Source organism: Brienomyrus brachyistius, chromosome 20 (genome assembly GCF_023856365.1).
Source record: "Brienomyrus brachyistius isolate T26 chromosome 20, BBRACH_0.4, whole genome shotgun sequence".
NCBI lineage: Eukaryota > Metazoa > Chordata > Actinopteri > Osteoglossiformes > Mormyridae > Brienomyrus > Brienomyrus brachyistius.
This window is the reverse complement of record NC_064552.1, coordinates 1-58,345: the sequence shown is the minus strand read 5'-3', so window position 1 is coordinate 58,345 and position 58,345 is coordinate 1. Positions and strand designations below refer to the sequence as shown.

Genomic DNA, 58,345 nt, shown 5'->3' with positions numbered 1-58,345 from the left:
GATTGGGGACAGATGGGACAGGTGCGGTCCCCCTCTGTTGATTTCGATGATGGGAAAGGGGTTTCCCATTCGTGGAATTCACCATCGTGGGGGGAGGGGGTTTCGAACTTGTCAATTTACATGACTGTTTGTGTGTCTGATTGATAGAAAAAAAAATTGGGGAGAGGGAGTTCAAACCCGTAATTTTGTGGCCGTATGCATGCTGCCATGTCATTGTCACTGTTTGGCATAAGAGGTATGTAATGGCACATTATCGATGTGTTCTAATGGTGGCATGGTTCAGCATTTGCATGGGGCTGTGTACTTCTTCATAGACAAAGTGTTTCTGTAGTGTTATAAACACACAGGTGTATTGTACCCTGGAATTAGTCACTGACCAGATAACAGTTCCATATAGTACATATTTCTTTTATTCTGCCTTATTCCTCTATATCTGACTCCCTTTCTCTGGTATGCCCATGTACTGTATGTGCCAGTGGGCAGAGCGGTATTGCAGAAAGAGATCTCCACTGTAGAATAATAAAGGTCCCCCGATCAGTTATACTTAACGCCAACAGTCTTTCACGTAGCACATCCTGTGCATTCCAGGCCGCAATGACCACCGGATGAAATTCCCAAGATGAAACAGCATTGCCATTTATTTGGACATTTTTGCAGTTTGGCAGATTCTCTAGTGCAATATAGGTACCATGTATTATTAATGAAAGGATACGAAATACATAAACTAAATAGGCAGTAATTACTATAAATATAAGAGGTAACCCTCTCCTGGAGCCGAGACCTTATCGTGGTGGAGGGGTTTGCGTGTTCCAATGATCCCAGGAGCTACGTTGCCTGGGGCTTTATGCCCCTGGTAGGGTCACCCAAGGCAAACAGGTCCTGAGTGAGGAACCAGACAAAGTGTGGCTCAAAAGACCCCTTATGATGTACAAAAACATGGACACACGTTTTCCCTCGCCCGGAGGCGGGTCACCGGGGCCCCCTCCTGGAGCCAGGCCTGGGGGTGGGGCTCGATGGCGAGTGCCTGGTGGCCAGGCCTACACCCATGGGGCCTGGTCGAGCACAGCCCGAAGAACGCACGTGGGTCCCCCCCTCCAATGGGCTCACCACCTGTAGGAGGGGCCAAAGGGGTCGGTGCAGTGTGAGTTGGGCAGTAGCCGAAGGCGGGGACCTTGGTGGTCCAATCCTCGGCTACAAAAGCTAGCTCTAGGGACATGGAATGTCTCCTCTCTGATGGGGAAGGAGCCTGAGCTGGTGCGCGAGGCTGTGAGGTTCCGACTAGATGTAGTTGGGCTCACCTCGACGCACGGCTTGGGCTCTGGAACCAGTCTCTTTGATGGGGGTTGGACACTCTTCCACTCTGGAGTTGCTCACGGGGAGAGGCGCCGAGCAGGCGTGGGCATACTTATTGCCCCTTGGCTGGGCACCTGTACATTGGGGTTTCCAGTCAGACCTGGCAGACCCAAGCGTATAGTGCGGGTCTGTTGGGAACGCCTGGCGGAATCCCCTGTCAGGAGGAGCTTCAACTCCAACCTCCGGCAGAACTTCGCCCATGTCCTGGGGGAGGCGGGGGACATTGAGTCCGAATGGGCCATGTTCCGTGCCTCCATTGTCGAAGTGGCTGATCGGAGCTGTGGCCGTAAGGTGGCCGGTGCCTGTCACGGCGGCAATCCCCAAACCCGCTGGTGGACACCAGCGGTGAGGGATGCTGTGAAGCTGAAGAAGGAGTCCTATTGGGCCTTTTTGGCCTGTGGGACTCCGGAGGCAGCTGATAGGTACCGGCTGGCCAAGCGGAACGCGGCTTCGGTGGTCGCTGAGGCAAAAACTCGGGTATGGGAGGAGTTTGGTGAGGCCATGGAGAACGACTTCCGGACGGCTTCGAGGAGATTCTGGTCCACCATCCTGCGTCTCAGGGCAGGAAAGCAGTGCAGCATCAACACTGTGTATAGTGGGGATGGTGCGCTGCTGACCTCAGCTCGGGACGTTGTGGGTCTACTTCGAAGACCTCCTCAATCCCACCAACACGCCTCCGAATGAGGAAGCAGAGTCTGGGGCAGAGGTCGCTGAGGTGGTTAAAAAACTCCTCGGTGGCCGGGCCCGGGGGTGGATGAGATCCGCCCGGAGTTCCTAAAGGCTCTGGATGTTGCGGGGCTGTTTTGGTTGACACGCATCTGTGGCATTGCGTGGACATCGGGGGTGGTGCCTCTGGATTGGCAGACTGGGGTGGTGGTCCCCCTCTTCAAGAAAGGGGACCGGAGGGTGTGTTCCAACTATAGGGGGATCACACTACTCAGCCTCCCTGGTAAGGTCTATTCGGGGGTGCTAGAGAGGAGGGTCCGTCGGATAGCCGAACCTCGGATTCAGGAGGAGCAGTGTGGTTTTCGTCCTGGCCGTGGAACAGTGGACCAGCTCTATACTCTCGGCAGGGTCCTGGAGGGTGCATGGGAGTTTGCCCAACCAGTCTACATGTGTTTTGTGGACCTGGAGAAGGCATTCGACCGCGTCCCTCAGGGAGTCCTGTGGGGAGTGCTCCGGGAGTATGGGGTGCCGGGCTGCCTTATAAGGGCTGTTCGGTCCCTGTACGACCGGTGCCAGAGCTTGGTCCGCATTGTTGGCAGTAAGTCGGACTCGTTCCCGGTGAGGGTCGGACTCTGCCAGGGCTGCCCTTTGTCACCGATTCTGTTCATAACTTTTATGGACAGAATTTCTAGGTGCAGCCAGGGCATTGAGGGTGTCCGGTTTGGTGACCTCAGGATCAGGTCTCTGCTTTTTGCAGACGATGTGGTTCTGTTGGCCTCATTGGACCGTGACCTTCGGCTCTCACTGGAGCAGTTCGCAGCTGAGTGTGAAGCGGCTGGGATCAAAATCAGCACCTCCAAATCCGAGACCATGGTCCTCAACCGGAAAAGGGTGGAGTGCTCTCTCCGGGTCGGGAAGGGGGTCCTTCCCCAAGTGGAGGAGTTTAAGTATCTCGGGGTCTTGTTCACGAGTGAGGGAAGGATGGAGCGGGAAATCGACAGGCGGATTGGTGCAGCGTCAGCAGTGATGCGGACGCTGCATCGGTCTGTCATGGTAAAGAAGGAGCTGAGCCAAAAGGCAAAGCTCTCGATTTACCTGTCGATCTACGTTCCTACCCTCACCTATGGTCATGAACTATGGGGTAGTGACCGAAAGAACAAGATCGCGAGTGCAAGCAGCCGAAATGAGTTTTCTCCGTAGGGTGGCTGGGCTATCCCTTAGAGATAGGGTGAGGAGCTCAGTCATTCAGGAGTGACTCAGAGTAGAGCCGCTGCTCCTCCGCATTGAGAGGAGCCAGATGAGGTGGCTCGGACATCTAATTAGGATGCCTCCTGGACGCCTCCCTGGTGAGGTGTTCCGGGCATGTCCCACTGGGAGGAGACCCTGGGGAAGACCCAGGACATGCTGGAGGGACTATGTCTCTCGGCTGGCCTGGGAACGCCTCGGGATCCCCCCAGAAGAGCTGGATGAAATGGCTGGGGAGAGGGAAGTCTGGGCTTCCCTACTGAGACTGCTGCCCCCGCGACCCGACCTCGGACTAAGCGGGAGATGATGGATGGATGGATAAGAGGTAACCATAGGTATATAATATTATATTCAGCTATCTGTACACTGAAGAAACACTGCCCCTGCTACTAGAAACCACATAGATTTGTATGAGCCTGACATCTGCTGGCAGGAAAGGATCATTGCTCTTAAGCACAGAAGTAATGACACTTATGAGAATCGTAGTGTATTGGAAAATAAGTCTCTTTGAAGTGGCAAAGAATATTATGAACTAATAGTGAAGGAGGTGAGGGCAGAGGGGCCAATCACAACATGCAGCCACTGCAAAATTTACCAAGAGGACCCCAGACAATCACACAAAATTCTCATTCATCCAGTGGGGGGTTACGGTGACCCTGGAGACTGGAGGGATGAGGAAGCCATTTGCCTTATTGAGCCACCCTATCAGCGATTTAAAAATGGTTTGCAGCAAAGCTACACAAGTCTGGGCAACATGGTGACTCCTCACATGCAGAGCCTGGGCTAAAAATCGCACCAACAGCCACTGAACTACCATAAAGGCATATTAGTCCAATTTTTTCTGAACCTCAATTTTTAGGATTTGGTGTCAGTTCCTTTGTACTACATGCTGCTTATTCTATGATAGTGATCAGCTGGTCATATTGTTATCTCTGCTTCTTATTGTATTATTCAAAGTAACATTAAGTTTCTAGCACCAGCTGTAGTATAGTTCATCATTTTTGGTAGGTAGATGTCAACTTCTCCAAATGAGCAATACATGTGGTTTTGATACTGGTCCATTGCACCACAGACACTTTCTTATAAACTCAAAATGTAGCTTACTTGACAGATCATTTTCAGACATTGCAGCCACATTGCCTGGATGACAAACTGGATTTCAGACAGGTCACCCAAAAAATGAAGCAGCACCACATAGCGATAGCACAGAATAAAACAGTTTTGACACTTGATGCTGTTAGAGTGATAATTCAAAAACTATATATGAAGGACATTTTTCTAAATTTGCCAACACAGTACATACGTGAAGAACTGGAACTGATCAAATTTTGAGATGGATCACAAAATTAATGCAACGACGCTTTGCAGCATCAAAGTGAAATGTGACTGCAGACCACATTTGACCTTGTCAATATTAGTCAAAAGTTTGGTAGGAAACTTTTGGATATGGATGAAGATCTACACCTGACTTTATTTTGAGATAAATTGCCCCAAAATTGAAGCTGCACTGCTATGTGGCAGCAGAGGATAGAAAGGACTGCAGAGGCCATCTTGTGAATCTGAATGTCTTTTTCCAACTTCTCAGGATCATTGTGCTGGTCACTGATTCTGTGGGGCAAGAGATAGTTTTCTGAATATTGTAAAATGTTATATATTTCTTTTTCTTTTGTGCCCCCTCACTCCTCCTTAGAAAATTTTACTGGTAGCATTACAGTGGAGTCGGTGAAATTTATCATGGGCAACACAAATCTTTCGATTTATAATGATTCTTTTTCAGTTTATGACCATTCATTGTATTCTGGTGAAAGTTTAGTTACGGCAAAATAAATGCATTGAGTAATGCATGTAGAAAGTAGGCCTACAATTTTACAGGGACTTCTGGTATAAACCACACACACTTATGGTCTACTAACTGAATACACATACAGAGACAGATCATTTTGCTGGTTGAACAGATACAGACACTGATACAGATAATGACAGTGATTCTGCAGCTCTATTGCACAAGCCTGCTGTAGGGGTGATGTCCAAATCCATCCTGCATATTACTATGTGACCTGAGGAATAAAACACCATGTGCTATTTTGAACGAATACGATTCTCAGACTGCACAATCAATACCTGAGGTAAGTTTTATCATCATGGATCTAAAGGAGGAATGGCCTCCCTTATTTCTTCAGACAGAAAGTGACAACCTGTGTCAGGATTGATAGGTCGACCTGAACTGAATGGAAACTATGTTTGCCAATTGTAGGGGGACAAGGGTACAGATACACTGGAATTTTTGCATGGTTTGCTTTAGTCTAATAAAAAAAAATACAAATTAAAAAGACGACACAAGCATAAGACTGTGACATATAATAAGATGGGTTGTGATTCCTTCATGCTGATTGTTAGATAGAATTCAGTTATAATGTGCATCTCCAGTGAGCCAAACAACAGCACTGTGAGAAAAAACTGAGATTCTGAAAGGGCTGATTGATGCGATTTCATTCTTGGGTCGACGGGAACCGATGAGACGTGGAACGTAAAGAAAGTGAAAACCTTGACAAGGGAACTATAGGGAATTGACAGATGTGCTTTCCTGCTATAATGATGTTTTTTTGTTTTGTGCTTATGTTGCACATGTAATGTAGAGCAAATCAGTAATGTAAGCTGGTGTATTCTGTTCACGTTTAAAATTTATTTGTATAACACCTCTTTCAGAAAAGGGTGCACTTGATGAAAACTGTTAAAAACACAATTTTGTCAGCATCACTTTCTAAGCATCAGCTCACCAGGTTAATAGTCAAACAATACTTGATATATGCTAAATAGGGCTACATTGGATTGAGATTAGCAGTCAATGGAAAATATTTAGGATTACAGTGTAATTAACATTAATATGTACTATAATGTTTATAGTAATGACTAATATATGAGTAGAGATGAAATTATACCAAAGCGGAAAGTCTAGAGTTTGCTCCACTAAAAGCAGTCGTCACTTAGCACTGCATGTCAAATTGTACTGCAAGGATCTTCAACCATGTGCCTATGACCTTTGAGGGGTCTGTAAAAGCATTCTGACAAAATGCATCATTAATACTCTCATGTGTTCTACCTGTCTTTCATGTACTTCTCTCAACTAAAAAAAATGTATGTGTCTAAAGGGCATATCCATCCTGGACCAGAAAATATGAAAGGTAGACCCATAGTCCATAGTTTTCATTTCCAAAGCAACCAACAAGTGAGACGAATAGCACATTACAAACATATGGCTGTCAAGGAATCAACTAGACATAAGTGCAGCTAGGCTAAACTTCCAATGAATGCAATTATGGAAAGAATGTAAGTATTTGAGCAAAAGTAAGACAATACCTTTTAAGCCTAACAAGGGAACTATTCAAATCAGCAAAGTGCAACAATGAGAGCATTAAGGGAACATGGAGTGATATCAGGCTAGTAGAGGTACACAAGGATCTTCAGGTGTTTCTTGAAGTTTAAAAGAGACTAAATGACTGGATGCATTTCAGCAACTCATTCACACAAAGAAACATCTAGAATGAGACTTCTCACATGGTGGAAGGATCTGCAAGTGGCATTGATTTGTTGATCCAAACAGTCAAGATGAGATGTAGGTCTTAAGAATCATCTTGATGGAGATGGGTGCCTGTCCATTAATGGCTCTGATAAACGGATCCAATGACTTGAACTTGATGTGAGCACCTACCGTATAGGGAGGTTCCTGTATAAATCAGACTGGTTTCAGCAGTTGAATTCACCTGCAATCCATCTGTAATACCTCGTATACTGACTGAACTGTGAAATAATCAGATTAAAACTGTAACCAAAATGGCTTCTTGGTTTTAAAAGCACACTGAGAAAATAATAATTCTAATAATAATAATGACACTTTATAAAGGAACAGATAATGTTTTTAAAATGTTTACAGCTGTGATCCTTTCATGCTGATATTGCATGAAAATAGATATGTATTTTTTCTTAGTGAGAAATGTTCAGTTATCGTCCTCTACTGGCAAAATGTTAACACTGCAACACACAGCACCTATTACCTAACCGTGGTTTTACAATCACATTGGGTATAATTAGTGCTGGGTGATATATTAATAAAAAAAAAATATTGTATCATGATTATGAACATTTATAGCACCATCAATTTGAATATTTTATCATGATATAAGCTAAATACTTGTTTTCTTGCATAATGAACAGTTTTAAGGTACTATTTTTACACAAATTCCATCAAGGTACGAGTTTGTGGTTGGTGCAATTTTTCATTATACGTCACATGCTTCATATCTATTATTAGAAGAATGTGGTCATCATAATCAAAAAATAAAAACTCAAAACCACTTGTCATATTTTACTGTTTTCTACATGCAAATTTTAGAATATTGTGAGAAATATCAATACTGTGAAAATCTCTGAAAATACTGTGATATCATTTTTATGGCATATCACCCAGCCCTGATCAAATCCATTTCCTGGAAGGAATAGCGAGGCAGACGGTGGACAAAACGTACTGCTGTTTAGCCCTATGACAAGGAAATACATTTTTGACTGATTTATTTATTAGACATCAGTTTGCAGTCTATTAAATTTGTCATCTTTTCTCATGTTCTTACTCTAAGGGCAATTCAAAGAGAATTTAAAATCAAAATTGAGCACTGAAATAAATAATAACTATTTAGTGATAAAAATCAATATCATTTTATATATATAAAAAAAATGTCATGGTAAAATATTTTACCATATTGCCCAACCCATATGATGATGGTAGTTCTGCAGGCTTTAGAACATGCATTTACTACGGCGCAATCTCGGCTGTTTATGCAGATTAGAGAAAGGAACAGCCCAACAACAGTAACCTGTGCTGCTCTGCTGATTATACTAATCAAAATTATATTTATCAAAAGTTCCCTGTCTGAAAATTACATTTTGTTTGTCTTGTAATTTTTGCTGTATATCCAGGTAAGTTAGCTTACATCTGAATAGGTGTAAAAAGTTCAAAATTATCAGCACCCCACAAAATCTGCACTATCCTCGATATGGCAACATTAGTGAATTTTGTTCACATTGACCACAGTGTGTATGCTCCGCGAATATTATATAGGGTGTCCCTACTTCATACCCAAAGCTTCCTGTAATAAGCTCCAGGTGATACTGTGATAGTGCACTAGAAGCACAGTTACGGATGGATGGATTATCAAATACAAAAAAAGTAAATCTTAATATTATTTATTGGAAGTCTTCATTTATCATATTACATGGTTTCATGCCATCAGCCTTTGTCACATGCTTTAAGGAAATGCAGTAATCTTCCTTAAAAAAAATCAATTTTTACTATTAAACAATTACTCAGTTCTTTTGGAATAAAATACTATTACTGTATGTGTTACTGTAATGCCAATATATCTGCAGTTGGCACAGCCTCAAATTAGTTGCCATGAAATAGATATAGAAATTGTATATGCTGTAACTGTTATCCATTCATTTTTAATAACCACTTACATGCGCTTGGGATACTTGATGTAGTCAAAATTTTACCTGAATGATGTTAGGGAGGGAACATACACAGAGCTGAGTCTGAGACCGAGTCTCTGTGTCAACCTGTTATATGCCATTTTAAATGAAATATTAATCATTATACATTTTGCTTTTATAACACAATGCCATGCTGATACTAATTTACAGACTCATTTACAGACTGCATTTACCCCGTGTTATATAGACATTTCATATAGTGTGTACCGTTGTATCCTGGGAACCGTAGAAGACAGAGAGGGCGGCACACTGAGTGACGAGGCGGCCATACATCCCAATCCCGATCCCGGATCTTGGTAGGAAACACGTTATGGTCCTTTTTCCGAGTTAGCCAAGTGATGCGTACTCTGATACTGAGGTTGGACCGATCGAAGGGAAGCATTTTAGAAAAACATTTCTATTTGCAGCTGCAAGCCAAAGCGATGAAACGTAGTAAGCGATTGGTGGATGTTCTTGCCTTGTGATTTTTTTCCCCTTGCCGTGTCTCTGTGAGTAAATGGCTCCTCCTGCAAGAGATAAACGGAGCTGAGGGAGGCTAAGAAAGAGGGAGCAGTGAGAAAAACGTAAATAACAGCCGAAAAACGCAACTTGCCTTTGCTAGCGCCATAGTGCTTTACACCAGGAAGTCTGCTGAGTTAACATTTGCATGTTAAGATTATCGGTCACACCAGGAGGGCTGGGTTTGCGTTTAATTTTAAATAACCAAATCCGCAAATGAACTCCGTCAGAGCGACCAGCAGAAGACCCAGGCGAGTGTCGAGGCCGCGTCCGGTGCAGCCGGAGAGGCACAACGGAGAAAGAGGTAAGAAATGTTTCCATAGGAAAGGTTTTGGACAGAGGCTGATTTTTCGGTAAGTCGCTTGTAGTAATGCCACAGCAATCACCATTCCTCACTTACAGCTAGGACGCAGTGTGGGGGTAGGAAACACCGCGGCTCCTCGCCTCTGGGTTGAAAAGGCCTCGCTTTGTTCGGTTCACCTTGCTTCCCGAATCGCTGATGTTAACGCGACAAAATTGCCGCACGTCAAGCTCCAGTACACCGTCCTTAGCGTCAGGTGTGAGCTCGGGCCCTCCGGCACCAGCCGATAGCGTAAACTGTGTCTCCCGAGCGCTGCCTTCTTTCTACCAAGGCTCCCCCATCTTTAGGGTTAGCATATTACAATTATATGTATGTTTGCTTTTATCTAGAAATCCGGCCTGCCTGCGGCAGACATTTAATTTAATTCATGTTAAATATTGCATTTCTAATTCGGCTGTACTCTGGGATTTGGCGTATCGAGGATAATGCGGATTTGCTGCGGCTTTCGTAGGGTGCTGATAATTATGAACTTTTCTTCAGGTGTATTTGTCAGCTGACAAAGTGCTGAAAATATAAACATGTAAAGGCATAATTCTGTATTTTTTATAGCAGTGACCACGTCTCAATGATGCTTTGCTGATGACATTGTATTAAAATGGTGAGCGGTTTACTAGGCCTTGCTCTGGCTGCAGATGATCAGACACCTTTGTCTTGAGGAAACACCCCTTTTTCCTAAACCATCTAATAAATTATTAACATCTGTGTGGAAACGTTTCGCTTTCAGACGTCCCTCTATCGAGGCTTCGATTAAGGAAAACCTTTAAATGTAAACGACTGGAAACATTAACAGCTCTGTAATGTCATTTTGTTGCGAAGTAGCCTGTCAGCTGATCGCAGCCTTTCTCTCCTGAACAAAAACGGCGTCTTGCTTCTGCTCATTAACTAAACGAGCAATCCCGAATACTGCACATAATACCCAGCCACCAAAAGGCTTATTAATACGCGCTTATTAACGCAGAGCTATCCTGATAACTGGCTTTTATAAAGCTGCTATTATCCTAGCGAAAGGCTAACGGCTGTTAGCGCAGAGCTACCCCAATAACCCTTTCTGTCCAGGAAAGCAACGACAGTCAGCCGCTGCTGGTTAACTAATAGGACAGAGCCGCCCCAATGGCTGCATTTTATAACTCTCCCCGTATACTAGTGAAAGGCTAACTAGCTCTCGCTATTTTTAGACTAGTTTAAGCAATGTGGGTCATGTGGAGATGTAAATTGAGACTTTAGTCATAATTCGCGTGCTACACTGTCAAGTTACTACAGCATAAGAACGTAAGACTATTAAAACAAACGTTTTACTGTAACTATGTAGTAAACTATTTAAATGTTTTCTGTTACCATTATATTATGACAACAAATGTAAGGAACTCCACGATTTAAGTAACGTATGACTTGCCTGGCTAATGTGCTTGATTAGTAAACAGTGGTTATTTACATGATATATCTAGCTTATAATGAAGCAAATTTGTATAGGCCTAGCAGCATGTTTAATGAAGCAGTTATAATAAAATTTCTTGTGACTGTTTAGATTATGGACAGAAAACTGTAGATAAAACTTTTGTGTTTAACACGTTTCACCGCTTTGTGTTGCAAGATAAGTTGCTGACCTCTTCATTGTGAAGAGTGAAAATTCTTTACACGATTGCTGTCGGACTGTTAGCCTGAAGGCCCAAATCCCTGATTAGCATACGTATGTTCTTGCTTTCTATTATCAGCAAGCAGTATGGTCTTTTACACTTTCTTCATTTTCTATTTATTTATTTATTTATGGGGCAGTGTGTCTCTGTGGGTTAACGCTCTGTACCCATGACCAGGAGGTCCAGCTGAAATCCTGTGGACAGCAAGCTGATTAACCTGCTGACACCCTGTGCTATGACCCCCAAGGTTGCCCTTACCTGTGTGTGTCAAGATGGGCTAGTTAACACCATTTCCCCATGGCTATGAATAAAGTATCTCTGTTATGATCTTATGACTTTTCTGCCATTCTCTAAAAAAGCTTGTACTGCATAAATTATGGTGAATATGTGGAATTAATTGTCAGATCAAAAACATGACAGTGCCACCCTCCACCAACTCCCTAACAGGCTATATTACGATGTCATTTAGCAGACGCTCTTATGAAGCTGTAATAGAATGAGCTGACTTGGGTATTTCCCAGGCAAAAGAAAAACGGACAAGGCAGGTAAACAGAGCAGGCATTTTGTTATGTGGGGGCAGGACACATCTCTCTCCTCACTCCCTCATACCCCATTTACACACACTGATACCTGCTTACAAGGACACATCTCTCTCGCTCTCTCATACCCCATTTACACATACTGATACCTGCTTACAAGGACACATTTCTCTCCTCACTCTCATACCCCATTTACACATACTGATACCTGCTTACAAGGACACATTTCTCTCCTCACTCTCATACCCCATTTATACACACTGATACCTGCTTACAAGGACACATCTCTCTCCTCACTCTCTCATGCCCCCTTTACACACACTGATACCTGCTTACAAGGACACATCTCTCTCCACTCTCTTATACCTCACTTACCATTTATACACACTGATACCTGCTTATGAGCCTATACTGCATATTGCATTTTACCATTATGGGGTGATGTGGAAATGGGAGGAAAATGGTAAAATCTACCCGTTAATCTATCCCTGGGGACCTAGTAACATAGTAACTTTCTGACATGGCTCCAGTGTGAATGCAAAACCGTAACAGATTACCAGTTCGAGGCGAGGTGGCTGTTCTCCCCCTTAATTCACTTAACTGATATTAGTTGGGAGTACGCAACACTCATCCACAACAAACCCACTAATTTCAATTGAGTTACATACAGTTAGGCTGTATGCAGTGCAGTTAGGCTGTTACGTTGTTGAGTGAAGCACCACAAAAAAGATGTCATAATTGCAGAGGGAACGGAGTGGGAAAATGACATCATAAATCAATATATATATATATATATATATAATTTTTTCTCTTCAATAGTGCCCCCCGGTCACATTACCCACAGGCCAAATCACTTCATCCATGGATAACACTGCTTATGTGTTTTCAATGGGGGCATTGCCATTCAGGTCTCAGGAAAATCTGACCAATGTCAACAAAATTCTGGAGCTGACACAAAAAGTGGAGTAATATTTTCTTACTTCATTATGCCAGACATATTTAATGGCACCTTGATGTAGTATTGTGGAAATGGCTTAAGCAAAAGTACCAGTTTGCATCCTTGTTTAAGGTGTGGCCCTCTGAACCATCTGTCTTAATTTGAACTTGCTTGATTATACAGTGCTTGCTGTGTACAGTGTTTCAAAGTTTTATGATTATTAATATTGTACAGTAGGGCTGAGTGACACTGCAGTATCAGTAAGTAAAAATGTCAGACAAGTAATCTGATGTTTGTATCTGACAGTGACTAACTGGTGATTATCACCTTTAGTGGTGAAGTAGATTTACAAGCAGGAGGACCAGACAGGGTGGTCTGTAGTCCCTTACCAAGAACATCTGTAGTTAAAGTCCTGTGTTTTGCTGGTATTTTAATATAGTAATAGTCGAATTTGTATAAGTTTTAAAAATGGTATTATTAAGAATAATAGTTTTTCCCTGTGTGTGCTTTTTAAAAATTATTTTCTTTTAAATATCTGTAAAGCACATTGTAAATCCTGTGGTTAAAACAGTGCTATATAAATAAAGATTTGATGACTGATTTCTGGTCTAATACCAGTACCAAAAGTTCCAGTACCCAAAGTACCAAACTAGCTGGGATAGTGTTTTGGTACTTTTGGGGTAGGACTGGCAAACGTGTTCATTGTCAATTTAGTTATCCAGATAGCTTTTCTCTGAAACGGAATACAGTCATTGTCTTGAAACAAGTTAAGAACTTGGAAAACAACTATAAATGATGTGTGTTGTACAAAAATAACGATGTGTGCTTGGACAAATGAAGAGACCCAAGCTTTAATTGTGATCTGACTGGGAGATGTTAAATATAATACACTAGGACCACACAATATTGGGAAAAATTTAAATATGATCATGTGATTTTGTTGTAATAAATATCGGGATATTTATAAAGCAAAAAAGGAGTTCAAAATTCCTCTGAAACCCATCTAGGGGTCGTTTAAACGCTGATTGCTTCAGTGAAGGCAGGCCGCGCTCATGCAGAAGCAGCAGACGTAAACTTTAAATGGATTTTTTTTTAAACGTACTAAAGAATTTTGAAATGAGACAATCATTAAAATTGCAGTGCTTGTTAATTTTTATTTCCTGTGTCAAAGTAAAAATATTTTAGTGAAACAAACCCCCTATGTTGTAATGTCCGGACTGTATGAGAGTTATGACAAAGCCTGATCTCAGCTCTGCTGTCGCAGCTCTTGTGATGTGAATGCACAACATCCTATGTTGCTATTGATATAACTCATCACCCAGCCTTATCATGTACTGTAGCCATTTTTTGAATTCAGTACAAAATACCCTGCTTTGTATAGTGATGTCATTCAGCAGTGGAACGAGTTTTTATGCCAGTGAAAATCCAGCACCCTGAAATACTGTACTTTTGGTTCTCCTTTGAAGTGGCAAAAGCATGGAATCTGGAGCAGTGGAAAAACAGCCTCAGACTGCACACACAGCTAGATATGAAAATGCAACAACAAAAATATGATTTGGCTTTCAGCTCAGCCTTCTTGCCTACATTTCAAAAAGAGTTGAATCTTTTTTTGTGTTTTTGTTTTTCATTGCTCATGTTGTGCATGATGGTATCAGTGTATGCTAACATTGATCATAATGGTGCCGTGTAGCTATAGCTTATTGCAAGCTTGTGAACCACTGTTGTAGATGGTTTGCAAATTGTTTTTAAACCATATATAATTCTGACACGCTGACAGATTGTTTCCACAGAAACTAAAGAACGATGATCAGCACCACAAATCAGGACTCAATATTGTTTAGACTGATTTAAAAATATCAAAGAGCTCTATAGCCAAGTAACTTATCTGATTTTTGGCATTTATCACCAAGAACAATTCTTCAGATAATAATTGTTTTTCCATTGTTTGCAATACTGTAAACAGGGTTATGTTCAGAGCATTTTCTTCTTTAGACAAACTTCTGGTTTGGCAAAATGATTTACTCCTATCTGACAGAATTTCTTGTCACAACAAAGATCAATAAACCCTTACTACTACTGGAAGAACTAAAGGTACAGAGATCCTTTATTTTCCAACATCTATTTCTTTAGTGATGTGGATTTAGATGTACATAAGATTTTTTTTGGTTCAGCAGCATGTAGGCACGGTTCAATAAACAAATACAAGTACATGGACAAAGGAAGGATGCATCCTGGATGGGACACCAGTCTGCTTTAGCTAACTGAAAATGAAAGTGTTAAGTGGCAGATGTTAACGATCTGCACTTGTGGATTCCATGCTGGTTATGACTTGCTTACCGCTTTATGCAGTTTACGATTTTCATTCACTAAAAGCCTAAATTCGAACTGTGCTTTAAAGTCTTTTTTTAAATGTAAGATGTTTAGCAGTATTGCAGATCGCTTTCCCTACTTCAACAGTTTCAAGGTTTGTGTTGACAAACATAGGAGCCAGGAATACAGGCAACCATTCAAAAAAACATGAAATAGCCTTTGCAGTATCATACAGATTCAATTTGTATCTCTGAAATGACACTACAACACAGGTGATGTCATCAGGAAAGCACAACAGAGACTACTTACTTATACAGTTAAAGTGGCCGCATGCCTTAGGAGAAAGGATAAGGGTTTTAGTAGTGTATTTCAGCACACTCCCTGGGTAGGGTCCCTGAAGTGAACTTTATTTATTCAGATCCCAGCTACTGTCAATGGTTGGCTGACACAAATGTGATGGTGTGGGATCGGTCAGCAGGACTAATTATGCATTTACCACAGTGGGAATATTTGTAAATAATGTAAATTAGTATGCGTATTCGGGTGTTTTATGTTGTGAATAGTAAATGTCATAACCATGTAATATCTGATATGGGATGCATGTGTTTTGTTAGCATGTTACTCACTGCAGTGTCAGTTGTTGGCTTCCTTGTCTGTGCCACTGTGGACTGTATACATCAAACAAAAGGAACAGAATCCACATTATTTTGACAGTATGATGTTGTATGAGCTGTTGAACTTTTTCGTTTGTTCTGATCCCACCCACTGTCCATGATTGGCTGACATAAATGTGATGCTCTGGGCTTGGTCAGCAGGACTGCTTATGCAGTTACCCGCATGTTTTGCACCACACTGCTCTTTACATACTATAAATTCATATGTGTATTTGTGTTAACAGTAAATGTCATAATTGTGTAATGTTTGCTGTGGAATACATGTATTTTGGTACCATCAACAACAACAAATTTATTTTTGTATAGCGCATTATCACAACATTACATTGTCTCAAAGCGCTTTACAGCATCCGCACCCAAAGCCCCCAGTGAGCAAGCCACCATGTAATCATGAGTGAGTATCATGTAAATTGGTTTCACTGTCCAATCCACTTTTAAGGCCATATCCATTACCATTAGACATGCTAACGTCCACTATCAGAGGCAGGTGCAGTAGAATAGAGCCAGAGATGCACCGATCGATCGGCCAGGGACTAGAATCGGACGATTTTTTTTTTCAGTGTGCTTGGCCCTGATCAGAGACACGTGATCAGTCTCATGTATTTTCAGTACTGAACTAGTCAGTATTTTATGCATGCACTACAACAGCAGCGTAGATAATAGCCTCACAGCTACACACTAATGACATGTCTTTATCATGGAAGTTTGTCAATGTGAGTGAAGATGACACAAAGCTTGTAATTTGTGATACATGTAAAGCCAAAGTAAACCATGGGGGAACCACCACGAAAATGTGGCGAGACATCAGAGGTAAACTTTAAACTAATTATTAAATGTGTACTAGATCTTGAAAAGGAAAAATCCTTAAAACTGGTCTTTTCCTATGACAGTAAAAACGTTTTAGCAAAACTTTAATCTCCTCTACTATAATGCCAATACAGCACGAAGGTATGAAAAAGTCGGATCTTAATCTAGTTCACTAACGATATAAGAACTGTGCGTGAATAACATGCGATGTTGTTATTAATAATATTACCCTGCAACTATCTGGAGTTTTATTTGGAGGTTTGTAATCTGTGGACTTGTCTTAACACAACAGTGACCCTTTTTTAATTTTATCTAGTGAATTTAAACATGATGCAAGTAACTGACATTTGTTCTGTTATTTAAATCTGTTGCACCTGCCCTTATTTGGTAAAATAAAATATGTCCGATAAAGTTGAGCATACAGTAACTTATTTTCAGTTAAGTATTTGTACCTTTTCCCAGATACAGAGCACTTTATGTTGAGACTTGTTTAAGTGCGAGAAGATCCTGTAACTTACTCCAGTTTGGGGGAAATTGTTTTTTTAACTTTTTTTTTTTTTTTAAATCTTTTTTTATGAAAATAAAATTTTGCATTGAAGAAAAGCTGATTTTTTGTTTATATATGTTGTCAATTAAAGTTCTTGGATAGAAAATCGGAATCGGCCGGTCACATTTGCCTGCAGAACATCACCCGATCAGTCTCGCGTATTTCCGATTACGAACCGATCTTGAGCATTCACAATAAATCATAAGCGCAGTTGCATGTACTTTCAGACCCGCAAAAAAGTCCGTAATTTGGAAATTCTTCAGCGTGAGCCAAGCAGATGCAAAATTTGTTATCTGTAGCAAATGTAAGGACTAGGTACACCATGGGGGAACCAATACAAAGACATTTAATACAACAAATTTAATTAGACATTTAAAAACACATTACCCAGTGAACATGCTCAGTTTGAAGAAGCTAGCAAAGCGAAAGCTGCTAGCAAAGCATGTTTGAAGCTGTCTATGAGCCAGCCGTCTGTCTTTTGTTGGTATAAGCAGTGAAATGAGCAAAGAAATTACGAAGTAAAAATGCCTTGAACAACTGGAATATCAACAAAGATCGTGTCCCTGCACTTGCTTCTCTTGCCTACCTCTCTGCCCCATGCACAAGTGTTGAGAGTGAGCACTTGTTTAGCTTGGTTGGACATGTGACAGATGAGACAAGAAATAGAATTTCAGGTGACAAGGCAGAAATGCTTCGCTTCATAAAGAGAAACTTTCCATTAATGTTTAAATTATGGCATTTTGTTTTATAATATGTTGCCAAGACAAAAAAGGTCCCTTGTTCTTTTACTTACAGCATCTTTTATTAGAATATGTTAATGTTTCATTGTATTTGGGGTGTTATTTGTTTAGGTTTATTTATTTGTAAAGTTTAGTAGAAACAACATGGAATTTGAAGTGACAAGTCAAAAAAGGGGTCTTGTTACATAGTTTTATTTGCTGCACCTATTATTTTAAAGAATATATTAATGTTTAGTTGTAGTTGGGGTTTTATTTATTTGTTTTAATTTATTTGAATTTGTAAAGTTTAATAAGTGCTTGTTATGATAATGACGTTTTGAGGTAAAGAAAATGTGATTTTTGTATGTATTTGCTGTTCTCGGGGCAAAAATCAGTATCATAAAAATCAGTATTGGCTGATTTGCACATCCCAAAAAATCGGTAATCGGGATATTACCATATCAGCCACCACTAACTTGGGACAAAAAGTAACACATTCAACTACTTGATAAAATCTGAGTTCCAGTCAGTGCCAATCATAGCAAAAATCTGCCATTTTTGGTCATCAGCCAATCGAATGGTGCATCCATATTCTACTCTGTAATACCTTGCGAAAACATGTTTTTTGGAAAACAGGTTTTGCTTGTAGTCATAATAATTAATAGTCTTGTTAGTCATTATCAAATGTAAACAAATTGCTGTGGCAATAGTGCCAGAAGTATGTTCCTTCAACAGTCTAAAATTTGGAAAATTGACTATTTGTAAAAAAAATAATGCTGTGTATGATTTTAACTGAAATTACTTGGAGACTGAGTTTGCAATAAAATATAGTGACAGGAAGAATATGTGCACATATCACTAGTAATTCAGGCATATCTGATAAGAGGATTGAATGAATTTTTCAAGCCACTGTATATAAGTGTCGGTCTTAGGCTGTTTATAAATGCTACATGCAAGCTAATATTTTTGTCTTTCTGTGTGTGTGTTTTTATTGAAAGCTCTTGGATTAAGTTTTTCAGTTTTGGGAAAAAGAATCATGTTTCTCATTCATCCTTTTTCAGTATTCAGATAAAATTACCTTGAATTTTACATGAAATGGTGTTAAATTCTGCAAATGAATCTACGCACCTTCAATGCTGCACAATTAAGTGCAGCAATCAATGTTTTTGCAATATAGTACATCATTTTCAGCGAACTATGCCCTGTGTTTCTCGAGCAAGCAAACTTATGCGATATTGTTTTAATATAATGAAGCTTTAGAGATTACCACGAAAGTAACAGCAGGGTTCACCTTCTTGGCTTTTGTCACAGCGTTTCTCAGCATCAAATAACTTTGATTTTTATGTTGTAATTATTGTCTGTTTATTATTTTGTGATGTTTGTGGATGTTGCCGACTAAACAACAAATTCCCCCTCTGGGACAATAAAGATATCCTTGATCTTAATATTTAATGAATATTGGCCAGTACCACTACGTTGACCAATATTTTGTACATCTCTAAGGCTAACATTACTTTTTACTTAGCTAGCTAGTTAGTTCCCTTAGAGTCTTGATTGTATTTACAGTAGTTGGCTACAAAAGAGGGGCATTTCACAAAAGCATGATGGTGTGCACCACAAAACAGTGGTGAGTTTCCCAAAAGCACTGTAACATAAAGCTCGCCTTTGTGGTTCCTTTCCGAGTATTAGTGAGCCTTATCCTGCCATTTTACATTTAGTAAATTTGCTTACTTTTGCGTGCTGCTGCTTTGATTCTCTACCTGCAGCGTGACCCAGAAATAAACAGAATTATCAGGCAAGTATTTTTCGTGGTGATAATTTTTTGCAAAACTTAGGCAGACTTGTAAAAGTGAATCTAGAAGTTTTCTTTAGCTCTAAGTAAACAGAGAAATGTTACATTAGTCTGTCTCAAATAAAAATAGAAAATTAAGCAAATTAAATGGATTGTTCTCTCTTCACCAATGGCAGTTTTAAGTTCATATATGAATTTAACTATTGGATGTTATATACTGTCCCTTTTATCAAGTGTAGTGTCCTGTATATCTACCTTTCTTCTCACTGACCATCATGAGCCTGTTGTCCATTGAACCAGTCAGGTTTTTGATTTGCTCATTTCCTACATTAGCTGAGGCATTTAGAACCACCTAACTACTGTGAGAAATGCACTTCTTCCCAGTTGCCACCTTGGTAAATCTCACACTTTTAGTCAGGTCCACTAGTTCCTAGTGGATGTTGAGTCATGCGATAAAAGAGCCAGGTCATAATTTTGTCACCTTTCAAGCCATTCTTGGCCAATCTATGAAAAGCTTTAATGCCTAGGAAGGGGCATTGTCCTACATGAATGTGGTAACCTTTTTGAATGCTGCTGTCTACTTCTTGTACTGCTGTTTGAAGAAGGTATCTCCTAGAAATTGGCTGTAGATGTTGGGGTTAGTTTTTACACCATCTGCAAGTCAGAACGGTCTTACAATTTCATCACTGGTAACTGCAGCCCATGCCATCATTCCTCCATAGGGACACAACAGTACACAGTCTATAGATGTATGCGTCCTACACTTCAATATGCACACATGCATCACAGTATTACAATATGCCTGTCATTTCCCTATAATTTCCCAAACTTGCTTATTTCCCTGCAGACTACACACATGATGTTCCACAGAACATCTCTGCAGCCGTCATACAAAATCTCATCCCCTGACCAAATTTCACCCCATGTGACATGTCACTCATCAGTTGTGATGTTACCCCGTAAGTTTCAAGTTCGCCTGCTATGGCAATAGGAATGGGAATTTGAGATTTTATCAGTACTGATGCCATTATTGATTTTGCTTGTTGTTGATTCGTTAATTCCCTTATTGATTCCTGATCAGTTTTCTGCGTGGGGGGAAAAAATAGGCCGATGCAGGTTGTCCGAGTCAACGCAGCTATTTTATTATCTGTCTGAACACAGTGTAGAATGTCTGGGAAATTTCTAAAGCAAAGGAGTTCATAGGGTAGAACATTTGAATACCTTATTTTTTTTTCTTTTACTTTTTTAACATTTGAACATCTTGAATTACAAAGCTCCTTTTCTTAAAATATACAAACAAGCAGTTTAATATACAAACTATTTTCTTCTACTGAACTCCACACATCAGTCATATCACTGCACAGAAGATATTATCCGGGTGCTTCTGTTTGTATCTTTTGCTCAATGGTATGATTGGTCTAAGTTCAGTAGAAGAAAATGGTTCCTAGTTTAAGCTGCTTACTTCAAAGTCTTTGGATTATCTTCAATAACCAGGCCATGATTCCTGGGAAGAGACGCTGCGGTTGAATTGTTCAGATGTATTTTTCAGGCCCTTTAATCACCAGAGAATGAAGGCACATGCAATACTCACATTGCAGGACCATGATAATCACCTACGGTGAGATCAGGCTTTTTTGTACATCCATATTGCCCTTATACCACACTATACTTTGTATATATTGTTGTCTTCAAAACATTATTTTGCCATATAGTTCGGCATTTTGAAATCTTGGCAATAGGATTCACCAAGCAGGGGATGGAGGGCGGTGGGATTAAGTTTCCCTAGAACATTTTTACTCTTTCATAGGGAATGCAACTTGGAAATATAATGATTGTTGCGTTTCAAGATTACCTAGTACATGTTAAATCAGTTTACATTGCATAGGCACTCTGAATCAGTCTCAATTTTCATCCTTGCTGTTTAAATCAGTTAAATTTCTCACAATCCCATCCGTATCTTGAATGAATACAGTATGCTTTGTCTTTGACGCATATAATTTTTTTAATTGAGCAGTGGAATCCCATGAGGCAGGAATAATTAAGAAAAACTATGTTACATTTTTTTAAAGCTTTACCATTAGGCAGAGCCCATTTGGTCTTGCTAATCAGTGTATTAGTACATTTTTCAACACAGGGGAAACTTAAATTCGCAAGCAGCTGTTTAACATGTAACCCATTGTTAATTGTGGCTTTGAGATGATTACAACTAGATATAGCGGAGGAGGGGTGATTCGGTGGTCCATGGAATACATTGTTATCGACAGAATCTAGTTATGAATTTAGTTTTTGGTTGAATTTCTAAATTTGTTGTTTAAACCCAGAAATTCAGTGGTAAGTTATACTTTTAACAGCAAATTGCAAAGCTTGCTGTTTGATTCCTATGACTAGGGCTGTCGCAACCATGTTGCATTATAATAGCGATTATATGGAGCTTGTGCAATAATCACCAGGGCTTTAGATGACGGGTGAAACGTTTGTCCGGATGCCGTCCTTTTGGTACTTTACGGACATTTACTTACGCGCCCAATTTGGTAAGCATATTACTAGTGTGCCTAAGATATTAACGAGAAGCGTATTGTGACATCCAAAAGCAAGTAGTTTGTATAAATTCAGAGTATCCTTATGCTTATTAAATTCAGTTACTGGAGCCACATGCTATTGTTCTAGAAAGTCATGGAAGCAATAAGCACTGGAGTGGCACTTGAACGTCTTTTGTAAGAGGAGAGATTGTGGACAAACAAGGTAAAAAGATGGTGGTGTGGCGGTACTTTTTGCAGTTTAAAATCAGACACGTTTATTAAACATAAGAATATGGCAAATGTATACAGATCACTAACTTTTGGGCATCACAATATGCATCTCGTTAATATTTTAGGGACACCACTAATCTGCTTACCAAACTGCGGGTGTAAGTAAATGTCCGTATAGTACCAGAACGGTGGCGTCTGGGCAAACGTTTCACCTGTCATCTAATACCCTGGTGATGATTGCACATGCACCATATAATCACAATTACATCGGGACATGATCGTGGTGTGATCGTGACAGCCTTACCTATGATAGTGAAAATGTTTTAGCAACATATCGATTATTATCTATATAATATTATATATTTATTATTATATCGATATATTATTTGTGTTCCGCACCCCCCCCCCCACGTACTGAACAGATGTTATCAGCGATATTTCAAAATAGTGCTACTGTATTGCATAGTAATGTTACTTAAATATATAAAGTTATATAATGTCTGGATACTATGGCAATAATGCCTAACCTCGGCATAGCTGACTGTTCTGGTTCATGCGATGTGACACGTTCATGTGCACAACATGCAGTATCAATATTAATATTGCACATTGACAAAGTCCTAGTGCAATTGGCAGTCTGGAAATCTCACCATTTATTATTACAACTACACAGAACTTTGAAACTGCCACACTGACGGTCTGTACGTTTTTTTCTGGCCATAGATGATGAAGTTCCTGCAGACATGGTTGCTGAAGAATCTGGTCCTGGAGCTCAAAATAGTCCCTATCAACTACGAAGAAAGTCCCTGTTGTCCAAGCGGACTGCTTGCCCAGGAAAGAGCCCCATGGAGGTTGGTTGTTATCTGCCTTTGCTTCTGTTGACCTGCTGTTTTATTGTATTTGTATAGGTCAGCAGTGTACAGTTACTGTCCCCACTGATTCCCAGTTCTTCAGTTATGGTAGGATGTGATCATCTCCCTTCACCACTGCTTCTCTTTGCAGGGAGCCTCTACTTCAGCCACAGAAACCTTTGGGCCTCGAGCCAAGAGGCCCCGGATCTCAGGGAAATCTCTGGATCTGCCAGGTTAGTGCCGGCTAATGAGTGGTCCTTGGTTTCTGGGCTGGTGGTAAAATTGATTTAATAAAAATGTCTGGTCTGTTCCCCATCAGCTGCTCCAGCTGAGCAGTACCTCCAGGAGAAGCTGCCCGATGAGGTGGTCCTGAAGATCTTCTCCTACCTGTTGGAGCAGGACCTCTGTCAGGCAGCACGTGTGTGCAAGCGCTTCAGTGAACTGGCCAATGACCCCATCCTCTGGTGAGCCAGCCTCATGCCACCTTCCACCCCAGTCGTGGATTTTGAGGGCCATGGATAATTTGCTACATTAAATTGTCTTTGTTTCTTTAGCTGTTGTTAATGTATATATGTAGTGAATTGTATATAGAGAGCTTTTTGTGTGACCTTGAGTGGAGTTCATCTGATCCATATGTTCTGTCTCCATTTCATAGGAAGAGACTTTACATGGAGGTATTTGAGTACACACGCCCCATGATGCACCCTGAGCCTGGAAAGTTCTACCAGATCAATCCTGAGGAGTATGAGCAGTCAAACCCCTGGAAAGAGAGCTTTCAGCAGCTGGTGTGTGTCTCCTGTGTGCAAGCTCATGTACCTTTCCCTGTAGCAGTTTTACCTGATTAATTTGTCTGAGTACCCTCGGTGTCGTTACATATAATCTGTCCACCCAGGTGCTGCATTACCTTACACTCTGAGGGTGTTTCTTCTTAACTTGTTTGCAGTGCAAGGGAGCTCATGTGAAGCCTGGCTTTGCTGAGCATTTCTACAGCAACCCTGCCAGGTACAAAGGACGGGAGAACATGTTGGTAAGACTATATCTCCATCACAGAATCTTGTTTTCTTCATTATTTATTGAGCAAATCTCATGATTTTATTGAATTTTCCCATTTTATTGTCATGGTCTCTTAGACAAATCTTTTCTCAAAAGCCCTTATTTTGATAGATCCTGAATTGGTCTCTCTGGAAACACATAACCGTTGATGAAAATTATAGTTAATCTGGTTATGGAAAGTAGTGCTACTCATTGGTATATGGGAAAATATGAACTTTCTACATTTTTAAAGGCTCTCTTCCTCTCCACACTCCATTATGCTGATGCTAATGTCCCTTCAGTACTACGACACCATCGAAGATGCTCTTGGTGGCGTACAGGAAGCTCATTTTGAGGGGCTTATATTTGTCCACTCTGGGATTTACAATGACGAGTGGATCTACATCGAGTCACCCATTACCATGATTGGCGCTGGTATGTTAACTTGTGGAGTTTCTGCTGAGTGGTTATGGTTGTGTGTTTGCTGGTATAGCTTGTTTTTCATGTATGATGAAAGATGAAACTGTATAAAGAACCATTTCAAATCTGCTCTTTGTAGGCTAGATTGTGTTATGCTCACGTAAAATATCTTTCCCCTCACTCTTTTTGTGACCCAAAGAATTTCTGCCCTTTTTATTACAAACCCTTTAGCACCTGGGAAGGTAGCGGATAAGGTGATTATTGAGAACACCCGGGACTCCACATTCGTATTCATGGAAGGATCTGAGGATGCCTATGTGGGCTACATGACTATTAGGGTGGGTGCCTGTTGTCCTGTTCAGACTCATTTCATCTTCCATCTTCTCTTTAGTACAGATATTATGTCCCTGTTTAGGATTTAGAACTTTATTTGTAGTATGCACCTTTAATTAAAAATAAATAAATAATACTGGAAGTTTGTTGGTCTGTATTTGTGTTTGTTTCCGATAGTTCAACCCTGATGACAAGTCTGCCCAACACCACAATGCCCACCACTGTTTAGAGATCACTGTAAACTGCAGCCCAATTATAGATTACTGTGTCATACGGAGCACATGTACAGGTATGGCAGTCTGTACATCCATCTGACTCATTTTTCTTTTTTTAAAAGTTAATTACAGATTTCCCATAAGCATAATAGTTCAGATGTTTCAGCTAATGTTCTCTGTTCTCTTTCAACAGTGGGTTCCGCAGTATGTGTAAGTGGTCAGGGCGCCTGTCCCACTATCAAGCACTGCAACATCAGCGACTGTGAGAACGTGGGACTTTACATCACAGACTATGCACAGGCATGACATACTTCGCCTCAAAGAGACACGGCGTGCACATTGTACTTGGTTGTCATATAGCACATGCTTTTAATCAAAGTCAATGCAGTTAAGGACCTTACTTAAGCGCCCAATGCTAAAATCACTCTGGTGACCCTTGGTTTTCAACCGGTGACCTTCCAGTCACAGACACAAACACTTCCTGAGCTTCCACAGACTGAGCAACACACTTCCCCAGGGAGGGGAACATGCACAGAAATTTGGCTGTGCCAAATTACAACATGTACGATGAATCTCTCAAAACTTGGCAGTAACATTGCTGTAATGCTGTAATGCTTTGGGAGTAACATTGATGTAGTCTTTGATTCTATCATTTCCTGTCAATGCTGAGAATGCCAGTGGACATAAGTGACTGTTACTACATAAAAAGCAATAATACAGTAATAAAAGCTGTATAACATTTAGTTAATGAAGATGTTTTTATATTCTGGGTCTGAGTGGCTACTTGGGGTACGCAATAATGTTCTGGTGATTGGACTGTTCCCAAGCACAAGGCAGAAAGTATAGGAGTAAAGAGAACATGAGTACTGTGTTGTATGTGGTAGTGTAGCCAACCAAGTGTAATGCAGAAGTAACTTAACAATGGCAACATAGTAAAACGATGGGAGGCAGAAGGTGTACCACAAAAATTAAACCAGAAATGGAACCGCTAGTTTTGGTGATCACCTGTGATTAGTGCTTCAGAAATGTAATAATCTGAAAATTATTCCTTAAATCAGGAGTTCTGTATTTGGCTCTGTTGTTGTTTTGGCTATAAATGTTTGGTGAAGGTAAATAATTAGCATTTTATAAAAAGAAATTAGGATCATTTTGAAAAAGCAGATCTGCAAGGTGAATTTGTACAAGTGTATTTAAGGCTTTATAGGTGATAAATAGTATATTACATTGCACTTTGGATTCAGGTGTCAGGCAAAGCGTGTGCCCACCTTGAGCTATCCCTTATAATAGTATCCCCACATCTTTGAGTCATCTAAGGTAACAATGAATAAGTAACTTTCTTTCTTTGTCTTTCTTTCTTTCAATTTCTTTTCCAACTGAATCTGCCTTATAAAAATAAGCCACCATTGGCTAATAATGATTGGAGAACAGTTACACAGTGCATCTTTATGCCCTGCAGGAAATTAGTGCTATGAAGTTGCATGTCTCTGTTCCTAATCAGTGTTCCCCCCCCCCCACCACATCTGTTTCCAGGGTGTATATGAGGACAATGAGATCTCCAACAATGCTCTGGCAGGCATCTGGGTGAAAAACCATGGCAACCCCATCATCCGACGAAACCACATTCATCATGGAAGGGATGTTGGAGTGTTCACCTTCGACCATGGCATGGTAAATGCACTGGCTTCGTTGCATTTGTTTTCTGTCACATTGTGGTTACAGGATTTTTAACATTAGACAGAACAACATTCTTGAGTCTACCAGGATTAGAATTGTGGATGCCTGCTGTGGGGAATGCTGGTATCTTCTACAATTAACTTCTTAATAGCTTTTGAATAAGTAAATTTTCTTGAGAGAGTTTGGTGGCTAAGCAGGTGTCTGTTGCCACAGCTTCAGAGCTGGGGGTTTGAATCTCACCCCCATTCTTGTTGGAGTTTGCATGTTATGCACAATTCTTTGGGGTGCTCCTGTTTCATCCCATAATCTTAGGGTACTTTTTGTGATTGCTAAACATCATGCTTTCAAAACCAAGGGTCTCTATCTAGTGTATACAGTCAAGCTGCTTGATGTGGGAAAATAACATGAGCTATGCCTGTTTAGATAAATCTCTCTAAACCTAAAAGTCAGGTGTTTATACTTTTACCTGGTTCATAGGATTTTTGCTTGACACTGTTGTACATTTTGGTGTGTGCTGTGTGTTCTCTGCAGGGCTACTTCGAGAGCTGCAACATCCACCGGAATCGTATCGCTGGCTTTGAGGTGAAGGCTTACGCAAACCCCACAGTGGTGCGCTGTGAGATCCACCATGGACAGACAGGGGGCATCTATGTGCATGAAAAGGGTCGTGGCCAGTTCATCGACAATAAGATCTATGCGAATAACTTTGCTGGAGTCTGGATCACATCTAACAGTGACCCCACTATCAGGTTAGCATCTTTATTTATACATCCGTTTATTGGGATTCCTCTATCCAGTCTTTTCTTCATTTTATCGCATGAATGGTACTACTATCCTAACTGTTTTGAACTGATTTGGTTGTTTTGTCTGGACTACTCCAATGGAAGCCTGGTACCATAAACATGAAAACACCTACAATACACTTTGGTATTGATATATGTGTCTCATGCAGTTGTTCTCTGTCTTGTGCATTCAGGGGAAATGCCATCTACAATGGCAACCAAGGTGGTGTTTACATATTTGGAGATGGGCGGGGCCTCATCGAAGGGAACGACATCCACGGCAACGCCTTGGCAGGGATCCAGATCCGGACCAACAGCTGCCCTATCGTTCGACAGAACAAAATCCATGATGGGCAGCATGGAGGCATCTATGTAGTATGGAAATTTCCTCATTCCCATGTGTATCCTTAGTCACACATGCAACTCTTAGGGCTGCTTTGTACTTCATGCTCCCCCCTGGGACAGTCACCATCGTGAAATTTTAGTTAATTGTCATAAAAATAATTGCGATTAATGATTTGTTTTTTCTGTTTATTTTATAACACTATCAGCCTAGAGTTAGCCTAATAATAGTTGAATATTGCATATACACCTTGCAAAGAAATAAAAAATGCATTTGCCTTTTAAGCTTTAAACAAAAATTGTAGAGACCTGATGTAACATTAACAAATAAGTTAAATAAGAAAGGAAAAAAATTTTTTAATGTTAAATGCCTGGCAATAGACAGTTGCTATTATCTCTTCCTGATCCCAAACCACCTGCCCAATTTTACTTCACACGTCTGCCCTGCCCTATTTGTTCATCCTGCCATTTTATGGCAAATCATCCATCCATCCATCCATTTTCCAAACTGCTTATCCTACTGGGTCGCGGGGGTCCAGAGCCTATCCCAGAAGCAATGGGCATGAGGCAGGGAACAACCCAGGATGGGGGGCCAGCCCATCACAGGGCACACTCACACACCATTCACTCACACATACACACCTACGGGCAATTTGGCAACTTCAATTAGCCTCAGCATGTTTTTGGACTGTGAGGGGGAAACCGGAGTACCCTGAGGAAACCCCACGACGACATGGAGAGAACATGCAAACTCCACATACATGTAACCCTGGCGGAGACTTGAACCCGGGTCCCAGAGGTGTGAGGCAAAAGTACTAACCACTGCACCACCATGCCGCCCCCATGGCAAATCGTATCGTTTACATTTACAGCAAACTTAGCTGAATTACTTATTGGAATTAAGGTAGTCTGGGGTAAATGTAAGTGAATGAGAATAAAATTAATTTAAACTATGCAGTACCTTATATCAGACAAGTTATCTGGTTAAGCAAGAAAGCCGGCTTTGTGAAACATGCTACAGACTATCGGCGCTAATGATTCCGTTGACTTAACCAAACCAAACCAAAAAAAAAAAAAAAAATCCATTTTATTTAAGTGTTCACTCCGGTTGTCTATTTCCAGTTTTTTTTTGGTCAGTACTATTATCTAAATATCCAATATCTGAAAAGTTAGTTCATATTTTCATCAGTTGAAATTTCTGCTATCCAGTGACACAGAATTTTGGTATACAGATAGCTTTAGTTCACTCTAAACTGAAATATGAAGTTTGGTGTATTTTGTGTTAGTTTCAGCCATATTTATATCCACGGATGCACATAACTGATACACGAGTATGCATTCTTTAAATGCGCATTCATTAAATGCATTCATGCTCTCATGACAAGAAATGACTGCATGTGCACTGTGAGTTAACCTTTATACTTCTAAAGAAGCACAGATTAGCCACATAAAGGTTAAAATGCATGGTAATTTCTTGTCTTTACAACACAAATGCACATAAAATATATACGCATTTGCACTGCTGCAACACGAAATTTCCATGTTTATCGCTTTACAGTGAATGCTAACTTGCATACCAGTTATGTGCACCTGCTTATATCACTCCAAAGCAGTGGGATCATAAATGAATAGAAAAATAATACACATTTCTTTAGTTATTTGTCCTGTAGCCATAATATGCTGACTCTGCTGCAGCATAATAGTGGCAGCCGTCAGGGATATAAACAGTCATCCCTCCATAATGAGACGCATAAACACGTACTCAGACACATGTGAAAGTGCTATGCAGAACTTGTATTAAACAGACGGAGAACACAAAGAATCCAAAATTGGAATATCTGCCTGATATTCTGGGCTGGTGAAGATCACTCACGAGCAAGCAGCCCATAAAATGAACCTGAAGTGGTGAAAAGAAACTCTAACGGGATCAGGCTGGGTCATGAAAATGTTGTGAAACTAAGTGTACAAATGGGGCACCGCATTTGCTGAGAAGCCTAATGCTGCACATGCGCACATGCGCACATGTGCGAGGTACTAATAGGGCAGGTGGTATGGATTGGTTCAGAAACACAATGAGATGATGTCATTAAACAAAAGCCAGCCAAGCATTACCTGGTAGAAAACAACATGGAAATAGTGATAGGTGAATGAGACAGAACAGTCATATTTCTATTTTTATATGAGTGGAGACGATTCTACTGATTATTTGAGCTGACCACAATTATATTTTGCATAATGTCAATTAGATGATTATGTAATAATTGTGACAGGCCGACTCGCAACCCTTATGCCTATGTGTGTTGTCACTACGTCAGTGGTGCAGCTGCACATACTTGAATGCGTAGTTCACGGTTGTGGCATGAATGTTGTACACTCACTGCGTCCACAGCGAGTTGCTGACTCCGTAATACTGCTGCAGCATTCTCCATAGAAAGCAGAAGAAACTTAAACTGCCAGTACATTTTGAAGCTGCTGTTCAGCTCACACAGTAGTGCTTGGAATACTTTTTTTTCCTTTTGCCTCCGAAAATATTGCATTTTTAATATCTTCTGGCCACTCAAAAAAAATAGATAGATCAGTTGCTACTTTAATACTAACTGTACCATATATAAACAGTTCAGTAACATAAGTTGACCATACTGCCCCCAAGATTTTTGGTGGTACTGCGTTTCACATACGCATATTAATTTCTACGTGTAGCTGCACAAACAACATGTGGAATTAACACATGGTGCCATGATGTGCAAGTGAATGCTGTGTGAGCTCTGAGTGTGAACGCTCTCTGAATGAGTATGTAAATACAGTGATGTCAGGGAGGGACCTCTTGTTTCTGTTTAACGCAGCTAAAAATAAATGATTGTTCGAGTGAGAACCCTGCCAGTTAGAAGAGGAGATTCTGACTGTACCATGTGGTGTGGCTTCTACCTTGCAGCACGAAAAGGGTCAGGGTGTAATCGAGGAGAATGAAGTGTACAGTAACACCCTGGCGGGTGTGTGGGTGACCACCGGAAGCACACCGGTTCTGCGGCGGAACCGGATACACAGCGGAAAGCAGGTAATGGCTGAAAGTGCTCATTCTGGCTCAGGGTTAGCAGTTCAGTTGGATGTAAGTGGGTGGGACCTGCTACTTTTTTATTAATCTCTTGTTTATGTTGCATTGTTTTATTTACTAAATTATAAATTATTGTAACATTCATTTTATCCCAGCTCTCCATTGGCAGGAGAGCATCTTATTGTATATTTTATATTTTACAGGTTGGAGTATATTTTTATGACAATGGGCATGGTGTTCTAGAAGACAATGACATCTACAATCACATGTACTCTGGTGTTCAGATCAGGTCAGCTTCCTATGCCACTGGAGGTTTTTATATAATTTGTGTGTGCGTGTGTGTGTGCGCTTCATAAAAATCTTTTTAGACAGTTTACATCTTATGCATCAGTGTGTCAATAGGAACGAGTATATTTTAGATTAAAAAAAATATTAAGGTCTTTGTAGACAGCCCAGTTCACAACCATACAAATAAAAAAAGCTAATAATCAATGACATAATGTGTAGTTTGAACCAAACTGGTTGGGTTGTACCATGGCAGGAGTTGTCTAACCTTCAGATTTTACACCATGACAAAAGTAAAAGTAGGTGAGGGAAGGCCATGCTAAAAAGGAGAGGTAGCAGTTCCTTCGAGTCTTATACCTTGGCAAGAGCAAACAGCAACAACACACAAGGTGGACATCCTGAATCAGCAGAAGTCTCACACTAGACAAGCTGTTCTGCATAAGCACAAACAGTCATGGCTGTTAGCAGAAAGGCAGGGGCCAGCTGCGGAAGCCGAGTGCAGCAGGCCAAATGTACATGAAGCTTACTGCCCTTTGACATTAGAAGATGTCAAGCACTGCTCTCAGCTCAGATCTGGGCCTCGCTCATGAGTTGTGACCAAAATACCATGTCTCCTACGTGGGAAAAGCTGAATGACTCTCTTATTCACAAAAGCACAAGTACTGGGGTGTAGAAAATGGCAACAGGTGCTCTGAACTGATTTCAGAATTTGAGTTTTGTTGTAACAGTGCCTGCCACAGGACGAGAAAGGGCTGCATGGATGCGTGTCTGTCAGCAGCAGTGAAGCACAGTGATGGTGGTTTCATGCATATTTGTGCCAGAATCGTTGCAAATGGATTTGGTGGTTTGATCAAAATGAATGGTTCCTTCACTACTGAGAAGTATATAGGCATTTTCTCATCCATTATGCAGGACTATCGGGAAGGAGTTTTTCTGATCTCAGATTAATTCTGAAGCATGACACTGAGCCCCAATACATAGCTAAAGTTACAATGAACTGTCATCAACAAAAAGAACAATGAATACTGCATCTATCCATCCATCCATCTGCCAGTTACAATTACATGCAGAAGCTGAAGCAAGTTTGCAGAAGAGCTGGACAGTTCTCCGAAATGCTTACAACATCCTGCCAACCGAACACCTTAGACTGCAGTGTCCATAAGAGAATTGATGCTGTTTTAGAGGCAAAGGGTGGTCACACCAAATATTGTTTTGATTTTTTTCTTGTTTTTTAATTTGCTGCATTTCCTAGTGCATTTATTCATTAAAGTATTCATTGTTATTTTTTAAAAACATCTTTGTTTCACAACCTGACACTGCAGTATTTGTAGCATTGTCCAGAAATTACAAAGGAATCACTGCTGCCTGTTTTTCTCCTGCAGAACTGGTAGCAACCCCAAGATTCGGCGGAATAAGATCTGGGGGGGGCAGAATGGTGGCATTCTGGTATACAACTCTGGTAAGGAGCTGGAATTCAGGTTCTCGACAGTACCGTTACACGGTCTTCTGGCTCAGTGTCCATTGGGTCACTGTGATACCTTCTGGAAATGTTATAAACTGTTCCCTATTAATTGGTAGTTGTTTACAAACTTTCAGTGCAAAAGCTGCAGTTCAGAGACCTCAGCATAATTTCTCATTTGCTTCAGAAAGATGGCTAGCTGTATGGCTGGCTTCAGTTTGCCCTCTGTCACTGCCTATTCTGTCCTCAGGGTTGGGTTTCATTGAGGACAATGAGATCTTTGACAATGCTATGGCTGGTGTGTGGATAAAGACAGACAGCAACCCTACACTTCGCAGGAACAAGATCCATGATGGTAGAGATGGTGGAATATGCATATTCAATGGTGGTCGAGGTATGCATAATGTTGTTTACATCCATAATAAAAGGCCATCAGTTTTATCACATTATGGGAGATATTTCTCTGTCGCATCAGTTTAGTCTATTTCTGTAAACATAAAGTCAGTTTCCCTGCCTGTGATGGACATTATAAAGGCATGAATGGTCTGGGGTTTTCTCCACCCTACAGCCTTTCAGATCATCTGTTTTAGCAATCAATCTTAAGCTGTAAGTCAGCCCTGTTTTATGAGTAGAACGACTGCCACACCTTACCTGTGCAGGTTTGCTGGAGGAGAACGACATCTTCCGCAATGCCCAAGCTGGTGTCCTCATCAGCACCAACAGTCATCCTGTGCTCAGGAAAAACAGGATATTTGATGGCTTTGCTGCAGGTGGGGGTCGACCTTGTAATGTCATTGTACCTGCCTGTTTAGTCTAGCTGTGCTCCTCTCCAACCTTTCATTAGTACATTTTTTGTACAGTGGCTTGCAGAAGTATTTAAGCCCCTTGAATCATAATTTTCTGCCTGACAAAGGATTTGTACACATATTTATCCATTCAGTATTTTTGTGTGAACTCACACAATGTCATAACAATCCATTTATAAATGTCAAACTAAACCATTTTCTGTATATATTTAATTGAAGAAAAACTCACAGTTTAGTGTTTAGCATAAGTATTTAATCTCTACACATTAATTTTTGTTGAGAACCGTTTTCAGCCTTAATTTTTTTTTGAAGTACGTACTGCTTTTGCGCATCATGCAGGAGTGATTCTCCTCCGTTCTTCTTGGCAGAATGAATAGAGATGCTCTAGGTTGGGGGGACAGCAACTCTGGACAGCAGCTTTCAAACAGTGCCACACATTCTCAATAGGGTTAAGATCAGGGCCTTGACTCCATTCCAGAACATCCACCTTCCTCTTTTTGAGCCGTGTCGCTTTGGCCTTATGCTTAGGGTCAATTTCATGTTGAAAGATGAATCTTCTCCTGAGCCATAAGTTCATAGCAGACTGAAAAAAGTTCTGCAACACTGTGTGGTATTTGTGCCCATTCATTGTCCCTTCAACTATGAGAAGATTCCCAGTCCCAGCACATAAGCATCATCCCCATAGCATGAGGCTGCCACCACCATATTACACCATAAGTACGGTGATTCTTCTGGCATGGTCAGTGCTACTTTCGCACCATACATACCTTTTAGAAGTCTGGCAAAAAGTTCTGTTTTGGTGTCATCTGACCTTAAAACAGTCTCTCACATCTTAACTGGGTCTTTCTCATGCTTTGAGGCAAAAGCCATATGTATTATGTAGATCTTCATAAGGAATGGCTTCTTGCTACCCTCCTGTAGAGGCCTGTTTTATGAAGAGCTCTTGAAATTGTGGACCCATGCACCTTCACTCCAGTTTCAGCCAAAGAGCATTACAGACTTCTGAGAGTGGGTGGATTTTTAGTTGCTTTCTCTCACCAGTCGACATCTTGCTGTTCTAGTAATGGTCTGGGAGCTGTGATGAACCTTCTACTTTCTGATGATGTATCTAACAATGCTTATCGGGACATTCAGTCTCGTCGGTATTTTTATGTAGCCATTTCCTGCCTTCTGCATTGCAGTGACTTCAGTCACATCAGGAGAATGCTCATTTGTCTTAATTTTTGCAGTGATTGTCCAAGAAAGACAATTACCCTTCCAAAGGGCCTTTTTCGTATTTGGGGGGAAACATCAAGACTAAGTAGTACTTAATCATATTTAACTTTCATTTTGGTGTCAATTATAATTAATTTGTCATTTGTGTAAACCTGCAATTTCCAAAGCATAGGGGTTGAATACTTAGGCAAACAGCATTTATAATGATTTTCTTGTTTTTTTAATGATATTAAAACAACTGACCTATTTGGGCCTTGAAAAATATACTGGAGCAAAAGAGTACTCAACAGTACTCAAAAGTGTTTTTGAGAAAATTGTGTATATAAATTTTATACTTCAGACAATTGTCATGACTTTCAAGGGGGTTGAACACTTTTGCAAGCCACTGTATAAGATTTTAGACTTTGCTGTTTCTTTATTGTAGGGATTGAGATCACCAATCATGCCACTGCAACTCTGGAAGGAAATCAAATTTTCAACAACCGCTTTGGAGGCTTGTTCCTCGCCTCTGGTGTCAATGTGACAATGAAAGGTAACTGAATACTCTGCTCTGTTCCTCTCCTTTCTCTGTTCTGTGCCCATAGGTTTATGGCTTTTGAAAGACCAGACCTGATTTTAATTATAATACATTTTATATTTAGGTGCCTTTCAAGACACTCAAGGACCTTATATACACATTACTGAACAGTCACATAATATATATATATATATATATATATGTATATATATGTATGTATATGTATGTATGTATATGTATATATATATAATAAAAATAGTTGCAATAAAACCAATGTTAATACAACATTGAAATACTATACAGAACAGGCATGTGCTTTAAGGTGAGATTTAAAGGTAGGAAGAAAATCAACGTTCCAAAAGTTTTGGTAGAGAGTTTGAGATGAGGGGTTGGGGTTAGGGTTAGGGTTAGGCTGGTTAGCTAGACTGAAAGAATAGAGATATGTAGATGATCAGAGATATACAGAGGTGCCAGATTATCGATTGTCTTGAAAGTGATTTTAAAATTTTGCTTCTCAGTGTGATATTTAACAGGGAGCCAGTGAAGATGCTAAATGACAGGAGTGATGTTTTCTATAGAAGGGGTTCTGGTAATGATACAAGCGGTAGCTGCATTCTGAACCAGTTGAAATTTGTGGAGGAGGTAGTGAGGAAGACCAGAGAGGATAGAATTACAATAATCAATATCAGTTATAACTAGAGCAGGTACAAGAATAGCAGTGTTGTCAGCTTTAAGATTTTATAAAAAATGTTATTAAATTTTAAGGTGTCAAGAACATGTCCTGGGTATGATGTTAAACTGCATCCAGCCCTGAAAGCAATCCTTCTACTTGCAAGGAAAAATATTTGGGGGGTTGGTAGCGGGATTTGCACTCCAGCCACCATAAAACAACTCGCAACTGCTCGATATAAACAGGCACGATACCCGTCTGCTCTCCACAGGAGTAGCTTTGCTGCAGCTACCCAAAGGAAAGCTGCATGCACCATGAAGGGGATGGGAGAGGCCTTCAGGAGCCTCATACCCAGATGAGTTGAAACCGTCAGAGAGCTAAAAGTGTCAGGCCTGTTGGGGATTGGGGCTGGTGTGGTGCTGAGGCGTTGCCTGCTGCATGGCGGCCCTTGGGTCCCAGTTTGATGTGGCCCATTTGGGTGGGCACATGGAACATCTTGTCTCTCTCTGTCATCTTTCTTTGCTGTCGGGGAAGCTTCGTAAACTCTGCATTTTGGTAGCAACAGTCCCGCAGACTGGGGAGTGGCTGTAGGTGGGTATACCTACTTTTGGTCTGGTCAGACTGATGGCTGCCATACTCGGGGAGTAGCCATTGCTGTAGCAGATCGGCTCCTCCTGATGGTGTCTGATGTCACTCCTTTCAATGAGTGTATTATGAGACTCCGGCTAAGGCACTCCTTGGGTGTCTTGTCTGTTGTTTCAGTATATGCTCTGATCACATTAAGTGATGTCTCATTGAGGGAGACATTTTACTCACAACTTCACTTAGTGGTTGAAGAGTGCCCACGAGGTGACACTCTGGTTATGGGTAACATCTTCAAAGTGACCACTGGCACTGACAGGGCTGGCTCTCAGGACTGTTTCAGTCCCCATGGGTCTGGAGACCAGGGTGAGAGTGGCTCCATGTTCCTTGACTTTGCGAAAGGTCGGGGCTGCCCATCGCTGGATCCTGGTTCTATTGCCCTGAGCCGCATCATTGGACTTGGTACTCCAATGCTGGTGGTGCAGCGAAGGAGATCGATCACATCCACGCTGGCAGACATTGGAAGCTCCTTCAGAACTGCAGGGTCTACAGAAATGCCTAGTTTGTGAATTCTGACCACAGACTTGTTGCTACTCTGAAGATTCAGCTTAAATCCACTACACTACCACCTACTAGGAGAGTAGGTGTGAGGCTGGACAGTTTTTCAAGTGATTTTAGAGATGAAAGGTAAATTTGAGATTGGAAGAACATTTATGTTGTAAGAGTCCAGGTTTCTTTCTTTCTATGATGGCTGTTTCGAGAGATAAAGGAATGAGACCAGCAATAGGGAAGGAATGCATGATGTTAGTTACCAGAGAGGAAAGAGAGGGCAAACAGGATTTAACCATATAAGTAGGAAATGAGTCCAACTGACAGGTAGAGGGCATTGATTTTCTAAAAAAATACCAGATATTTCCTCCAGATGGGAGTTTAAATCTAGAAAGAAAAGAAGAGGAGGGACTATAAGATGTTCCATGTACAGTTTCATACAGAGGTCATCTGCTGGTGGATATTTCCAACATTAGCATTTTGAGTTTCTAGTTGTTTTGACTGTGCATTTTCCTCCACAGATAACAAGATAATGAACAACCAAGATGCCATTGAAAAAGCTGTCTCTAGGGGGCAGTGCCTGTATAAGATTTCCAGTTACACCAGCTACCCGATGCACGATTTTTATAGGTAAATGCCCCCAACCCCCAACAGCATACATTTTTATCTGATGAGCATATCAACCAATCAAAACCTCCATTTCATCTCTTGTAGGTGTCACACATGCAACACCACGGACCGTAATGCCATCTGCCTGAACTGCATCAAGAAGTGCCATCAAGGACATGATGTTGAGTTCATTCGGCACGACAGGTTAGTGCAGCTGCACTAAATAGAATTATACAAACAACAGACTTGTACGCAACTGTTAATTACACAAGGAAACAAGTATTTAGGCTATATCACGATAGAATACTCAAACTGATGATATGTTCATAATCATGAAAATGACATTTTGTCAGTTTGTATTGCTCATGCCTAGTAGTTCTTTGTAATAAACAGTCAATAGGTTACATTTGAACTGTGCAAGAATTTAACTGCATTGTGACTTTTAATAGTTCCATTCAGGGATATTAATAACTTTCTCTTCACTATAGGTTTTTCTGTGACTGTGGAGCAGGGACATTGTCAAACCCATGCACACTTGCTGGAGAGCCCACACATGACACAGACACTCTGTATGACTCTGCCCCTCCTATAGAGTCCAATACATTGCAGCACAACTGAGCTTGACCTCAGCTGTTACCTTTTAAAGGGCCGTGGACTAAACGCACCAAATGGATGCTTTGATCAGTCTGGACCTAAAAAGACTCCATGTTTAATGTATGATGATGGAGAAAGATATGCACACTAGAAATAAAATCTTTAAAAACATACTAAAAAACTGAAAAGCAAAAGCTGACCCAGCTTCTAATGGAGAAGTTTATATATTTAAAGAAAACCTTTAAAAGGCTTTCCTGTGTCTGTGGATGTAAAACTTTTTTTTTCTGTTAATGCAAACGTTTTGAAGAAAAGAAGAAATGAACGTCGAAGAGAAGCAATATGTTGACTCAGGATTATGGAGAGTAAGGGGGCGTGACTTCAGCTGTACTGCCTCTGTGCAACATCTGAGATGCTGCTGTAGGAGGAGCTTAGCTGCAGTCTGGTACCCAGAAACACAAGGAGCCATAGTCCCTCTCACTGAAGAGGGATGTCATCCTGTTCAGTAGGCTGGGCGCTGCCCATACAGCCACCTTGGCAACTGTTTCTAGACAGCAGTGGTGCTGGTAAATGTTTGGTGAAGGAACAAAAGGTGATCTAGCACTTCAGCTTTTTTTAATGCCATTCTGATTGACACATGATTTTAATGCTTTCCCACATAGTTTTGTATTTTCAAGCAGAAATCTTACTGTACTTGAATGTCTTATTATTATTATTATTATTATTATTATTATTATTATTATTTTGATAACACTCCCTTTGCTTACTGTATACCTTGTCAAGCCCCGGTATCTAAGTTCTTTCTGTGAAAGAGAAATCAATGGATTACACAGATTTGATTTAGGAACGCTAAATTTACTCCAGCAATGTTAATATATTAAAAGTAATGTTTTTTTTTTCCTTTTCTTTAATTGCAAAAGCAAAAGAAATGTTTTGAGTAGTGTGCATTCTTGAGCTGTGTTACCTTTTGCTAAGGTATAAACAATTTTGTTGATACACTTAAATGTGGTTAAGGCTGCTTGAAATGACTGTTGGGGTAACCCTGTTAAGTCTCCCATTGGTGCTCAGGCACACTAGGGACTTAGGGCTTGTAATGCACAAAAAGTCACGTCAGGTGGTTAAAACGTTTCACATGGGTAATGGTGGGTGAAGTGTGCTAAATGTTAATCTCTGTGGATATCTGGCCATTTCTGGAAGTTTTAGTTGAAATGATCTACAGGAATACATGTCTCAAAACATTTATTTTAACCCCTGGGGCTCAAGCAAGGCACAGCAAATGAGTACTTTCTGGCAAAGCATCACGAGAGAGTGTTTATAGTGATGTCTCGTGTGAGTGGCACTCGCGTGTGACTGTGACTTTTCCCCCTTTTTCCTCGATAAGAAACGAGACATTGCTGGAGATGAACCCTATAGCTCCCCGCTGTATTAAAGCTGATGTGCTTGTCTATACAGCACTCAACTGTTTCATTGCTTATTTTTTTCTTTTTTTGAGGGATTTTATTTGTTTTTCATTGTGTATTGGTGACTGTGGGTTCTCATACAGCTTGGATTGTATGCATGTACCATACCATCTCAATTTAATATATTGTGAAGTATTCAACAACCATTATGTAGATGCTAGTATGAATTAAAAGGGTATAATTTCCTACAAAAAAAGGAAACTTGTCATTTTTGTTAAATTTAGATCATGAATCCAATTGCTCTAGTAAATGTGTTTTGCTTCTCAGGGATACAGAATGTTGAAAAACTGTCACGTCAAAATTTCAATTTTTCAGCAACCTAAGTGTCCCCATATGCAAACTTAGCGAAACGGGCACCCAAATCACAAAAATGCATGTTTTGCATTGTGGAGATGCAAAATGTTGAAAAGCTTCATACTTAGCAATGTATCAAAAAATTGACTTCCTGGCAGCCCAAGCACCAGGTTGGGGAGCATTCCCTGATGCAGCATGTTGCCGCACCTACCACACGGTGACACTAAGTCAAATCAGCAGTACCCAAGGATTCTCCAAAGAGAGACAGTACCAGAGTCCAAACTTCATCTCCGCTTAACTGGATAGCATCCATGTCTCGCAGCCATACAGCAAGGCAGGGAGACTTGAACCTTCCTCTTTCAGATATCAGGAATACCACACACCCCGTTCCAGCAACCTCATGAGCTCCTGTGCTCTTCCAAACGGTCTGCTGACTTCATAGGTAGTCACCAGAGGCATAAACACTGCTGCTGAGATAAATTAATCTCTCTACAAGGTTAACCTTCTCCCTATAGACAGTCACACTACAGAAGGCTGTGCCTAAGAAGTCATTAAATGCCTGGATCTTGGTCTTTATCTAGACACTCGGACTCTTCACAGTCTCTCGAGAGCCCTGATCAGAGCCTCCATTGGCTCCGCTCAGATCACAGCATTGTTGGCAAAGTCAAGATCAATAAATCTTTCTTCACCAAAGGATGCTGCACAGCTGCTGGACCCCATGTCCTAGAGTAGGAGCAAGAACACACCCCTGGTGAAATGCAGAACTCTGCACACTATCAGTACCAGTGTACAGGCCGGCCATGATGCCCAGCAACTTCGGGGGGATCCCGTGAAGTCTCAAGATGTCCCACAGGGCAACTCAATCAACCAAGTGAAACGCTTCACAAAAATCAACAAAGGCTGCAAAGAACCTCTGCCAATATTCATGGTTGAGCTCAGTGAGAACCCTCATTGCCACAATATGGTCGATGGTAGACTTCTGAGGTGCAAAACCAGACTTCTCTGGTGGCTGACAGGCAAGCAAGTAATTATGAATCCTGCTAAGGATGACCCTAGCAAGGACCTTACCCGTCACTGAAAGCAGTGTGATCCCCTGTAGTTGCCTCAATCCAGGCGATCACCCTACAACTCCTGTTTTACAATCAGTTGATTCAAGGGGGGTCCTTATGGTTAGGGGGAGGTTAGGTGCACGGGCCTGCCATCTGGTGCCCACTCTTTCCCCTTCCCATCCACTGGCATCCCAATTGCCTGGCTGTCAGTTGCTTAGTGGGCTTGGAGCTGTAGTTGGCAGTTTTTGCTAAAGCTCTGTGCGGTTAGACCTCTATGTAAATGGGGTAATGCGAGAGGGGGGTGCAATGGACATGGTTGCACCCCCCAGGGGGGTGCTGAGCACCTGGTCTCACACATACACATCATGCGTGTGAAAGAAGTCCATCTCCATTTCTGAGATATAAAAAAAAAAATGTAACCTTTTTTCTATATAGGCGCATTTTGATTTCAGGAGTGTCCCTGGACTCTGCTCTTACTAGGAAAAAAAGACATTTTATTAATAATAATTTCATTGCTAATCTATTTTTTCAACCTGGGGGTAAGTGCTAATCAAGTGCCCCAAAACGAAACATGGGTGACTGATTTTTGCCTGTTTTAGGTCCCTCTGCCTCCCTCCGACCTACCCCGCCTTCCTTACTTTTGGTTGAAACCTAGGGGGACCCATGTCTTTAGCCTTTGAATCCACACATGCTCCTTTCTTATTCTCTGTGCCTGTGACCAGTTATTAGCCTCCAGGCCAGAGAACCTGATGTTCTGCAGTCCCTGTTGGTGAAAATGCTGCATGAGTGCCATAGGTTTGCTATTACAGGTATGGTTCCAGGCCCCAATGTGACAGAAGTCTTTAAGGTTTATGTTTTTTCTATAAGCTGAAATGATTTTATAGTTCTGCAATTGAGGGAAATCTGTTGGACCTTTGAAAAACCTCTCCTGAGGTTATTGTTTAATGTAATGGCATTAGAAGAATATATGGTGATTAATGGGATATGTAAATTTGTTGAAGAGGGTAGTTTTTTATTTCTTATAGTCCTGAGTGTCTCTGCTTTAATTCCCCTAAGAAACGGTTTAGTATATTTTCTGTCTAAGGCTGCCTCAAAATCCTGTTTGTACAGAGGCAATGAAATCTGATTGATTGATTAATCCTGCAAATGTGTGTTTTGGGTGATAACTGGTCTTATAGAGTAGGCTGTGTCTGTCTTTAAAGTAAACCTTAGTTTCGAGAGTCCTGTTACCATTTATGGGTTGGCTGAAAAGAACTGTTGTATCTAAGAAGTCTATGAACTGGGAATTGATTTTGTATTTGACTGTAATATTAGAGTAATATATGTTCATTGTGTTTTTGAAGAGGTCAAAGAGTGGTTTTCCATGTTGCCATGTACCAAATATATCAGCCAGATACCTGTAATATAGACTAAGGAGATGTTGAAATTTTTCATGTGTATCCTCCCCGGATGCTATATAAATATTGGCATACACTGGGGCAAACTTCTTTCCCATTGCTGTTCCCTGTGTCTGGAGGTATATTTGGTTATGAAACTGAAAATCATTTCTAGTGAGATTAATTTCTAACAGCTGGAGAATGTATATCTGATCTGTTTGAATCAGGGTATTTTAAAAAGGCTTTTGTTACTGCTTCAAAGCCTAATGTGGTGGATATATTTATATATAAACTGTTGATATCTATTGTGAATAAGAATGCATCTGTCTGAAATTGAATATCCTGTCATTTGTTAATGAAATCATATGTCCTTCAAATAACTGTTGTGTCATTGTGAAACTGAAGAAAATTATCTATGTATTGTGCTGTATTGAATGTATTACTGCCACAATCTGAGACTATGGGTCTCCCGTTGGGGACCCTCCCCAGGATTGTCCACAGGGCCTGATCCATATGGATTTTTCATAGGAGGTAGGGCAGTCTAGGGTGGGGGATGTCAGGGCCCTTTAAGAAATATTTTAATAAAGTGTCATCCGTCCCATCCAATTTTTGGCAACATGAACACAGAGCCCCAAGAATTCCGAATGAAGGTTCACCTCTTCGGCGCTTCATCATCACCAGGATGTGCAAATTACGGTTTAAAGTATCTTGCCAAAGAAAATGAGACACAGTTCCCCCTTGCATCTCAGTTCATAATGAAAGATTTTTATGTGGACGATGGGGTGACAAGCACTGCAAGCATCAAAGAAGCTGTTCAGCTCGCCCAAGATGCTCAGACAATCTGCGCATCAGGTGGCCTCAGACTGCACAAGTTTGTAAGCAACGACCAAACTGTGTTAAACAGCATCCCACCATCTGAACGTGCTCCTTCACAGCAGGCATGTGATCTGACACTCAATGACTCTAAACTTGAAAGAGCGCTAGGCATTCACTGGCATATTGAATCAGACACACTCAGATTTCGCTTTCGACCCAACGAACAACCTGCTACACGGCGTGGTATCCTATCTACTGTCGCATCTCTTTACGACCCACTGGGATTCATCTCCCCCTTTGTGCTCACAGGCAAACGGGTGCTTCAGGAGACCTGCAAACAAGGCTCAGGCTGGGATGACCCCCTCTCCAGTGAATTAAGGCCAGTGTGGGACAATTGGAACAGTGACTTAAGGAACTTAGAGAAAATCACAATTCCACGCTGTTATGTTCCTACAGACTTTGGGCAAATAGTGAAAAGAGAGTTGCATCATTTTTCTGATGCCAGCTCACATGGCTATGGCCAGTGTTCTTATTTAAAACATATAAACCAAGATGATAAAGTGCATTGTGCTTTAGTTACAGCAAAGACTAGAGTGGCTCCTATCAAGATAACAACAATCCCACGTCTTGAACTGACAGCTGTGGTTGTCTCCATTAATGCAAGTAACATGTTAAGGGACGAGCTTGGATTGACACAGAGTGAAGAGTACTTCTGGACTGACTCAAAGGTAGTTTTAGGCTACATTAATAATGAAGCACGTCGGTTTCACACATTTGTCTCCAACAGAATTCAAAAGATAAGGACTAACAGCTTCCCTCAGCAGTGGAGATATGTGCCTTCTGACCAGAATCCAGCAGACATCGCCTCCAGAGGTTCCAGTGTGGGTGAGCTTATAACATCAGTCTGATTCAAAGGGCCACAGTTTCTGTGGGAGAAGGAAGTTCCTCCAGCTTCAGGAATTGCCGAAAACATACTACTCGGGGATCCAGAAGTCAAAAGGGTACATACACTGAACACCCTCAAAGCAGAGAAGAAAGGTTTATCAGAGAGGTTAACAAAATTTTCATCATGGTACAAGGCCACTCAAGCCCTAGCTCGCCTCATTCGCTGTGCTAAGAGAGAGAAAACAACAAGCCACAGTACTGTACAAGAAAGACAAAACGCACAACATGTTATTCTGAAAGACATACAAGCCAGGGAGTATGCAGTGGAGATAAAGTTGCTTAAAAATGGAAAGGAACTCCCCTACAAAAGCAAACTGTATCAAATGGATACCTTTCTTGATAGTGATGGACTCCTCAAGGTGGGAGGAAGACTTAAAGATGCTTCATTCTCCTCTATATTGAAACACCCAGTGATAATTCCAAAGGGTAACCATGTCACTCAACTAATAATCAGCCATTTCCACAGTAAAGTGCAGCACCAAGGAAAGGGACTGACAATCAATGAAATCAGATCAAATGGATTTTGGATTCCAAGCATCAACAAAGCTGTAAGAAACTTTATACAGAAATGTGTAAGGTGTCGCAGACTCAGAAGGGGTACTGAGGAACAGAAAATGGCTGATCTCCCAGTCCAGCGTTTAGATCCAGCTCCACCATTCACATTCTGTGGAATGGACTGTTTTGGCCCTTTTCTAACTAAGAAAGCTCGTAAGGTGAACAAGCATTATGGACTTATTTTTACGTGCTTTTGCTGCAGAGCAGTGCACATGGAAATGTTAGACAACATGACCACGGACGCCTTTATAAATGCCCTCCGCTGTTTCATAGCCATCAGAGGAGCTGTCAGTGAGATAAGGTGTGATCAAGGAAGTAACTTTGTTGGCGCAAAAAATGAGCTGCAAGAAGCATTGAAACAAATGGACTGTGATCGCATTACTGCATTTCTTGCTGAGAAACAATGCGACTTCAAAATGCACGCTCCTCATTCAAGCCACACAGGAGGTGTGTGGGAAAGGCAAATCAGGACTGTCCGAAATGTTCTGCGCTCAACAGTTTCTCTTTCATCAGGCAGAATGGACGACGCATCATTAAGGACATTCTTTTATGAGGCAATGGCGATTGTCAACAGCAGGCCTCTTAAAGTGGACAACTTAAGTGATCCAAACAGTCCCGAGCCATTAACACCCAATCACCTGCTAATGATGAAGTCAAGGTCATCGGTGCCCCCGCCAGGTAGATTCATTAAAGAGGACATTTATGCACAGAAAAGGTGGCGGCAGGTGCAGTATTTATCAGAACAGTTTTGGTCACGTTGGAAAAAGGAGTATCTGTCTAACATCACAACAAGACAGAAATGGCACTCTCCAAGGAGAAACTTGAAGGTTGGAGATGTTGTGATGGAGAAAATGGATGACTTGCCACGCAATGAATGGAGATTAGCACGTGTAATGGACACAACAACTGACAAAGATGGACTTGTAAGAAAGGTAAAGCTTCGTTTTGGAGAAAGGAAGATGGACAAAGGACAATGTTACAGTAAACCTTCTGTAGTGGAACGCCCAGTGCAGAAACTGGTTTTGCTATTGGAGACTGTTTAATTACATTCTGAAGTTTAAGGTTTATTCTGTCATGTAAACTGTGTTTTCATACAATGTAATGTTTACAGGTCAACGGTTACAGGTCATTTCTTCATTAGGAAATCATTATCACTCCGTTTGGTTCCCATTTGAGCTCTAATGATTTGGTGGGAGTGTAAATGACCGTATTAATATTTCGTTTATTACATTTATTGATTACAAATGTTATTCCTTGTTTAACTATACTGAACAAAAATATAAACGCAACACTCTTGTTTCTGCTCCCATTTTTCATGAGATGGACTTAAAGACCTACAATTCATTCCAGATACACAATATTACCATTTCTCTCAAACATTTCTCACAAATCAGTCTAAATGTGTGATAGTGAGCACTTCTGCTTTGCTGAGAATCCATCCCACCTCACAGGTGTGCCACATCAAGATGCTGATCTGACATCATGGGTAGTGCACAGGTGTACCTTATACTGCCCACAATAAAAGGCCACCCTGGAATGTGCAGTTTTTTGCTTTATTGGGGGTCTGGGGACTCAGAACCGGTCAGTATCTGGTGTGACCACCATTTGCCTCATGCAATGCAACACATCTTCTTCGCATAGAGTTTATCAGATTGTCAATTGTGGCCTGTGGAATGTTGGTCCACTCCTCTTCAATGGCTGTGCGAAGTTGTTGGATATTAGTGGGAACTGGTACACGCTGTCGTATACGCCGGTCAAGCACATCCCAAACATGCTCAACGGGTGACATGTCCGGTGAGTATGCTGGCCATGCAAGAACTGGGACATTTTCAGCTTCCAAGAACTGTGTACAGATCCTTGCAACATGGGGCCGTGCATTATCTGTCTGAGTGGCTGGTCTCAGACGATCTTGGAGGTGAACCTGCTGGATGTGGAGGTCCTGGGCTGGTGTGGTTACACGTGGTCTGCGGTTGTGAGGCCGGTTGGACGTACTGCCATATTCTCTGAAACGCCTTTGGAGACGGCTTATGGTTGAGAAATGAACATTCAATGCACGAGCAACAGATCTGGTTGACATTCCTGCTGTCAGCATGCCAATTGCACGCTCCCTCAATGCTTGTGGCATCTGTGGCATTTTGCTGTGAGACAAAACTGCACATTCCAGGGTGGCCTTTTATTGTGGGCAGTATAAGGTACACCTGTGCACTACCCATGATGTCAGATCAGCATCTTGATGTGGCACACCTGTGAGGTGGGATGGATTATCTCAGCAAAGCAGAAGTGCTCACTATCACACATTTAGACTGATTTGTGAGAAATGTTTGAGAGAAATGGTAATATTGTGTATCTGGAATGAATTGTAGATCTTTAAGTCCATCTCATGAAAAATGGGAGCAAAAACAAAAGTGTTGCGTTTTATATTTTTGTTCAGTGTATATAAGATGAGTGATGCCTTTTATTGTGAAAGAACGGCTTTTATTTTGAAGGAACATAGAGCAACAAGCTGCTATAAACCAGTGTTGCAAACCGCACAGTAGCGGGAAAACTTCATGGAAGTCGAAGCAAGGTGTGTTCCGTGAAAAAGGAATAGTTATATTACGATTCTTTTTTGGTTAATTTCTTAAATACCAGTGATGGTTTTAGCTCCTGGTTGATGAGGAACAAGGTGGGTTTTGAAGGTTGATTTGTAAATGTATATATGTTTAATATTTCTGTTGTGAGGTGTTTTGCCGAGTAAAATGGACTACGTTTTTGCTCACTACAAGGTGCTAAAGAGCACGGATAAATTAAGCGTGTTAAAGGGTTATAATTTACAAGCTGCTTTGTTTTATTTGTCATGTAAGGTCACGGACAATTTGATAATGATTTACTTTAGTTTATTTCGTGATTCGAAGGTGTTTAAAAGCAAGTGTGACGGTGCGTCACGACGTAACGTGGCTGCGTATAGCAGGGCAGTGGAGTTGGCGGGAGAGAGAGGGGGAAAGGAGGTTTTTTTTGGTTCGTTCGGGTGATGTAGAGTAAGTAGGGAGAATTCCTTAATGTAGTCAACCGGTACACAGGACCAGATTAGTCTGAAGGCAGGTTCGAGCCACGTTGGTGCTCCGGAGAAGGGAAATTGCTGTGTGTTACCAGAACGACAGACGAGAGCTGCTCCCGGTGCCGCGCAGAGGGAACCGGAGCTTGGAGGAATCGCGGTAGCTTCCCTGCTATACAGAGACGACTCGTCAGCTCCAGCACCAAGAACGACGCAGGTGATATTTAATAAAGTTTATTTCGGCGAATGTACATCAGGGTGATCAGCAACTTGGCCAAGAAGTAGAAGAATTCTGCTAACGTGACGGACACTAAGCGGAGTTTTAAAAGATCGCTGCTGCACACCCCATTTTCTGCGCACGCTACCACCTGGCAGGGCAGGCCCGCTATGTTCTAACTGCATGCCCGGATGCCTGATTTCTCTGGCGGTCATTTTTGGAAGTAAATGTACTGAACAGACTTTCGCATGGGAGTGTTGATGTTATCGGACGGATTATTACAATGTGCCAGTGGTATAAAGTGCTAAATGAATAAGGTTCATTTCTGTTATGAGGTTGTTGTGCATGTTTAATATGAATGTGTCCTGTTGTAAGGTTACTACGAACGTGTTATATGAAGGGTAAAAAATATCCCGTCGGAGGTAAACGGGAGTTCTTGCTTGAAGCCTCCACCGTTAGACACTGAGCGCTCAGTAGGGTGACTGGGGCTGGGGTTTCATTAATAGAGGGGAGTTAGGTGGTTGGTGAAACTCAATTTGGTAATTGCAGTCCTTTGTTTTATGTGAGCTTTGGTTCTTTCCATCTAATAATTTAGTAATCTTACAGACAATAAACTGCCTATGTGTTCAATTTACCCTATCCTGGTGTACAGTGGTTACCCTGCTTCTATTATTTAGGCTCTCTCCGGAGTAGGGGCGTCTCACCTGCTACTGCTGGGTACTTCGGTCGGGGGGTGGGGGTACGGTGTGGGTACTTAAACATCACGCTATCCCCAACAGTACTACACTCCAGGTTGGCACCGTGACGCTGATAGGGAAGTCCTGGAGCCTTAGCCGATCTGCTCACATAGTGCATGTAGCAGACTAGGGAGGCGATTGGTGAGGGTACAGGGACCTAGATCCTGCTGTACCTTCTCCGTCCGGAGGATTGGGCAGCCTAGACCCCTACTACGCAGGCTGTGGCCCAGTCTGTTACACATTGTTAAAATGGTTTAATTGAATATACGTGTAAAAGATAATCTATGTAGAAAACGTTAACAAAAGGATATTAGAACTTAAAGGAAAGAATTCATTTATGTTTTGGAATAAGGAAAGGTGTTAAAGGTAACTTGCTGTCTGAGCTACTAATGGTGATTATTTTCTGTACACTTTATAGCTCTTACGGTGAGTTCACAAGGCAAGGTTAAATAAAGGATTGTGAACCATCAGTTTGAGAGACCGTCATTTCAACCGGGGACGCTACATTCTGTACATTGCCTATTTTGACGCTAATTTCTTCACTTGATTCTACTCATCAAGCCGGATCTGAGGAACTTTGTTTCTAATCTCTAGGGTATTCCTAGGCTGTGAGATGCCGACTTCTGGTTTTGATGCTAATATGCTAGCATGATTGTAGTTTTTTGTACATTGCCTGTTTTTATGCTAGTTTTATGTCTTTACTCATCATGTCTAATCTGAGGAACTTTGTTTCTAGTGTCGACGACATTCCTAGGCTGAGTTACGCCCACTTCCGGTTTTGATGCTAACATGATTGTAGTTTTTTTTTTTTACATTGCCTGTTTTGACGCTCGTTGCATCACTTGGCTCTACTCATCAAGCCGGATCTGAGGAACTTTGTTTCTAATCTCTAGGGTATTCCTAGGCTGGTGAGGTGCCGACTTCTGGTTTTGATGCTAATTTGCTAACATGCTAAGTTTTGAGATTACTCCATATTCTGAATCTGGGTGTTGCTATACGCCTAGATCAAGCCTTTCAGCCTGATCTGAGCATGCCAAGGCATTTTACATGCTAACAGGCTAGCATGCTAACTTTTGAAATAATTAAAATGCTTGTAGCTTTTTTATACAGTGCCTATTTTGACGCTAGTTTCATCACCTGATTCTACTCAACTCTGATCTGAGGAACTTTGTTTCTAGTGTCGACGACATTCCTAGGCGGAGATATTCCCACTTCCGGTTATCTCACTGCTGATTTCCTGGAGCGGCTAGATTCCCTCAACCTATAACAACATGTTGATGTCCCCACACATTCCAGGGGTCACACACTTGACTTGGTCATTTCAAACTTCGCCCCCATCAGTAATCTACAGGTATATGATCTTGGTATCTCGGACCATTAAGTAGTGTCAATGGAGCTGGCCTTTCTCTCCCCCCATATCAAACCAAAACGTCAGATCCATTTCAGAAATCTGAAGACCATCAATGCAGATGCCCTCGCCCTGGACCTTAAATTGCTCTCCTCTGAACCTGTCAGCAGTGCAACAGCAGAGGTGCAACATGCACATCAATTTCTTCAGACGAAAAGTTGATAATATCCGTTCATACCTCTCCATCACGAATATCTTGCCTCCTCCAACTGTCGACCTACTACCTGAGAAGGTCCAGCCACTTTGCTCCTTCTCTGCTACCACACGGGAAGAGGTGGAGAACGTCATCAGGAAAATGAAACCATCTACCAGTTCCCTGGACCCTTTCCCTTCAGCCCTGCTAAAGGTCAACATCTCTGCCGTCTCTCCACTCATCACCCGGATCATAAACCAATCCCTCCTGACTGGCCATATTCCTTCTACTTTAAAAACTGCTGTCATCAGACCTCCTATTGGAAAAAACCCACCATGGACTCTGAAGTTCTCTCTAACTATGGGCCCATCTCCAATCTTCCATGCCTCTCTAAAGTTCTGGAAAAAAACAGTTGCAGCACAACTTCATGATCACCTCAAACTGAGTAACCTGTTTGAAAAATTTCAGTCCGGTTTCCGCCCTGGCCATAGCACAGAAACAGCCCTGGTCAGGGTCACCAATGATCTTCTGATGACGGCAGATACTGGTTCCCCTTCTATACTCATCCTCCTTGACCTGACAGCTGCTTTTGACACAATAGACCATAACATCCTCTTTCACCGCCTGCAATGCACCATGGGACTCTCAGGAACTGTTCATAACTGGTTCACGTCATACCTAACTGGCAGAACCGAACATGTCACCCTTGGCAGCGCAAAATCTCACATCCACAACGTCACCTGTGGTGTCCCACAGGGCTCTGTGCTTGGCCTCACTTGACACCAAGTCAAGTGTGTGACCCCTGGAATGTGTGGGGACATCAACATGTTGTTGTAGGTTGAGGGAATCTAGCAGCTCCAGGAAATCAGCAGTGAGATAACCGGAAGTGGTCTTTACTCTACTCATCAACTCTGATCTGAGCAACTTTGTTTCTAGTGTCGACGACATTCCTAGGGTGAGTTACGCCCACTTCTGGTTTTCATGCTAATATGCTAGCATGATTGTAGTTTTTTGTACATTGCCTGTTTTGATGCTAGTTTAATGTCTTTACTCATCAACTCTGATCTGAGGAACTTTGTTTCTAGTGTCGACGACATTCCTAGGGTGAGTTACGCCCACTTCCGGTTTTGATGGTAATATGCTAGCATGATTGTAGTTTTTTCTGTACATTGCCTGTTTTGATGCTAATTTCTTCACTTGCCTCTACTTATTAAGATGGATCTGAGGATCTTTGTTTCTAATCTCTACGGTATTCCTAGGCTGTGAGATGCCGACTTCTGGTTTTGATGCTAATATGCTAGCATGATTGTAGTTTTTTTTTGTGCATTGCCTGTTTTGATGCTAGTTTAATGTCTTTACTCTACTCATCAACTCTGATCTGAGGAACTTTGTTTCTAGTGTCGACGACATTCCTAGGCTGTTACGCCCACTTCCGGTTTTCATGCTAGCATGATTGTAGTTTTTTCTGTACATTGCCTGTTTTGATGCTAATTTCTTCACTTGCCTCTACTTATTAAGATGGATCTGAGGATCTTTGTTTCTAATCTCTACGGTATTCCTAGGCTGTGAGATGCCGACTTCTGGTTTTGATGCTAATATGCTAGCATGATTGTAGTTTTTTTTTTTGTGCATTGCCTGTTTTGATGCTAGTTTAATGTCTTTACTCTACTCATCAACTCTGATCTGAGGAACTTTGTTTCTAGTGTCGACGACATTCCTAGGCTGTTACGCCCACTTCCGGTTTTCATGCTAATATGCTAACATGATTGTAGTTTTTTGTACATTGCCTGTTTTGATGCTAGTTTAATGTCTTTACTCATCAACTCTGATCTGAGGAACTTTGTTTCTAGTGTCGACGACATTCCTAGGCTGTGTTACGCCCATTGCCTGTTTTGATGCTAGTGTCATGTCTTCACTCTACTCATCAACTCTGATCTGAGGAACTTTGTTTCTAGTGTCGACGACATTCCTAGGGTGAGTTACGCCCACTTCCGGTTTTGTTGCTAGCATGATTGTAGTTTTTTCTGTACATTGCCGGTTTTGATGCTAATTTCTTCACTTGCCTCTACTTATTAAGATGGATCTGAGGATCTTTGTTTCTAATCTCTACGGTATTCCTAGGCTGTGAGATGCCGACTTCTGGTTTTGATGCTAATATGCTAGCATGATTGTAGTTTTTTTTTGTGCATTGCCTGTTTTGATGCTAGTTTAATGTCTTTACTCATCAACTCTGATCTGAGCAACTTTGTTTCTAGTGTCGACGACATTCCTAGGCTGTGTTACGCCCATTGCCGGTTTTGATGCTAGTGTCATGTCTTTACTCTACTCATCTACTCTGATCTGAGGAACTTTGTTTCTAGTGTCGACGACATTCCTAGGGTGAGTTACACCCACTTCCTGTTTTGATGCTAATATGCTAACATGATTGTAGTTTTTTTGTGCATTGCCTGTTTTGATGCTAGTTTAATGTCTTTACTCATCAACTCTGATCTGAGGAACTTTGTTTCTAGTGTCGACGACATTCCTAGGGTGAGTTACACCCACTTCCGGTTATCTCACTGCTGATTTCCTGGAGCGGCTAGATTCCCTCAACCTATAACAACATGTTGATGTCCCCACACATTCCAGGGGTCACACACTTGACTTGGTCATTTCAAACTTCGCCCCCATCAGTAATCTACAGGTATATGATCTTGGTATCTCGGACCATTAAGTAGTGTCAATGGAGCTGGCCTTTCTCTCCCCCCATATCAAACCAAAACGTCAGATCCATTTCAGAAATCTGAAGACCATCAATGCAGATGCCCTCGCCCTGGACCTTAAATTGCTCTCCTCTGAACCTGTCAGCAGTGCAACAGCAGAGGTGCAACATGCACATCAATTTCTTCAGACAAAAAGTTGATAATATCCGTTCATACCTCTCCATCACGAATATCTTGCCTCCTCCAACTGTCGACCTACTACCTGAGAAGGTCCAGCCACTTTACTCCTTCTCTGCTACCACACGGGAAGAGGTGGAGAACGTCATCAGGAAAATGAAACCATCTACCAGTTCCCTGGACCCTTTCCCTTCAGCCCTGCTAAAGGTCAACATCTCTGCCGTCTCTCCACTCATCACCCGGATCATAAACCAATCCCTCCTGACTGGCCATATTCCTTCTACTTTAAAAACTGCTGTCATCAGACCTCCTATTGGAAAAAACCCACCATGGACTCTGAAGTTCTCTCTAACTATGGGCCCATCTCCAATCTTCCATGCCTCTCTAAAGTTCTGGAAAAAAACAGTTGCAGCACAACTTCATGATCACCTCAAACTGAGTAACCTGTTTGAAAAATTTCAGTCCGGTTTCCGCCCTGGCCATAGCACAGAAACAGCCCTGGTCAGGGTCACCAATGATCTTCTGATGACGGCAGATACTGGTTCCCCTTCTATACTCATCCTCCTTGACCTGACAGCTGCTTTTGACACAATAGACCATAACATCCTCTTTCACCGCCTGCAATGCACCATGGGACTCTCAGGAACTGTTCATAACTGGTTCACGTCATATCTAACTGGCAGAACCGAACATGTCACCCTTGGCAGCGCAAAATCTCACATCCACAACGTCACCTGTGGTGTCCCACAGGGCTCTGTGCTTGGCCTCACTTGACACCAAGTCAAGTGTGTGACCCCTGGAATGTGTGGGGACATCAACATGTTGTTGTAGGTTGAGGGAATCTAGCAGCTCCAGGAAATCAGCAGTGAGATAACCGGAAGTGGTCTTTACTCTACTCATCAAGCCGGATCTGAGGAACTTTGTTCCTAGTGTCGACGACATTCCTAGGCTGAGTTACGCCCACTTCCGGTTTTGATGCTAATATGTTAACAGGATTATCTGCTGTATTATCCCCCCATTAAACTAAAAAACCTTGCAGTGCCAATTCATGTATCTGCATTTAAAAAAAAAAAATAATTTGTATCCTGGTGCAGGGATGCCTTCCTTGGTCCAAAGAGGTGAGTGCTCAAATGATGTTAGTGGTATGATAGAAATGTTAATATCAGCAGACATATTAGTGTGTGTTCCTCAATATAATAGTAAGTGTCCCCGTGCTTTGCATACATAAATGCTACACAAGTTATCCCCCCTACAAACTGAATCCATTTCTGATGTTGCCAGCGGGTTCCTGAGGCCACCCCCCGCCAAGTGTGCCCCACGTACCTCATATTAAACCCTTGAGGTGTCCAGGTCTGTAGTCGCTGGATCCACCTGTATTCCATTCTGACCCTTTGTGCGTGACCATGTACTATTTGCTAGTAAGCCTGAAATTACTACATTGTTTAGGCCATGTTATTGGAAGTATTGTGCTACCATAATGAGCTTGGTATTCTGGGAAAATGTGTACAAGTGTTGTTTAAGACTAATGGTTTACTAATTTGTTGCCCGTCTCTCCCACATACTTTTCCTGACAATGGTTACATTGGATCAGAAAGATCACATTACAGGTAGTGAGGGAGATGTTTTCCTGAATAACAAATGTGAGATCCCAATGCCTTATGCTGTTAATTGGTTTAAAATAAGGGCATACCTGTGCTAAGGTATTGTCTTTAAAAGTATTGAATTTGGAATGCACTAAAATATCCTTAAGATTTTTGTTTTACCGATAGGCGGAGATGAACCTGAATTTTTGCAACTGTTGTGTCCTCTGAAAGTAATTTTTAAGCTTATTTAATGTTACAGCTTTCGAGGAGTAGGTAGTGATAAATATAATTATTGTACATTGCTCTGTTATAGACTGGGTTGGTATATAGATGTCCCTTAATGTTTTGGCTTTGATTTTGTCAGTGGGATGTAATAATTAGTTTCTTCCAATTGCCTTAGTGCTTCTAATTTGTACTGCTGTGTATCCAAGATAAAGCCTCAGCGATCGTTATCTGCCGGTTTAATGATTATATCTTTATTCTTATGTAATGTTTTTATGGCCCTCTGCTGCATTGTAATATTGGGTTTTTGTGTGTAATGGTGTGTGAGTGATTAAACTCATACAATGATTGATAACAATATTTAATTTAATCGGTAGAAACCTGCAGTGCTTTTTTTTTTACTGTAGTGCTGTTTGAAAATATTAGATTACTTTATAGTATTACAATAGAAAACTATACATCTAGTATAAATGACTGTTCCCCGTAGTGGTAAGCCCTGGGAAGTAAGCATATGGCAGGCAATGGGTTTTAAAGGTAAGTTCATATCTCCTGTTTTTTGTTTCAGAATTTTTTTCTTGCAGGTCACCTTGGTGATAATGGTTCAACTGAATAAAATATCATGCCCCCTGGTGGTTGTTGTTAATTATTGCCTTTGGGAGGGGGGTTTCAGGTACATTTACCAAGGGGGATCCCAAAAAGGTAAGTAAAAAACGGTAAGTAGGGGGGTTAGGGTGCTTTAGGGGGGTTAGGGTGCTTTAGGGGGGTTAGATGTTGGGGTAAGTGTGAGGTTTATGGTTGGGGTAAGTGTTAGAGACCCCTAACACTTACCCCAACCATAAACCTAAGTGCTAGGGGTCTCTAAGTGCTAGGGGTCTCTAAGTGCTAGGGGTCTCTAAGTGCTAGGGGTCTCTAAGTGCTAGGGGTCTCTAAGTGCTAGGGGTCTCTAAGTGCTAGGGGTCTCTAAGTGCTAGGGGTCTCTAAGTGCTAGGGGTCTCTAAGTGCTAGGGGTCTCTAAGTGCTAGGGGTCTCTAAGTGCTAGGGGTCTCTAAGTGCTAGGGGTCTCTAAGTGCTAGGGGTCTCTAAGTGCTAGGGGTCTCTAAGTGCTAGGGGTCTCTAAGTGCTAGGGGTCTCTAAGTGCTAGGGGTCTCTAAGTGCTAGGGGTCTCTAAGTGCTAGGGGTCTCTAAGTGCTAGGGGTCTCTAAGTGCTAGGGGTCTCTAAGTGCTAGGGGTCTCTAAGTGCTAGGGGTCTCTAAGTGCTAGGGGTCTCTAAGTGCTAGGGGTCTCTAAGTGCTAGGGGTCTCTAAGTGCTAGGGGTCTCTAAGTGCTAGGGGTCTCTAAGTGCTAGGGGTCTCTAAGTGCTAGGGGTCTCTAAGTGCTAGGGGTCTCTAAGTGCTAGGGGTCTCTAAGTGCTAGGGGTCTCTAAGTGCTAGGGGTCTCTAAGTGCTAGGGGTCTCTAAGTGCTAGGGGGTCTCTAAGTGCTAGGGGTCTCTAAGTGCTAGGGGTCTCTAAGTGCTAGGGGTCTCTAAGTGCTAGGGGTCTCTAAGTGCTAGGGGTCTCTAAGTGCTAGGGGTCTCTAAGTGCTAGGGGTCTCTAAGTGCTAGGGGTCTCTAAGTGCTAGGGGTCTCTAAGTGCTAGGGGTCTCTAAGTGCTAGGGGTCTCTAAGTGCTAGGGGTCTCTAAGTGCTAGGGGTCTCTAAGTGCTAGGGGTCTCTAAGTGCTAGGGGTCTCTAAGTGCTAGGGGTCTCTAAGTGCTAGGGGTCTCTAAGTGCTAGGGTCTCTAGTGCTAGGGGTCTCTAAGTGCTTGGGTCTCTAAGTGCTAGGGGTCTCTAAGTGCTAGGGGTCTCTAAGTGCTCTAGGGGTCTCTAAGTGCTAGGGGTCTCTAAGTGCTAGGGGTCTCTAAGTGCTAGGGGTCTCTAAGTGCTAGGGGTCTCTAAGTGCTAGGGGTCTCTAAGTGCTAGGGGTCTCTAAGTGCTAGGGGTCTCTAAGTGCTAGGGGTCTCTAAGTGCTAGGGGTCTCTAAGTGCTAGGGGTCTCTAAGTGCTAGGGGTCTCTAAGTGCTAGGGTCTCTAAGTGCTAGGGGTCTCTAAGTGCTAGGGGTCCTCTAAGTGCTAGGGGTCTCTAAGTGCTAGGGGTCTCTAAGTGCTAGGGGTCTCTAAGTGCTAGGGGTCTCTAAGTGCTAGGGGTCTCTAAGTGCTAGGGGTCTCTAAGTGCTAGGGGTCTCTAAGTGCTAGGGGTCTCTAAGTGCTAGGGGTCTCTAAGTGCTAGGGGTCTCTAAGTGCTAGGGGTCTCTAAGTGCTAGGGGTCTCTAAGTGCTAGGGGTCTCTAAGTGCTAGGGGTCTCTAAGTGCTAGGGGTCTCTAAGTGCTAGGGGTCTCTAAGTGCTAGGGGTCTCTAAGTGCTAGGGGTCTCTAAGTGCTAGGGGTCTCTAAGTGCTAGGGTCTCTAAGTGCTAGGGGTCTCTAAGTGCTAGGGGTCTCTAAGTGCTAGGGGTCTCTAAGTGCTAGGGGTCTCTAAGTGCTAGGGGTCTCTAAGTGCTAGGGGTCTCTAAGTGCTAGGGGTCTCTAAGTGCTAGGGGTCTCTAAGTGCTAGGGGTCTCTAAGTGCTAGGGGTCTCTAAGTGCTAGGGGTCTCTAAGTGCTAGGGGTCTCTAAGTGCTAGGGGTCTCTAAGTGCTAGGGGTCTCTAAGTGCTAGGGGTCTCTAAGTGCTAGGGGTCTCTAAGTGCTAGGGGTCTCTAAGTGCTAGGGGTCTCTAAGTGCTAGGGGTCTCTAAGTGCTAGGGGTCTCTAAGTGCTAGGGGTCTCTAAGTGCTAGGGGTCTCTAAGTGCTAGGGGTCTCTAAGTGCTAGGGGTCTCTAAGTGCTAGGGGTCTCTAAGTGCTAGGGGTCTCTAAGTGCTAGGGGTCTCTAAGTGCTAGGGGTCTCTAAGTGCTAGGGGTCTCTAAGTGCTAGGGGTCTCTAAGTGCTAGGGGTCTCTAAGTGCTAGGGGTCTCTAAGTGCTAGGGGTCTCTAAGTGCTAGGGGTCTCTAAGTGCTAGGGGTCTCTAAGTGCTAGGGGTCTCTAAGTGCTAGGGGTCTCTAATGTGCTAGGGGTCTCTAAGTGCTAGGGGTCTCTAAGTGCTAGGGGTCTCTAAGTGCTAGGGGTCTCTAAGTGCTAGGGGTCTCTAAGTGCTAGGGGTCTCTAAGTGCTAGGGGTCTCTAAGTGCTAGGGTCTCTAAGTGCAAGGGGTCTCTAAGTGCTAGGGTCTCTAAGTGCTAGGGGTCTCTAAGTGCTAGGGGTCTCTAAGTG

The 58,345-nt window shown here is 41.8% G+C and overlaps 1 protein-coding gene across 2 annotated transcripts; it reads left to right on the top strand.

Moving 5' to 3' along the window:
* Positions 1-9,023: 9,023 nt before the first annotated feature.
* Positions 9,024-40,029, top strand: LOC125715586 (F-box only protein 11-like). Of its 2 annotated transcripts, XM_048987326.1 has the most exons (23): positions 9,024-9,104; positions 9,537-9,610; positions 23,100-23,227; positions 23,379-23,460; positions 23,547-23,691; positions 23,883-24,012; positions 24,171-24,254; positions 24,562-24,694; positions 24,911-25,017; positions 25,190-25,301; positions 25,421-25,527; positions 26,758-26,895; positions 27,433-27,650; positions 27,878-28,058; positions 30,958-31,080; positions 31,281-31,366; positions 32,745-32,821; positions 33,072-33,215; positions 33,481-33,591; positions 35,267-35,374; positions 37,682-37,790; positions 37,875-37,973; positions 38,258-40,029. In XM_048987326.1, exons 3-23 carry the CDS (start codon positions 23,120-23,122, stop codon positions 38,385-38,387), a joined length of 2,532 nt encoding a protein of 843 aa, XP_048843283.1. In that variant the 5' UTR covers positions 9,024-9,104; positions 9,537-9,610; positions 23,100-23,119; the 3' UTR covers positions 38,388-40,029. The 2 variants fall into 2 exon arrangements, with proteins under 2 accessions (XP_048843283.1, XP_048843282.1); XM_048987325.1 differs by lacking the exon at positions 9,024-9,104 and having other exon boundaries at positions 9,308-9,610.
* Positions 40,030-58,345: the final 18,316 nt, after the last annotated feature.

Excerpts from the sequence above, each read along its gene's own strand:
- LOC125715586 (XM_048987325.1), top strand. The coding sequence starts at position 9,523 with ATGAACTCCGTCAGAGCGACCAGCAGAAGACCCAGGCGAGTGTCGAGG. Across the intron at positions 25,302-25,420 it reads CATACGGAGCACATGTACAG|TGGGTTCCGCAGTATGTGTA; the intron begins GTATGGCAGTCT and ends CTCTTTCAACAG. Across the intron at positions 32,822-33,071 it reads CATTCTGGTATACAACTCTG|GGTTGGGTTTCATTGAGGAC; the intron begins GTAAGGAGCTGG and ends TTCTGTCCTCAG.